Source organism: Petaurus breviceps, unplaced genomic scaffold (assembly GCF_028583685.1).
Source record: "Petaurus breviceps papuanus isolate PSGF00001 unplaced genomic scaffold, PetGlider_PUasm1.0 90591, whole genome shotgun sequence".
Classification (NCBI taxonomy): Eukaryota; Metazoa; Chordata; class Mammalia; order Diprotodontia; family Petauridae; genus Petaurus; species Petaurus breviceps.
Genome location: NW_027187280.1, coordinates 290969 through 363057, shown reverse-complemented (window position 1 = coordinate 363057; position 72089 = coordinate 290969). Strand labels below are relative to the sequence as shown.

Below are 72089 nucleotides of genomic sequence, written 5' to 3'. Positions count from 1 at the left end.
TCACTTACAGTGATATTGACGGGCAATGTCTCACTGGGCTCTCCTGACAGCCATGAGGAGGGAGGTAGACAAAAAGGGATTACCTTTATCTTTTAGCTGAAGAAACTTCACCCAAACTAGTGATGTGACTTGCCCCCGGTCATGCCATTAATGAGTGGCAAAGACAAGATTGGAGTACAGATCAATAAGTCAATCAATAAATTACTAACCTACTAAATGGCAGGCACTATGCCGATCACTGGGGATATAAAAAGAGGCCAAAGACGGTCCCAATCTTCAAGGAGCTCACAATCTGAGGATTCCAGTGCTTTTCTGTCTATTCTTTAAAGGCTGGCCCCCAGGTCAGAAGGACTGAGGAGCTGGAGGAATGAAACATTAGGAACGACAAGCCAGAATTCTTACCTGGGGTTGCTGCGGGGGGCATCTTTCCAAGATGACCTGTGGTGCATCCTTAGTACTGCCCTAGACCCAACTATGCCACAGGGGAAGGGACAGAATTCACTTTTCAGAACCTCTGGAAAAAAAGAAAGGAAATGGCCAGGTGAATGGGAAATTCTGGGGTGGCTAAGTGGCACAGTGAATATAGCACCAGCCCTGGAGTCAGGAGGACCTAAGTTCAAATCCAGCCTCAGACACTTAACACTTACTAGCTGTGTGACTTTGGGCAAGTCACTTAACCCCAATTGCCTTCCAAAAAAAAATTTAAAAAAGAATTTTTGGTAATGAAATGGAAGGAATCAATCAATTAACATTTCCAAAGCACTTATTAAGTGCTGCTGAGGTTACAAAAAAAAAAAAAAAAAAAGAAAAGAGAGAAAACAGTCCCTGCCCCCAAGGGGCTCCCATTCTAAATGAGGGAAGGGTTGGTACACCTCTAGTTGAGTTTGCTAATTAAGCAACCTGCTCTACCCCCTTCCTGAGCTCTATAGTTCTAGAATGACTCAAAGGCAACTAGGGAAAGAAAAGTCTGTAATTGTTTAATCAGTCCTTTAATTGCCCCAATCAGAGTATCTCTAGTGTTTCTTCAAAGAAGGGTCTAATTTATTGACTATTCCAAGAAAGGGCTTTTCATAGGCTCTACTGACTTCTCAAAGTCTTTAACAGCTCAAAAATTTCTTGATAATAGGAGCTAATGCAACGATATCACTTTCTATTTTCATTCTAGAAAACAACTGTTACCCTCTATATTAAAGTGAAGTCTGGTTCCTTTTTTGGGCACATGACATTGGAAAGGTAAGATGATCTAGGAGGGTTTTTTGAGTCTAGGCTCTTCCCCCTCCTCACCCTATGAATTTGAGTAATTCATTGTCCCTTGAGGAATACTAGTTCTCTTACTTAAAAAAAATTAGCATTGTTTTCTTTTAAAATTTTAAGTTCCAAATTCTCTCCCTCCTTCCTTCCCCCACCTCTCCCACCCTCTAAGAAGACAAGCAATAAGATATCAATTATACATGTGAAGTCATACAAAACATTTCCATATTAGTCATATTTCAAAAAGAAAGCAAGAAAAATGAAATGAGAAAATTATATTTCAATTTGCTTTCAGAGTTCATAAGTTCTCTCTCTGGAGGTAGATGAGCATTTTTTTTTTTTGTCATGAGTGCTTTGGAATTGTCTTGGATAACTGTATTGATCAGAGTAGTCAAGTCTTTCACAATTAATTATCATTACAACATTGCTGTTACTGTGCACAATGATCACTTGGTTCTTCTCTATTCACTTTACATCAGTTCATAGAGGTCTTGCCATGTTTTTTTTTTTTCCTGAAGCCACTCCATTGTCATTTCTTATAGCACAATAGTATGTTATCACAATCGTATGCCACAACTTGTTCAGTCATTCTCCAATTGATGACCACCCCCTATATTTCCAATTCTTTTCTACCACAAAAAAATCTGCTATAAATATTTTTGTACATATAGATCCTTTTCCTTTTCCTTTACTCTATTTGGGATATAGATGTAGTAGCAGTATTGCTGGGTCAAAGGGTAGGCACAGTTTTATAGCCCTTTGAGCATGAAAGATGTTTTGAGCATTGAGAATGTTTTCCAAAATGGCTGGACCAGTTCACTACTCCACCAACAATTCATTAGTGTACCTATTTTCCCTCATCCCCTCCAGTATTTGTCATTTATGATATATGTAAGGTAGTACTTCAGAGTTATTTTAATTTGTATTTTTCTAATCAATTGTGATTTTAAGCATTTTTGTATGACTATAGATAGCTTTGATTTCTTCTTCTGAAAACTGTCTGTTCATATCCTTTGGCCATTTACCAATTGGGGAATTGCTCTTATTTTTATACATTTGACTTGGTTCTATATGGAGTATATTTCTGAAAAAGTGAGGTCTTCATCATAAAAACTTGTAAAATTTTTTGTTATGACCTCATTGTCTATGGTTACCTGTTAGCAAAAATATAGTTTCCCTAATTATCTCTTTTAATTAGGTCTATTTTTGCTTTTGCTTTGTCTGAGATCATGATTGCTACCCTCTGCCATTTTTTTTTACTTCAGCTGAAGCATAATGACTGCTCCAGCCCTTTATGTTAATTCTCTGTGTGTCTTTCTGTTAGAGGTATAACCCTTGTAAGCAACATATTGTTGGATTCTGGTTTCTAATCCACTCTGCTATCTGCTTCTGTTTTATGGGTGAGCTTATCCCATTCACACTCATAGTTATGATTCCTAACTGTATTTTCTTCTATCCAATTTTCTTGTTTATCCTTCTCTGAATCAATTCCAATGAGAATGAGGTTCAAGCATAGCCTGCCAGCCCTCAATACATTTTCCCATCCATTGTAAAAGCTCTTCCTTACACATCTCTTTTATGTGAGAAGGTTTTCCCCTATTCTACTTCTCCTTCCCCCTTCTCCTAGTGCATCCCTTTTTCTTCCCTCTTCATTTTTTTTGGAGATTATTCCAACATATTAGATTTATACCCATGCCCTCTGTCTATGTAAACTACTTTTAATTGCCCTAATAATGATAAAGTTCTTAGGAGTTGCATGTATTGTTTTTGTATATAGGAATACAAACACTATGTGCTGAATCCTCCCAAGTAGAATGTAACTTACATGAATGCAGGAACAATTTCTTTTTCACCTTTGTATCTCTAGGGCTTAGTACTGTGTCTGGCACATAATAGATGCTTAATGTATTTCTGATGAATAGAATTAAATATAGTGAAGCCTTCATTCAGAACCTATTACTACTTTATTTCTCCCCAACATAATTTTGACATTTATAATTTTTGCCATGGTGCATGGACTTAATATCCTTTTGGTTTTTAAATTTTTTTTAGCATAATAGAGTTTGGGATAAATATAGCTGTTAATCTGCTAAGCATAGAACATGCGGCAGCAAGGTCCCACCTTTTTGAGATTTATTATTATTTTTTTTTAAGCAATAGGGGTTAAGTAACTTGCTCCAGGTTACACAGCCAGTTATTTCTGTGTGTGGTGCTAAGTATCAGAGCCCGGATTCAATCCCAGGTCATCCTGACTCTGGGGCTGGTGCTCTTACTTGCTGTGCTACCTTTCGCCCCACTATTATTATTTTTATTATTATTTCCTCAGATACAAGTGGCCTTTGAGGGGGGAGGAGGAAGGAATGGGGAGATTTTGAATGGCCATAAGGTTCCAGGATGGAGCAGAGAAATGGCCAAGTAGCTAGCTATACTTTCCTCCTTACTGGAAGGTGTAGCAAATTATGGACTTGGACACTTGGTCCTGGAAATGAACTTGAATCAGCAAGAATAATAGTGGACATTCTTATATTGCACTCAGGGTTCATGAATGGGCCCTTGCAACTGGACTGTGAGGTGCAATTATTATCCCCATTTTATAGACAATAAAACAGTCTCAGAAATGGGAAGTGACTTGGTTATTAAATGGCAGAGCTGGGATTCCAGACTAAATGTTCTGGCTACAAATGCTATGTCTCCAGTTGGGTTGGTCAATCCTACTCTGTTGGGCAGAACCTCTTTTCTACAAGGCGCTTTATGAGAGTTAAGTATTTCTAATACCTCTCTTCTGCCTCTAATTCCACTCCAAATCAATTTGAAAACTTTCCTCTAACCCCCAAAGCCTGCCCCTCAAGGTAGAATACTTAAAAGGTCTGAAATTCAAGTATCTCCTCTTCTCTCTCTTCTCTACCTTCTCTATAGCCTCAATGTGGAATTGAAGCAATCATATATCGGCAATTTCCAGGTGAGTCTGAGAGAAACCAACAGCTTTCTGGACTCAAGATTGGGAGGGGAAAACACCTTGTAAACTATTAAGTTTTGTAGAGATGTGAGCAGCTTTTGCTATTTCATGGTCTCCATGGGAATTGCTCTAGGGACCACACCCAGGTTTGTAAAAAACATTAGGAAAGGGCCTGGAGAGATTTCTTACAAGTACATGAATTTGGATTAGAAAAAAAAAAGAAAAAAATTTTTATTTTCACTAACCTCTAACTAAAGTTTATCATTTTCTTCAATTATGAATTAAAAAAAAATTCCTAGAAGGTTTCATCAGAGTGGCACTTGTTCTTTCCCAGACTGCTAGAGGGGTCCATGACCCAAAATGCTTTAGAACCCCTGGACTAGATAATCTCTAAACCCTTTTCCACTCTAAATCCTACGATTTTATAAGATCATAGACAAATAATTGAGTGATTGAATTTTTCACTTTTTTTTTTTAATTGGGGTAAGATGGATTTAGGGAAGCTAGGTGGAACAGTGGTTAGAGTGCTGGGCTGGAGTCAGGAAGACCTGAGATCAAACCCAACCTCAGACACTTGCTAACCCTGTGACTCTGGGCAAGTTTTTTTTTTTTTTTTGCTTTTTGGAGGGCAATTGGGATTAAGTGACTTGCCCAAAGTCGCTCGGCCAGTGTCAATTATCGAGAGGCCAGATTCGAACTCAGGCCCCCCTCCAGGCTGGTGCTCTATTCACTTTGCCACCTAGCCGCCCCTAAGCTTATTCTTTTTTTTTTCTTTTGCCTTTTTTGGGGAGGGCAATTGGGGTTAAGTGACTTTCCCAAGGTCACACTGCTAGTTTTTGTGTTGTGTCTGAGAATAGATTTGAACTCAGGTCCTCCTGACTCCAGGGCCAGTGCTCTATTTACTGCGCCACCTAACAGTGTCAGGCACATAGTAAATGCTATAGAAATATTAATTATGAACATTAATTAATTATCAGTTAATTATTAATAATTTAATTAATAATCCATTAATCATTAATAATCAATGCTCAATACAGAGTGAATGATTAATAAATACTTGTTAAATGATAGTTGGGAAAACAGGCCCAAAAGGAGAAAGAGAGTTGCCAAGGGTACACAGCCAGGAAGGGGAAGAACCAGGATTTAAACTAGGTCTCTTGTCTTATGGGTTGGGGCTTTTCCTACTGTAGTCTACCACTTCCTTTTTTCTGCTCTAAACTGAAACCTCTGTTCTCTTCATTTGATGGTATTGACCTTGAATGGGGGGTGGCAATATCTAATTTCATTTGGGAGAGGGCTGAAGCTTTCAGGGAGAGAGGGAATGAGGAATGGAGGGACAGCAGGGTACTAGAATTCACTGGTTGGGGACTTTGGTCATTAACCATGTCGTCTTCCTTTCTGTTCCCAGGTATCCTTGATGGAGAACCCTTTTACTTATTACATGTCCAAAGTTTGGCTCCCTATAATTAATGGTAAGAAGCATTGGAGGATTGGTTGGTCTTAGGTCCAAGTGGACCACATGGAAATAGCAGGATCCTCTCTCTATTCATCTTCCCTCTCCCCCTAGACTCCAGCTAATGATCCCTATTTCTACAGTTCTCTAATGTTTATCAAACACTTTCCTAACAACAGCCCTGTGAGATAAGTGATCCAAATATTACTATCCCCATTCTGTAGATCAATCGATTGATTATTAAGCCTTTATTAAGCATCTTCTATGTACCAGGCATTGTGCTAAATTCTGGGGATGAAAAAGACAGACCCTGCCTTCAGGGAGTTTAAATTCGATCAGGGAAGATAGCACGTGCACGTGGAAGTACAAACAAAATATATCCAGTGGTACTAGAAGCTGGGGCAGCTTAAGAGTAGCCTCTTTTTAAAAAAAAAATTTTTTTTGAAATTATTTATTTATTTTTAGTTTTCAACATTCATTTCCACAAGATTTTGAATTACAAATTTTCTCCCCATCTCTCCCCTACCCCCCACCCCAAGGTGACAAGCATGCTGAATACCCCTTCCCCCAATCTACCCTCTCTTATATCCCCCCTATCCCTCCCCTTACTTTCTTGAAGGGTAAGATGGATTTCTATACCCCATTGCCTGTATATCTTATTTTTCGGTTGCATATAAAAATGATTTTTTTAACATTTGTTTTTAAAACTTTGAGTTCCAGATTAAGAGTAGCCCCCTGAGGACGTTTAACCCTGTTTGCCAGTATACGTAACCCTGTTACTCCTTAAGAGTAGCATCTTAAGAATCTGGAAGTCGCAGGTGGCTCCAAGGCTTATTTTGCCCCACCCCCAAGCTGGGGGATGATGGGAGAGTGACAGGGGATCCTGAAAAGCCTTAAGTAGGAGATGAGCTAAGCCTAGAAATTCTAAGAGGTAGAGGACACTAAGAGAGGAGCAGTGAGTGGACCCACTGAGTGTCTAGTTTGCTGGTTCAGTACCATTCTGAGCTGTACCATAACGGGAAGCTCCTGATGCTGGGCTTTCTTTGTTTTCACTGCCTTGTCATTGCCAGAGCTTGTCCGTCTGTGTGCTGTGTGGCATCAGGTGGGCTAGTGAAGATAGATCTGTCTTCTCACAGTGCTAGGTACCCAAGGTTGGGTTTTACTCCTGGGTATTCATTCCTGGTAAAGATTTGGCTGATCACTTGAAGGTATTACATGTTACCTAACCCAAAGGCCCAATTCAAGAGTTTCTTCTGTTATGAGGCCATCACTGATTCCACCTCTCCATTCCTCACTCTCCGACTTCCTCAGACCTTACATAGCTTGTACCACTCTAATGTACAAAATACTTAGTACCATGCATCAAAGCTATCTATTATATTGTCTTACCCCGTTTTCCCCCACCTCCCTAACCAGACTGTGAGCTCCAGGAGGGCAGGGCTTGGTTCTCATCTCAACTTTATAACTCCTTTTGTGCCCTGCATAGGGCTCTACATACAGTAGGTGCTAAATGTTGGATGTTCAAAGTGCTGGTTTAGGAGTCAGAGGATTTGTGTTCAAATCCTGGCTTTTCTGCTTACTTCCTATATAACTTGTGCAAGTCATGAATTTTACTAGGCCTCAATTTCTTCCCAACTGTAAAGTGGCAGGGTTGGACTAGAAGAGTGTGTGTGTAGGAGAACCTGCAGCCTTGAGGCCACATGTAGATAGCTCTTTGACTAAATCGAAACTGGACCAGAAGTTACTCTCCAATCCTAAATCTAGGCTCCTAAGACACGAGTTGCCTCTAAGGGGTTAATAGAGAACTTTGGAAGACAGAAAAGATCTCCAGACTCAAAAGATCCATGGCTCCCTCTCTGGATCTCTATGAGAAAATATTTCCTTTTAGGAGTCACCAACCTGGTGAAAAAGAATAAGCATGTGAAATTTGCTTTCATCACGCCCTGCAGTGCTGTTTCTTGCATCTTCTTTATCCTTCTCACTTCATCCTCTGTTTTTCTTTCCAGGGAGGCTGGAGCAAGGCTACCCTCTACCAGTGCCAACAAACCTTCACTTCTCAGACTATATTGTGTATCCTCACAAGGTCAGTAAATGCCTCTTGTAGACTCAGACAGCTATAGCCAGAAGGGATCTTAGAATAGCATATTAAATAGATTTCCATCAATGGAAGACTTTAGAGGTCACCTCTGCCCCTTCTCTTAGTTGAGAAGTCAATCAAGGGGAAATGATTCAGCCAAGGTCACACAATTAATAACAAATGGATGAACTATGATTTGAACCCAAATCCAAAAATCTCTGAGGTCAGTGTTCTTTTTACCACACCATGCTGAGTGTCCCACACTTATCCACACAAAGTAACAATGGAGCACTTTTACTGCTTAAAGGCAGTCAAATAACATTATAAAATATCTAAATTGAGAGTCCATCAACATATATTTGGCAGGCATTACTCAGCCGTGAGATGGGGCACACATAGATCTATGCCCATGTAGAACTATTGATCCATTTGGGGAGATAAAATGCACACATACATACACAAAAGAATAAATAAAAAAATCTAAATCATTATACAGTTAAAGCCCCTCCTTCCTTTACCTGCAAAGCAACAAGGACAATAGGCTGAAAGGAGAGAGAAATCTCTTTGGGCAGTGTTGGGCAGGGGACATTTTGTAGATTGACACCAGGTGTTTTGATGGATAACATGAAATAGTAGAAATAGCACGGGGTTCAAATCTCAGGTCGGTTACTATCTGTGTGGCATTGGGCAGGTCATTGAAACTTTCTGTGCCTCAGATCCTTCTTCCGCAAAATGAAGGGGGCCATAAAGATGGTACATCTAGAGCTGAAAGGACTTTGGAGGCAATCTGGTCCAACCCCTTCATTTTAAGCTGAGAAAACTGAGACCCAGAGGGATTAAGTAATTTGTGCAAATTCTCACGCATTCCTTGACTCCAAATCTATCTCTCTTTCTACTACCCTGTGTTAGACTAGATGGAGTACTTTTACATATGGCTCTAGGACTCCAAATCCAGCACTTTTCCCTGTGGGAAAGCATTGGCCATTTGGGGACGACAAGGTGATGCATATGATGGAAAAAGGGGTGAAAAACAGAGACCAAGAGGTTTTAGGCCTGGGAGAAGAATGGTAGAGCCCTAAGGATGCTGGCAGGGGCCAGCTGGCTTAGGTAGGAAGAAGGGAAGATTGTTTTTCATAGGATTGTGGGATTGGAGCTAGAGGAGAACTTAGATATCATTAAGATGATCACTTCTCCCTCCTCCAATAAAAGAGGAAGCTAAAGCTTCAAGAAGTTAAATGTTAGCCTTCTAGAATTTGAGAGGACAAGTAGAATATCCAAATGGAATGCCCGTTAGGAAACCATGGGACTATTCCAACTTGTCAAGACAGGAAAGGAGATGTGTGTGAGCACACAATATGGCAGTGCCTGAATGTTAATGTTCCACATTGTGCAAACAGCCATTTTTGTGTAGGTGAATGGTTGAGTAAAAGATGTTTGTGTGTCACCTTCTTCCCCCTTCCCAAAATTCCACCAGACTTGGCCTGAGAAGTCTCTACCTTAAAGCTGTTAACTGTGGTTTTAGAAAGTTTTGAGTGAAGGAAAAGGGAAAGAAGAAAGGTTTTGCCAGCTTGATTTAAGCGCAGATTTCTATAAGGGCTGTCATAAGCAGAGATGAAAAATGAAGGAGATCAAACAACTGGATATTCCCCCAAGTCACTAGAAAGAACAGTTACCTGCTGGACTTGCAACAAATCCACTATGGCAGGACTGCCCCAGCTGCCTGACCAATCTGGGCTCCCTCGGAGCAGCCTGGCTTCCCAGCTGTCATTACAGCCTGCATTTTCCAGGCATTGGGATCCTACTGTATCCTCTCCCCTCCCAACACAGGGGCTGATAGTATTTCTTCTATAAAAACAACACACAACAGCAAGACCAAGAAAGATCTTTCCAGTGAACTGAATTTCCATCTCTCTCTAGAATTTCCTGGTGTTTGGGGCAGATTTTATCTATTCTTGAGGGAGGCTGTCTGACTGCCATGATCATCTGCACATCATCTCCATCCTTGGTACCCATAAGGATTGGTGGGGAACTGGCTTCCACTGACTATTACTCTGGAACTTGATCCACCAAGAGACACTTACAAAAACTTCTAGATTTATAATTGGTGAAGAGAAAGGATGGTGTAAAAAAGGAAATGAAAAATGAAAAAAAATGAAAAAAGTTCAGTGGGAGGGATTTTATTTTGTTAAAAAGCAAATGAAAATTTTCTTTGGGTTGGGAGTTTGTGGGGTTAGAGGGAATCCTACTGAGGCTTTCTTAAGGCAATGTTTTTCATTTTAACCTTAATATACCCTTTTCCAATAAACACAAAACCTTGACTCTCTCTATGTTAACATGTCCTGGTATATATAAATCCTAAGCTCTTCTTGCCAAGTCCCTTGGTGAAATGTGAAGCTGTGTAATGTCTGTGTGTGGGAGTAGTGATGGGGAGGGGGTAGGGGTAGATAGGAAACTGCACATATAGTGGAATGGAAAAGCATTTATTAGGCACACATTATTTTAGGAGCGGGGCAGCTAGAAGGCACAGTGAATAAAGTACCAGACTCATCTTCCCCAAGTTCAACTCTAGCCTCAGACAGTTACTAGCTGTGGGACCCTGGGCAAGGCACTTAATCCCCCATTTGCCTCACTTTCCTCATCTTTAAAATGAACGGGAGAAGGAAATGGCAAACCACTCCATATCTCTGCCAAGAAAACTCCAAAATGAGGTCACAAAGAGCTTGACATGACTGAAACGACTGAGCTGACAGAAAAACAAAAATGTTATAGGAGCTATGCTAAATGCTGCGATACAATTATAAGCAAGACAGTGCCTGCCCTCAGGGAATTTCCATTCTCGTAGAGGAAGATAACACAAATGGGGGAGCAGTGACCAGAGAGAAGTGTTTTGATGGTGTTGTTAGATTACTGTTCTTACTAGAGGAAGAAACAGAGTGGGGGCTGGGGGGGAGGAGGGCACACCTGTGGCAGCATGGCATGAAGATGGCTAGGATGAACAGTCATGTTCACCAATCAGAAACCCAGAGTCCCAGAGCAGGAACTTAGAGTGCCCTGCTGGAAGCGGAGGCTGGAGCAGAGGAGGTGGCAGCTTAAAGATGTCTGGGCCATAATGAGTCATTTCAACAGGACAGTAGAAAACATGGTCTCCTCTTAGGAACTGCTCCTCCATGGTTCTCTATAGTTCCTCCACAGAGGATCAACCGAATGAGTTGGACATCTTCTAAATCTGTTTACACCTTTGGATATCAGTGCTCAGGCTATCTGGTCTGACCCTCTCATTTCACAGAGGAGAAAACTGAGGCCTAAGAGAGGTTAAGTAAGTGACTTGCCCAAGGTTACACCAGTTCCTCATCTTCAAATCTGGTTTTCTTGGTCCATAAATTATCCCTTCCTTTGGATGTGACATTGGCCCACCTCCTCGTTTCTGATGTTACACTTCAATCATTCTATCTGTCAATCAACAAACATTTATGTAATTAACTACCATGTTCCAAGTACTGGGGATACAAAGATGAAAAATGAATTAATTTTTGCATTCAAGGAGATTATATTCTATTTTAAGAGGTAATATGTACATATATATATATATACACACACACAAAATATACTATATATAAATATGTAAAATATATATTTATATTGATGTATATATATGTGTGTATATACACACATACAATATATACAAAATAAATATAAGGTATTGGAGGAACAAGAAAGGTCTCCTCTAGAAGTTGGTGTTTAAGTTAAATTTTGAAGGGAACTAGGGATTTTTAGAGGCAGAAGTGAGGAGGAATATCATTGTAGGTAAGGAGGACATCCAATGGTACAAAGCTATATGGGCATTCTGGGAGAAAATGTACAATATCTCCCAGTATGGGAGAAAATATACAGTATCTTAATATATCCTTTGTCACATTTTACATGTTGGTCTTTGGAAATGTATCATGCCTACCATACTTCTCCCCACTGCACATATAACATTAAAGGACATTACAAGACAGCTGTATAAGAGATGATTTACAAGCATCTGAAAACCTGTCATATCAAAGAGGGATTAGACTTATTCTATTTCATTCCAGAAAGCAGAACTAGGATCAGTGGCTGAAGATGCAGAAGGGTTGATATTGGCTCAGTATAGGGAGAAAACAAAGAAGCAAAAAACCCACAGATTTTGTCACAGAGCTCTCTAAAGGAAAGAGGGAGTTGGAGTGAGTGGCCTTGCCTTGGAGGCTATCTATCAGAGGGTATATGAACACTTGTCAGAGACATTATAAAGGGGGTTCTTGTTGGTGCTAGAGGCTGGGCTTGTAAATCACCATCAACTCTAAGATTCACTGTCATAAGATGATATATTAGAACACAGGACTTAAAACCAAAGGAACCAGCTTAATGACCTGAGATTCTAGACGTAGAGCTGGAAGGGACTTTAGAGGCCATTTAGTTCAATCCCTTTATTGAACAGATGGAGAAACTGAGGCCCTGTGTGTGACTTATCTGGGGTCACACAAGGAACAAGTGACAGGGTGAGGATTGGATCCCAAATCCACTGCTCTTCCCACAATCCTATGTTACCTCCATATATTGTGTTGAATGAGGGCCATCGGAACTTGGAGGATGGAGAGGGAGCTCAGGGTTCAAAAAGAAGTGGTTTGAGCTTAGCTCTCCATCTAAATCCATCATAGAACAAGGATTAAAGAGATGAATAAGTCCTGTTCCTGGACCCTGGCACCCCTTGATCCTTGCTAGCTATCTGAGGACTGTCACTGGTTACAGAAGGAAGGGAATGCGGAAAACGAATGTGGACGATTCAGGGCTGCTTATCTCCACTCCTGGGAATACAACCTGTTTTTATGCTCCTGAGAGCACATCAGCTCTCTACCACATCTTAGATCCAAAGCCAATTTCACTCTGGTGGAATCTGACACTTGAAGCCAGGGTCAAGCTGCTTCTTCCTAAATGACTGAGCTCTTATGTCCTCTGGAAGTTGCTCCTCACAAATCCCACGCTGTTCTTTCCTTTTCTTTTCATTGTCCCATAGGGCTGGCCCACAAGGCCAGACCACAGTTAACAGAAGCCCCACCATTTCCTTCCCCTGCCTACTCTCCATAGTGAAAGGAAGCCTCCCTGTCTCTCCTCCTCTACACCCACAAACAACTGATGGCGATCACAACTCTGAAAAGGTTGGCGACCACTGGTTATAATAATAATGTTTTCTTTAGACACAAACACAAATGTTCTTAAGGGAATTACTACAATTTACAAAATTATCCTGAGAGTAATAGAATAATTGATTTTTTTTTTGAGGAATCAGGGTTAAGTAACTTGGCAAGGGTCACACAGATAGGAAGTGACTGAGGTCATATTTGCGCTCAGGTCCTCCTGACTCCAAGGTGGTGCTCTAACCACTGGGCCACCTAACTTCCCCGGACTAACTGATTTTTGTTTTGTTTTGAGGGTTTTTTTTGTTTTTTTTTTTGCTTTTTGGAGGGGAGAGGGTAGGGCAATTGGGATTAAGTTGCCCAGGGTCACACAGCTAGTTTTGTGTTAAGTATCTGAAACTGGATTTGAACTCAGGTCCTCCTGACTCCAAGATGAGTGCTCTATTCACTGTGACACCTAGCTGCCCCCAGACTAAATCATTTTTAAAGGAATAATGAAACTTATAGGATATGTGTTTGAACCCTGCCTCTACTTCACATTTTGCAGAGGAGGCCATTGAGGCACAAAGGAGAAAGATGACTTGCCTAGGATTATAGAGCAGTTTATAGTAGGTAGATCTGCAATCCCTCTTTTTCTTTCTCCTCTCTATATCTTTTTCTTTCTCATACTCTACTTACTTTCTTTATGAGGAAGCATCATATATAGTAGAAAAAACAAGCAAACATTGGATTTGGAGTATGAAGACCAGAGGTCAAATGAGAACTCTGCTTAGACTTGTACTTATCCTCTTTGATACTCACTAGTGGAAAGACCTTGGGTAAGTCACTTCTCTGTAGATCCCAGTTTTCTCATTAAATGAAATGAGGTTGGATTAGAGATCTTAGGTTCCCTTCCAGCCCCAGATTCTTTGACCCTTCCTCACCTATTTTATAGGCTTTCTCTTTGCTTATGATGGGAATTACCGAGTGTAATGGGAATGTAAATTTGGAAGATCTTCCCTGCCCCTAGGCTAAAGTACACCTGAAGCCTGGGGTGGGAGGCTTGTTTTTCAGTAGATACTTTTTGATTGGCCAGTGGGTCAATAAGGTTGTCACATTCTCTGAGCCAGGAGAAGGCTATATAAGCCCTGATGTGAGGCTTTGTTTTGGGGGCTCACTTTGAGAAGTGTTCTGTGATTTGATATGGATTCTGGGAAGCCGTTGTCCTGAGCCGCCCCCCCCCCCCCCCCCCAGGCTTTGAAAAACCCAGATGTTGAAACCCAGATGTTGATTGGGTATGGATGTAATGGTTGGACAGTTTGAAATCTGTCTACTAGATCTGTTTCTGTCTTGATAATTCTGTCTGTGTACTTTGAAGTTCGGGGTACTGACCTTTTTCCCTTGAACAAGGTAAACGATATATGTTTGACTGATTAAAGTAAGCTTGTTAACCCATTTTGAGTTGCTTTCCTTTATCAAAGCAGATCCAAGAACCTGTGGTGGCAGCCATCCTGAGGACGCTTAGGGTGCTTGCTGAGACACCGAGTCAGGCTTGTGACTCAGAGTTGAATAAGTTGCTGAGTCCTGAGTTGGAGGTGTAATCAATGGAGACACTGTGCTGTGTAAAAACAATAATAAACTCCAATTTCTTTAGCTGTAAGGTTTACAAAATGCTTCCCTCAAACCATCCCGTGGTGTCAGTAGTGTCAATATTAATATTCACATAGGATCATAGACAGAGCTGGGAGGGACTTTAGAGGCCAGTGAGGCCAACCCTCCAATTTTACAGATGAGGAAACTGAGGCTGGGAGAGCTTAAGTGACTTAAGTAACACAGCTAGTAAGTCTATGAGGGAGGATTTGAACCCATGTCTTCCTGACCCCAAGTCTAGTGCTCTCTGCTATACCACAATGACTAAGTCATTCAGGTGAAGTGACTTGTCCATAGTCACATAGATAGCCAGTGTCAAACAAACCTTGGTTTCCTGCCTTCTTTCTGTTCCCCCGGATTGTCTCCAGTGGGGAGTATACAAGGCTAGGAGGCAGCAGTAGTGGATTCAAGTTTGGTTTTTCCCACGTTGACTGTGGTGCATGGATCAAATCCTATAGCTTCTGTGTGCCTCATCTGTAGAATGGGTATGATGAAAACCTATCCTACCTACCTCACTTGGGGCTTCAATGTAGCCTTGTACAGACTTGTCTACTGTTATAGCGATGTGCAGAGCGATGGCATATGATTCATCTCCAGAGCAAATTTCCTATGAAAGGTTGTCAGACTGCTGCTAGTTTCCCATAGCAACAATTGTAACTGAACTTTGCATTTGTGGGGTTTGGTGGCTGATCCAGACATCCTTGACCAATTGATTTCATAGGATCATAAGATCATAGATTTAGAGTTGGGAGAACTCTTAGAGGCCCTTAAGTTCAACCCCTTCATTTGATACATGAAGAAATTGAGACTTAAAGAGGATGTGACTTGCCAAGGGTCACACATCTAGTAAGTGTCTGAGGCAGATCTTGAACCCAGATCTTCCTGGACGTTCCTCTCAGTGCTATCTGCACTCCTGCATCTTCATCTCCTTCCCTCTACATGCTCAGACCCTGCCCCTGCTTACCCAAGCTCTGATAGATCAACTTTTGAACTTATTTTGCCTGGACCAGGGAGGTAGTTCCAGAATGATTCCTACACATGTCCTTCTTCTCCTTCTTCACTATGTCAATTAACCAACCTCCTTTTCAGATTGAACATTTTCTGGAAGATACTCTTTGTCACAATAGAGTCATGAATACATGAGATCAGACATTTGAGGGAGAAAGAAAGACAGACAAAGAGGCAGATAGTAAGAGAGAAAGAAAGATAGGCCAATAGAGAAAGAGACAGATAGAGAAGATTCAGGTCAGAGCCTCTGTGTGTGTGAGGGGAACAAGTGTGTGTGTGTGTGTGTGTGTGGGTGTGTGGGTGTGTGGTGTAATATCCACAGTGAGCAAGAATAACATGGTTGATGAATCAGAGAAGACCCAAGAGTGGTTAGACAGGTATGAGAAGAACCAGTGTCATGAAAGCCCAGAAAAGAGTATCCATGAGAAGAGGATGGTCACAAGGGTCAAATGCTGCTGAGAAGGCCTGAGATATGTGAGAACTGACAAGAGACTGTGATACTGGACAAATAAGGGGCCATTGGTAATTTTGAAGAGAAAAGGTTTAGCTAAGTGATATTACAGATTAAGAAGATAGTAAGAAATACAGTAATAAGTTTTGCATGATTGAACAAGTATAACCTATATCAAATTGCTTACTGTCTCAGGGAGAGGGAAGGGAAGGGAGGGAAGGAGAAAATTTGGAACTCAAAATAAAAAAAGTGTTAAAAATTGTCTTTAAATATAATTGAGGAAAAATAAAATATTATTTAAAAAATAAAAAACAAACAAAAAGAAGGTAGTAAGAGCAGAGAAAGTGTAAATATCAAGTATGGATAATTCATTTTCAAGGAATCTTGCTGAGAAAGAAGCTTTCAGAAGAGAGATATGTCCTTTCCTGATTCTTTTCTTCTCCAGCCTTTAACTCATCTTAATATGGCATGGTCTCAAGATCTTGCATCATCTGGGTGTACTTCTTTGGATGCCCTCAAGCTTATGAATGTTCTTTTCAAAATGTGCCAGAGTTAGAAAAGGTACTCTAAATGTGGTTTAAGCAGGGCAAATCAAAGCAGGCTATTATTGTTATTTATATTTATTTAATAGTAATACTTAATATTTAAAGTTATTGACCTCTTTTGTTTTTATATTATCTACATTTTCCAGCATATCACCTACTCTCAGAGATCCATTCTTATAATAAAGGAGGGAGAAGTAAAAAAAAAAAGAAAAAGAAAAATAAAGAGTTCAGCAAAACTAATCAAAGTATTAAAAGTTGTTTTTTTTTTAAAGCAATTGGGGTTAAGTAACTTGCTCAACGTTACATGGCCAAGTGTTTCTGGGTAGGTGCTAAGTATCTGAGCCCGGATTCGATCCCCAGGTCATCCCAACACTGGAGCCGGTGCTCTTACTTGCTGTGCTACCTGGCCGCCCCTAAAAGTTTGATATTAGATGCATGTTCCATGTCAATAGTCTGCAAAGAAGCAAAGGGAGGTATCTTCTTATATATCTCCTTTGGGTCCAAGCTTGGTCATTGAAATGTCACAGCATTCAATTTCTAAACTTTTGGGGTGGTTGTTCTTTCCATTTCCATTGTTATTATTATGTTGTGTATCATTTTCTTGGCTCCACTTACTTTAATTTTCATTAATTCATGCACCTTATACTTTTCTATAATTATCATCTTCAGAATTTCCTAGGGCACAGAAATAGTCTATTACATTCATGTAGCACAATTAATTTTTTCAGCCATTCTTCAGTCAGTGGGCACCTACTTCGTTTCCAGTTCTTTGCTTCCTTAAAAGGGGCCAGTATAAGTGTTTTGGAGTAGAGAGTGACTTTCTTTTTTTGTGATTGACCTCCTTGCAGAATATGCTAGACAATTGGAATCTCTGGGTTAAAGTGACACTTTAGTCCCTCTTCCCATTATTCCAAATTGCTTTCCAGAAGGTTATTACTCACTGTCTTCTAGATACCACAATTCTCTTGGTGCTGCCCATGATTTCTTCAGACTTTTTGACCCTAGTCACACTTATGACTCATACTGCGTTTACAATCCGCAAAACTCCAGGTCTGACATTCTACTTCTCAGCCCTAAGAATGTCCTTAACTTTCTACTTCTCTTCGAGCTCTGCCATTCTGGGTTCTATTTTCTAAGTGCTCTTTCAACTCTGATATTCTATTTTCTAAGGCACATTTCAGCTTTAATATTAAACCTAGAGTTGTAACTAAAAATTCACCTAGGGCAAAATATGTTGAGGAGGGCAATACCAGTTATCTCAGAGGACTATCTCAGGGGAGATGAGTATAGTCTTACCAGAAAAGGGGCTGATTCATCCCACAGAGAATGCAGTGCTGTACTTGTGAGGAAAGGCAGGCCTGAAAGGGAGGTATCATAGTTCCAGGTTGCTGAGCCTGGACACATGCGATGGGGATGGGAGATTGGGGGAGGAAGAACTGTTTCTCTTCACTGCCTCCCCTCCAAGCATCAGCATTTCTTCAGTTAGATTGGAATACAGTTGTATTGGATAGCATGCTTTTTGTGTCTGAGCCCAGAGCTTATCCTTCCTAATTAAGCCAGGAGTAGTTTTGTGACCTGGGAGGTTTTGTCTCTCCTCTGAACCCCAATTCTTCTCAGCCATCCTGTGAAGTCCTCTGAACTGGCAATGATCAGGGAGAAATAGATAGCCTTGGCTGAAGGAGAGGTAAGGCAAAGGAGAAGGGAGCAGCCAGCAGAGAGCTGTAATGGAGAGAGCACTGGGCTTGAAGTTGGGGGATCCAGGGTCCAGTCCTATCTCTGCTGATGACTTGCTATGTCAAGGAAAGTCACTTCTAACATGTCACATTTCCTTTCCTTATCTGCAAAATGAGGGAAATGGAAAATAATGGGGGATCTCTGATGGTTCTTTCAGCTCTGGAATTCTAAATTTTGAGGTCCCTTCCAGCTCTAAAGTTCTATGTTTTATGCTCTTATCTAGTGGCCTTCCCGGTACCAACACCCTATAGTCTGTGAGTATAGACTTGGATTCATCCTGTAAGCCCTCATGGGGCCATAAATATTAATGGAAATAAAAGACTGATTTCAAGAAAAGGACTGAAAGGTCTGACTCCCTAGATACCAACTGGGGCCAAATGAAAGGCCCTTGAGACTCTAGAAGATCTGGGCATTATCTTAGACTTGTTCTCAGTAGCTGTTTGGCCAGTTCCTTAGTCAGTCCATGCAAATCAAGTGAAGGTCACAGATTCTGTCCCCTGGTTTCAGCACTGTTCAGAAGCCAAAGCCTATTCCTTTGTGCCGGGCCAGACCCAGCCAAGTGTTCTGTGTGAATATTAGGGTTTGGACAGGGTGGCTTGGACTTTTCTGAGAAGTCCATCTCCATCCACTACCAGAAAACCACTCAAAGCAGGCACAGGGGAAGGGACTCGATAGGAATCAGTAAACTGGCAAGGCCTCCCCTTCCTGCATAGATTTACAAGAGACTTAGTATCTCTCAGATTCTGTTTCCTCATCTGTAAAATGGGGATAATGGCACTTCCCTCACAGAGTTGTTGTGAGGACCAAAAAAGATAACAGATATAAAGTGTTTTACAAACCTTAAAGTGCTGTAAACCTAGCTATTATTGAAGACGCAGCCTGGTACAGCAAAAACAGACCTGGATTTGAATCATGCCTCTGACACTTGCTAGCCAGATGACAACCTCTTTGAATCTCAGTTTCTTCATCTTTAAAATAGGGAAAATAGTATTTTTAATTAACAAAATTAATCAATCATAACAATATAAAATTATATTTTTATCATTATTTTTTGTCAGTCAACAACCTGCTATGTGTCAGGCATTGTGCTAAGCATTAAGGATACAAAGAAAGGAAAGAAAAAAAAAGCCTCTGCTCTCCAGGGATTCACAGCCTAATGGAGAGACAGCTTGCAAGCAGCTAGATACAAATGAGATCTATACACATGATAAACTGGGGGTAATCTCTGAGGGAAAGCACTCAGATTGAAGAGAAAGGAGAAAGGTTTCTTGATGAAGGTGGTAAAGAACTGAGACTTGAAGGAATCTAGGGAATCTAGGAGGGGGAGATGATAAGGGAGGGCATTCCAAGCATGGAGATAGCCAATGAAAACACCCCAACTTGGGAACTGGAATGTGTTGTTAGAGGCACAGTAAAGGCTGCTCTCCAGTGTGAGTGGTTAGTAGAATATGTGGAAGTAATTAAGGTTTAAGAAGACTGCAAAGGCCTGTAATATGAATGGGCTATAAGATTTTCCCTGCCCATTAATAGGCATTGGATGGAGCCCATTAAAGGAAACTTGCTTAGCGGGAGGCTTGTTTGTGGGAAGGCTTTCACACCTCTTTTTAATTTCTAATTAGCACTGAGTCAGGAGGGTTGTGATGCCTTCAGGCTCTGAGAAGTGTACATGTACTCTGAGTTGGTATTTTGCTTTGGGGGCTTGATTATGAGAAGGATCTTGTGATTTCCTGGTTGAGATTCTGAGTGGCCATGTGTTCAGAGCTCCCTGACTGCTCAGATGTAAACAGTCTCGCGATCCAGGGATGTATGTAAAATGTATAGTTGATTCAGGCAGTCAGAGTCCTATCTATTGGTCTTTATTTCTCTGCTTGTATTTCCCCTGAACTAGTGAATGTAATTAAAAAAGATTGTTGAAGGGAAGGCTAGGTGGCGCAGTGAGTAAAGTGCTGGCCCTGGAGTCGGGAGGACCCGAGTTCGGTTCCAGCCTGAGACACTTAACACCCACATAAAAAAATACTAGCCATGTAACCTTGGGCAAGTTACTTAACCCCAAATTGCCCTCCAAAAGGCCAAAAAAAAAAAAGATTGTTGACCCCTTAAATAGCTATCTTTCCTAGTAAAGCAGATCTAAGAACGTGTGCTAGCAGCCAACCTATGTATGCCAGTGTGATTGATGCTACAAGACCAAACAGAGGTTTTTATATTTGATCCTGGAGCTAATAGGGAACTCCAATAGGAGACACTTCTCACAGCAGGGAGTAGTCCCAGATTCAAGGTAGGAGACAACTCTGAGATGTGTGACCTCTCCTCTTGTGTGAGTCAAGAGGAGAGCCAGCCCTGGCCATCAGGCATGGAGCTACAGAGTAGAAAAGGCCCTGAGAGCTGAGCTAAGGGACCTTGCCAGTAGAGATGCAGTTCCCAGGGGAAGCAGCACGAGGATGGCACTAATAGAGAAAGACTATTGGGGTCCTACAGTGATAGAAAGGTGTGAATTACCTTGAGAGTTACATGTGTTCCCCAAGTATGGACCTCTCTGCTGTGATACTCTGAGGACTTACCTTCTCTTTTTCAATGATTCTGTGTATGTTTGTGGGACAGCAAGCCCTGATTTATGGGCGGAATGGGGGATGTTTAATTTCTAACTAGTCTTATGGTGCTAGCTCAGCAAATTCCTTTGCTTTGGGCTGTGTTTACTGGCTGACTATTAAAAGGTAATTGGAAGAAGTTCATGAGCTAGAGTTTGTACACACAGAGTACCTTGAAACCCAGGTAGTTACCTCTCTGGAGACCCAACCTTTGAGTGAAAGTTGGGGAGGGGGGGACGGTACCAGGGAGGAGGAGGTCACAGGTAAAAGGAAAAACTTCAGAACAAGATCTATCCTGAAATGAAATGAGGGCCTTGGAAGTTAGTGGATGATCCCCCTAAGAGTTTCCAAGTGAGGGCTGAATGATCACTTGTTGCAAGGTAATAGAGGACTCTTTTGTTCTGATGCAGGTTGGATAGAGCTTATCTGGATTTTAGTAAAGCATTTACAAGAAATCTTTATCTTATTCTTGTGGACAAGATCAAGGGATATGGGCTGGACAATAATATAATTGAGTGGATTTGGAACTGGCTGGATAGCTACACCTAAAGTTCTATCTTAGACATATTGTGGCTTTATGACCCTGGGCAAGTCACTTAACTTTTCTTTGCATCAATTTCTTCATCTGTAAAATGGAAATTATAATACCATTTACCTCCTGGGACTATTGTGTCTATCCAATGAGATATGTACAGTGCTTTGCCAACCTTAAAGTACTATGCAAATTCTATTATTATTGCTATTATTATGAGATGATATGATGGTATACTTGGAGACCTCTTGAGAGTCAACGAAAATTAACTGAAATAATAACTTCAGTGAAGTTGTAGGCCATAAAATAAATCCAAATAAATCATCAGCATTCTGATATAAAACCAACAAAACCCAGCAGAAAGCTCTAGAAAGAGGAATTCCATTCAAAATAACTACTACAGAAACTATAAACTATTTGAGAGACAATCTCTTTTAATCTCAGTTTCATCTTTAAAATAGGGATAATTTTTTAATTAACAAAAATAATCAATCATAACAATATGAAATGATATTTTTATCATTGTTGTCAGTCAACTAATATTTGTTAGATGCCTACTATGTGTCAGGTACATAACAAAGATTGATCAAGAATTATGTGAATCAGGGGCGGCCAGGTGGCACAGTAAGAGCGCCGGCCCCAGAGTCGGGAGACCTGGGATTGGTTCTGGCCTCAGATACTTAGCAACCACACAAAATAACTGGCCGTGTAACCTTGAGCAAGTTACTTAACCCCAATTGCTTAAAAAAAAAGAATTATGTGAATCTATAAAACACTTCACAAAAATGAAGAAATAAATAATTTGTGAAACATTAATTGCTAAAGCCAATATAATGAAAAGGATAATACTATCTAAATTAATTATTTATTCAGTGCCATACCAAACTCCAAAGTAGTATTTTATAGAGCTAGAAAAAGTAATAATAAAATCCATGTGGAGGAACAAAAAGTCAAGCATCTCGAGAGTAATAATGGTAGCAGTTGCTTCTTATTGAGACAGCCAGGTGGGTAAGTTTGCAGGGTGCTGTACTTTGAGTCAAAAAGACCTGGGTCCAAGTGCCCCTAAGACACTGGCTACCTGGATGACCCTGAATGACTCAGTCTCTCTCAGCCTCAGTTTCCTTAACCGTAAGACGAGGATGCAGAGTTATAAACATCAAAGGCGATAACCCATGTAAGGCACTTTGCAAAAGTTTTAATAGTTTTGCAAATGTTAATATTGATATTATTGCTATCCAGAGAAGGACAACTACAGTGGTGAAGGACCCAGAGTCTGTGCCAAATGAGAGACAGCTAAAGAAATTTGGTTTGTCAGCCTGGATAAGGAGACATTAGTTATGTTCAAGGATTTCGAAGGGCCTTTGTGTGGAAGAATTGTTAAGCTAGGCCATTTGATTCAGAACGAAGAACAGTGGAGATGTGAGAGTGGTGGTGGTAGGGAGAGAGGAGGGTTTTAATTTAGGCTTCAAGCCCTCATGGTTGTGTGACCCTGGGCAAGTCACTTAACTCACCTACTTCAGTTCCCTCAACTGAAAAATGGGGATAACAATAGTACCTAATTCCTAGAATTATTGTGGGCAAGCAAAGCGATGATATTTGTACATATAAATGCCATGATAGCATTTATATAGTACTTTAAGGTTGGCAAAGCACTGTACATGTTATCTCATAGGACCCTCACAATAGCCTTGGGAGTTAAGTGTTATTAGTTTCATTTTATAGGAGATGAGGGAGATGGAGGGAGGAGACAGATTTAGACTTTATGTAGATAAAGATAAAATCTTACAAACTAAAGCCATCCAAGTACAATGGACTACTTCTGGAAATGAATTCCCCATTGCTGGAGGTCTTTAGGCAAAGATTGCAGGACAAATTTGCTGGTTATGCTGTTGAGGGCATTCTTGGTGGTTTCAGTTACAAGAAGAGGGCCTCTGAGGTCCCTTCCAACTTTGAGATTCCAACTCTGAAGCAGGGACCCGTCTGGAGTTCCAACAGTCTCTGATGTTTGCAGAGGAGTTTTGTTTTTCACTCCTCTGCTCTCCAGTTTCCCTCCCAGCAGCTAACGGGAAATTGCCCAGAGACAGGAGAATTGTGGGAGCTATTTTTGCCAAAGCAAACATAGCCTCTGGCCTCAGGGCCAAACTAGCTAGGTGCTAAGAAAAACTCCCCAAGCATAAATACACGCTTTCCCTTGATTTCCCCCTTATTCTCCCTCCTCTTCTCACCCTTTCCCTTTTATTTCGGAACATTGGAACTTCCAGAGAGCAATTAGGGAAAGCCCTCCCTCCTCCACCCTGCTATAAATGACAGTCCTCTCCTCCTTTCCCTTACACTGAGGGAGACACCAGCAGTCTCTTAACTTCTTTATCATAAGGAAGGACCTTGAAACAATGATAAGGGTGGCCCAGAGTGGGGTGTTGGTGTCTTTACTGCTGCTCTTGGAGGTTCTGTGTTCTAGGGTTGATGCCAGCAATCCAGGAATCGTGGCCAAGATCACCCAGAAGGGCTTGAATTATGGTAAGGAATTGGGGCATCTTTCAAGGCTTCCCACATCTAACTTGCACAGGTAACCTGTTGAGGGATGTGGTAAGGTTGGCATCAGGAGACCTGGGTTCTAGCCCCAGATTTGCTACTTACTAGCTTGATTCATGATAAGATTCAAGTAGACCACTTGCCTTCTCAGAACCTCAGTTTCTTCATCCGTAAAATGGGAATTATAACACCTGCCCCTACAAGGTTTGCCATAGAAATATATGGTAAATTTCTGGGGCTTTTTCACTGGAAAAATTATGGGGAGAAGCTGGTTCCAGTCTTATGGACTGGGTGTGCGTGACGTTGCAATTGATCCTCTTATTAGCACTCCCAGGTAATTTCATGCCTTACTTGGCACAGCTAGGTGGTGCAAGGGATAGAGTGTAGGGCTCTGGTCAGGAAGACCTGAGTTCAGATCCCACCTCAAGCCCTTATTAGCTGTGTGGCCCTGGAGATAATAATAATACCTAACTCCCAAGGTTGTTGTGAGGGTCCAGTGAGATGACATTTGTAAAGCATGGAACACAGTGCCTGGCACATAGTAGGCTCTTAATAAATGCCTGTTCCTTTTCTTCCCTGCTTAGCCCAGAGTACCCAGCTAGCACCTTAAGAAGGTAGCATGGGACATTAGACTGAGACCTAACTCTGGAGTCAGAGGGTGTGCATTTGAATCCTAGTTCTTCCACTCTTGCTGCATTATCTTTACTGATTCTCTGACTCTCTCTCTCTCTGGTCCTCAGTTTCCTCATCTGTAATGTGAGAGGGTTGATTTAGATGATCTCTGAAGACCCTTCTGACTCCAAGTCTCATGGTCCTCAGTGGGTCACTTCCTCATTTCTGAGTTTCCCCTTCTGTCAAATGAAGATTGATGATCTATGCACCAACATGTTGAGGGAGGGGGAAGAGGGAGGATCTAAGAACTCAAGGAAAGTGATCTTGTCAAGCATAGACCCCTGGATGACTAAAATGAGATAACATGTAAAACACTTTGCAGACCTTTAAGGGTTATAAAATATTAGCAATACTCATTGACTGCTTTGTGATGGAAGGTAACCAGAGGGATAGAACATGCAGGATTAATTCTCCCAGAGACTTTTGTTAAGGAATGACTAGGTGAAGGGAGAGAAAAGGAGAAGAGTCTGGAGAGAAAGACAGACAGCCAGAAACAGAGGAGGAGAAAGAAGAAGCGGAGGAGGAAGAGGAGGAGGGAGAAGAGGAGGGGGAAGAGGAGGAGGAGGAACAAGGGGAGGAGGAAGAGGAGGAGGAGGAAGAGGAGACAATGTCCCAAGATAGTAGTTGGGCAACATCCCCAACAATGACCTAGTTCCTCCCAGTTGCTAGCTAACAGTTTATCTTTCCCACCTTAGAATACAGATAGCCAGAGGACGTTAGAGATCATTATTGTCTAATTATTTCTTTTTACAGAAGAGGAAACTTTGCCTTGGAGAGGGGAAGAAATTTGTCCAAAATCACACCTTGAGTTAGTGTCAGAGGTAGAATTAGGACCCAGATTCTCTGACTTCTAGCACTGAGCTCTGAATGGATGTAAAGTTAGATTGTCAAAGGTACTGAATACTTTGTACCACAGCTTAAGGTTACAAACTGGGTGAGGGCTGAACAGGGAAAGAAGTTAAATATTGTTGGACAGCAATCCCAATGGTGTGGCGAGAGGAGGGGCAAGGGGGGACAGGGTGAAATTTGCTCAATAATCATCTAGGACAGAGCTGGACACAGAGGTCCCCTCCCCCATACCACTATTATAGGGTGTCCTCCTCTCCTGTCCTTTTGCCTCTCTGATGGGAGGCAGCACGTCCACGTTTTCAGTGTGGAGAAGGTGATTGGGTTCCTTGCTCAGAACTACCTTAAAGCTCTATATAAATATGAGGTTTTATTATTGTTATGACAGCAGTCACATTTCCATAGCCCTTTACAACTTTCCAAATATAAAGAAGGCAGTATAAGTATGATTTTAAATCCCATTTTAAAGATGGGAAAAACTGAGGCACTCTTAATGCAGAGCCTGAATTAGAAACCCAGGTTTCCAGATCCTTAGGCCTGTACTATTTTCATTACTAAAATCTCCCCTGAGAGAATGTAAAAGCCTTGAGAGCAAAGTCTTTGTGTTTTGTCATTGTATCCCTAGTGCCCAGCACCATTCCTGGAACATGTAGGCACTTGATAAATGCTTCCTGGTAAGGGACTGATTTAAAGTTTCTTAGTTATCTCTTCAGACCCTACTCTCAACTCTAGGACAAATCTGAATTTGAATCCTCAGTTTAATGCAATATAGTAAATGTTTATTTAGTGCTTACTATGTGTAAATTATTGTGCTAGATGCTGGGAATAAAGAGACAGAAGAGAAACAGTCTGTCCCTGGGGAGCTTACATTCTACTAGAAAGAAACCACCTATTGATACATAATTAAATATAAAGCAAATAAATTTCCCTGGGGGGGGGTGTGTTTCTCTCTCATCTAGACTAAGGCTAGATATATCCAGCCCTATGTATTATTATTATTATTATTTTTGCTTTTTGGAGGGGGAAAGGCAGGGCAATTGGGGTTAAGTGACTTGCCTAGAGTCACGCAGCTAGTAAGTGTTAAGTTTCTGAGACCGGATTTGAACTCAGATCCTCCTGACTCCAGGGCTGGTGCTTTATTCACTGTGCCACCTAGCTGCCCTGAGCCCTATGTATTATATGTATATATAATATAATAGCATCGTATATATTACATATGTATATATGTGTGCTTATATATGCAAATATATAATATAATATATCTATATACATGTATACACACATATAGCCCTACCTAGTTTCTCTCTCTGTGGATAATATTATATGTATGCATATATGTACTATACATACATATATATGTATATATCTCCAACTCTAGCCTTTATGTCTTTCTCCAAAACCTTTCCTGTTACTGTTCAAGGCACCATCATCCTTCTAGTCTCCTGGATCTGTAACCTCCTCACTCTCCTGCATCCTACCTAACCAGAGTAGCTCCCCATCATGTCAGATATGTCCCCTTCCCTCTGCTCTGGTAGTCACCACACACGGTCAGATCCTCATCTCCTTTTGTGGGGTAGCCTCCTAGTGGGTCTCCCTAACTCAAGTCTGCCCCAAACCATCCTGAGCAAAGCTGCTAAAGTGATTTTCCTAAAGTTCATTTAGGTCTGAGGATGTCATTCACACACACACACACACACACACACACACACACACACTTACTCTATAAACTCCAGTGGCTCTCTATTCCCTCTAGAATCAAATATAAACCCCTTTGTTTGGCACTTACAGTTCTTCACAACTCCCCTCTATCCACCCTTCTATACCACTCATCTCTTTTTCTCTGCAGCTTGTGCTGAGGCAGTGACTACCTTGGAAAAGGAATTGTTGATGATCACTCTACCTGATTTCAAAGGGGATTTTAAGATTAAACATCTTGGACGCGGAGAGTATCATTTCAAGAGGTGAGATGGGAAGCTTGGAGCCCAGAGGCATCAGTACAGACCTGTGGGATGGTATCGGACAGTCATAGGAAACCTTGGGAAGAGAGAGAAGACTAAAGATCCTGCCCTGTTGGGGCTGAGAGCTCTGTAGAGTAACTGTTTGAATATAGGATTCAGGGGAAGCTTTAGAAATGTGCTTATCTATCCACAGTAACTAATTCTCAACTCAGGGATGTTGGGGTCTGGAAAGCAGTGTCACCCTCACTTATGGTTCATTAGGTGAATGAGGGTAAATCACCTGCCCCCATTTTGGGGAATCCTACTGGTGGTAGGATAGAGACTTCAAAGAGTTAGCTAATGAGAGGTAAGAAGAATCTAAAAAAAATGAATGGAGGGGTTTTATAAAAATATTCAGCTCATATGCTTCCTACCAATTACAGGCCCAGATCACCAGAGTTAACAAAATGAGACTATTCCCTTTTCCTTATGCTCAAGGGGACTACCATTTTAAGGGAAGTACTTTGTGGTATTAGAGAATGAATGTTGAATATGAACTGTTCCCATTATTGTTATGAGCTATTGTCTTCTTTATTCCCATTCAGAGATGCTCATTCTGACCTGATTTCAAAGTGATAACAAACAACTAAGGCAAGGGGGTGGAAAATAATGCATATGAGAGATGCTTGGGTAGTAGAGTTGACGGTCAGCATGGACTGGGTACTGGCCTTGGATTCATTTGACCTGGGCTCATATCTTGGTGCTAGCCTTCATGGTCATCCTGGGCAAGTCATTTCCCATCTAGTCTCAGTTTCCTCATGAGTAAAATGGGAATGATAATACTAGTACCATCTAAGACAGAGCTCATTTCATAAAATTTAAAGCTCTAAAAAAATTGAATTTTGACATGCTGTGCAAGCGATTAACAATATGACTTGGTTGAGACCCTGTAACCCCTTAATGAAAGCCCTTTAAGGAAGAAGATCATCAGAATGAGCCTTCAGAGACTAATTCCGGATCCTGGTATCCCTGCTCAGGCTCCACTCCCAGGAGTGGACTTTACCATATGTATTTTTCTTTTCTAGTCTTAATATAAAAAGTGTTGAGCTAAAGAACTCCAAACTGGACCTGCTGCCTGGTGAAGGCCTAAAGGCATCTATCTCCAATGCCTTTATCCATGTGGATGGGGATTGGAAAGCACGCAAGTCTTTTCTGTAAGTTGGATGTTGTTGCAAGCTTCTGGTTTCACTGTGGCTTCTCTATTCTCGTGACCCTTCCTTTCTTTGCCGGGGTGAGGATTCATAGTCACAGGATTCTGAGATGTCAGAGCTGGTGAGGACCTTAGAAAATAGAGCAGAAAAGATCAGAGTTAGAAGGGATCTAAGAACTGAATGTCAGAATTGGACATGCCTTTGAACTCATATAGTCTAGTACTCTCATTTTACAGATATGGAAATAGATGCAACAAAAAATTCTTTAAGGTCACACAGCTTGATACTTTATAGAGCTTGCACCAGAATCCTGAACTCTGGGCTCTATATAACATACTAATTCATCTTCTCAGGATGGAGGAAGAAGCAAAGAAAGTATCACGTGAAGACTTCACATGGTCCCAGCTCTGAAACGCTCAGGTCCACCATCATTTCCTAGGACTGGTGCCTTCCTGAGTAGGACCCATCATTCCTGATGGGGCATTGTGGCTGCAGGGTACCAGGTTTCAGCTAGGGCCTACCCACAGTAAAGCCATAAAATCGATCTTCAGCATGTCTCTTTCTCTCCCATCTTATTTTCCTCCTAGACTTTGAGCTTACCTACACTTTATCAATTATCACTCTTGGCCTTTGCTTCAGGCCTGTCATCTTGATACTTCTCCTTAGACCCTTCTAATACCCATTAACAGAGTTAATCTAAGTCACCAACTCACCGATTCTATGCCTACAACACCTGTTCTCACCCTCTCTTCCCCCCCTGCCCCTGGCTCTTCCAAACCAAGTAAGAGAGGGAAAGGAATTATAGTAGACTAGCAAGGTTGGAAAGCTTGTGGAACCTCTAGATTTTATGAAAACCTTATTTTCTGAAACAAAAATTGGGAAACACAGTCTGGCAAAGACTCTTTCTATAGTAATTCATAACTAGGAATTCTTGGCACCAGTCAAATTTGTCTTGGAAGGGCAGAGAATGGGGAAGAGCAGAAACCTTAAATCACCCCAGGGCTAGCATGCCCCATCACCCTTGATGTTCCCAGGGTACAGGTGAACTGACATGGTAACAGGAAAAGGTGATCCTTAGAGACAGACATAATGGTGTTCAGACTTATAGAGTTAGGGGAGCTGGAGGTGGGGGTTCAGGAGCAAACACATTTCTTCCTCTTGGAGACCTTTTATCAGTCATCACTGTATTGCTTGGCACATCTACAGCAGAGAAGAAGCATGTTCTCTCTTTTTGATGATGCCCTGGGCAGAGTGTGAGTGGGTTCATTATAGCTATGTCCCCAGCAGTATTCAAGGCTGCAAGATATCACTACAATGGACCCTCCCTCTAGTAATGAAGATATCAATCCCATTATACTTACAAAATCACCCCATGGTGCCCAAACTGGCAAACAGCATCTCCAAACTTAGTCTGGCTCTCAAATGATGACAAAAATTCATTGTTGGTCTTGCACTCAAAGTTTTTCGAGCTTGATTGGTCCTGCCAGAGGTCCTCCCAGAACTTTCCTGGTATGGCTTTTGAAAACTTAGGGGTCATTTCTGTGCCCTGCAGAAATAAGCAAAATTTTGCTTTGAAAAGGAATTTTCTTTTCTCGAGCAATGCTCAAAGCACAATATGCACAACCACACTATTCCTCTCTGGGCAGACCATTCCTGGTTCCAATCATTAGCTCTTCTTTTTTTCTCTACTAGGAAAGTAGACGGTTCCATCGATCTTCAAGTTGAAGGTATTTCCATTTCAGTATCTCTTCAATTGAGCAGTGATAGTTCTGGGAGACCCACAGTCACCAGCAAAAAATGTAGCAGCCACATTGCTGATGTTGATCTCCATGTTTCTGGACAAATTGGGTAGGTAACTCTTAAGAGTATCCTAGAATCATTCTTTGGGTCAATGTCATGGTTTACCCAGCTCACAATTATGCCTCTAATGGGGTCACAAAGGTCAGCCACAATTGTCCTCTTTGATGTTTGTTGTTAAGATAATAGATGGTAGAATCCAAAAAACTCTTGCTAGGGTAGAATATTGAACCAACTTTAATATGGTAAGATGGAGATAAATGTAAAGTATTAAACTCGAGTTAAAAAAATCAACCTCTATCAAGATGGAAATGGCATGGCTAGACAGTAGCTTCTCTGAAAAAGGTCTAGAGTTTTTGACAGACTAGAAGCTCTAAAAGACAAGAAAGTAAATTGATTACATTAACAGAAGCAAAACATCTGGGGATAATAGCCCTTTTGTACTCTGCCCTAGTCAGATCACATCTGGAGTACCATGCTCTTTTCTGAGCACGCCATTTTAGTAAGTTGCAAGGAAACAAACTGAAATTGAATGTCTGGGGAAAAAACCAACAATGACCTCTTGAGAGCTGTCCAAAAGTCTGCCAACCAACTGCCTGGTGAAGTGGTGGATTCTCCCCTCAGCTGTCCAATCAGCTGCCTGGTGAAGTGGTGGATTCTCCCCTTACTTGAGATATTCACACAGAAGCTGAATGGTCATTTGCTGAATGTGTTGGAGGGGGTTCTTGTTCAGGTATGGGTTGTATAAATTTACTGAGTCAATATCGTGTTCCTTGGAAGTTTGTGGGAGATGAATTGGTGGGAAATAAGTCTACAGATTTGTATCTCACCTCCTCAAAAAAAAATTGAGAATGAATTTTTTAGAGTCAGTCATTCTACACCCTCTAGTGGAAAGAATGCTAGTTTTGGAGTTAGAGGGCCTGGGTGGGAATCCTAGAGACACTGACTCTTAATGCCTATGTGGATGTTCTCCTCTATGCTACTTCTCCTCTGTGGACCTCAGTTTTCTTTTAAGTAAAATAAGGTTGGTTTAGACGATCTCTAAGATTGCTTCTGTCTTTAAATCCCATGCGGATCCATAGCATCAGGCAGTTGATGGAGTTTCTGCCTGGGCCAGGGTTGGGATCTCACAGTCACTCTGGACTTTTCCAAAGCCCTGCACACCTAGAGCTACAGCCCCTTCCCCTCCCCCTCCTCCCCAGGTGTTACCTCCTAATTCAACTGCCACTGCTATATACTGTAGGAGGCATATACTTATCACATTTGGGAAAACCCCTTTGGATGCCCTTTCCCTTCCGATGGGTCTTGGTCACAGCTAAGGATGGTTTGGGCTTCCCCCCTCATACCCAGGGCAGCGCCAGTCATGGTAGGTCTTTCTGGTCTGTGTTTGACTGTGTCCTCATGTTTATTGCCTCAGGTGGCTGCTGAACCTCTTCCATAGCCAAATTGAGTCCAAGTTCAGAAGGATCTTGGAAGATAAGGTAACAGGAAGTGGGAGCTCTGGACCACAGTCAGGCACTCTCAAACCCTTTCCTGCACAGCTGATTATTACTGTTATAAAATTGTACCCCAGGCCCTGTGATCACAGATGGTTGCTAGGATTTCTCCTATCTCCTTCACTGCCTCTTGGAAAGAGCTAGCAGTTATATACATATACATACACACATGTATATACACATATATGCACATATATGTATATATACACATATGCATACACATATAAAGATACATACACACATATATGTATGTGTGTATACATATATATACACATGTAATAGTTTAAGGTTTACAAAGTGCCTCACGACAATGTTGGGGAAACTGAGGCAGAAGATAAGTGGCTCACCCAGGGTCACAAAGTGTCTGAGGCAGAATTGAACTCAGAGCTCCCTGACTCTAGTCCCAGCCACCTCGTAAGGCTGCTGGTATGGACAGATAAACTGTGCTGAAGTTCCAGCTTTACCATGAGCTGCTTATGGATGTAGGTGAGTCTCTTCCTCTCTCTTGGCTGTAGTTTGCTCATCTGCTAAATGGAAATAATAATTCCCATGCTGCCTCCCTTGCAGCCTTCTTCTAAGGAGAACCCTCAGCAAGCCTTAACAGGCTAAGTAAAATAAACATAATTATTATTCCTTCTGAACCTCACTTTCCTCCTCTACAAAATGGAAATAATCGCACTCATGCTACCTACCTCCCAGTGTAATTTGTGATGCTTAAAATGCTACAGAAATGTGAGCTGTTATGTTCTTTGATCCTCTGTAGTCTAGGTCATTTATGAGAAGGACTTGGAATCCTTCCCCATTGTCCCATTGCTGGGCCTTCCCTATTAGGATAAGTCACGTAAAGTCAACAATCTTTCATTAAGTGTTTACTTATGGGCCAGATGGGTGAGCTAGGTGGTGCAGTGGATACAGTTCCAGGCCTGGAGTCATCCGGCCTCAGACATTTACTAACTGTGTGACCCTGGGTTTGCAAATTATTTAACCCTGTTTGCCTCAGTTTCCTCATCTGTAAAATGAACTAGAGAAGGAAATGGCAAACCACTACAGTGTCTTTGCCAAGAAAACCGCAAAAGGGGTCACAAAGAGTCAGACACAACTGAAGCAACCAAACAAGATGTGCCAGACGCTGGGCTTAAGTGCTGGGGATACAAAGAAATGCAAGGACAGTCCCTGCTCTCGAGCAGATTGCGACCCAATGGGGAAGATAGCATAAAAATCTAGTCATGAACAAAACAGAAACAAGATAAGCTGCAGAAACCCAATGCAGCGAAGGTATTCCTCTGAAGGGGTATCAGGAAAGGCTTCCTACAAAAGGTGGGGTTTTAGTTAGGCCTTGAAGGAAGCCAGGAGGCAGCCTTAAGGAGGGAAAGAATTCTAAGTTTGTAAAACATTTTACAAATGTTATCTCATTTTATACTCACAACAACCTTAGGAGTTAGATGCTATTATTATCCCCATTTTATAGATAAAGAGAAAGAGTCAGGCAGAGGTAAAGTGACTTGCCCAGGGTCATACAATTAGAAAATGTCTGAGGCTGGGTTTAAACTAAGGTCTCCTTGACTTCAAGTACAGGGCTATATCCATGGTACCATCATGTTGCTTCTATTTAACCTTAGGATGATGCTCTTTATGATGTGTTTTCCAGGAACACCCTGTGTTGAAAGAGCAGGAACTCTTTGTCTTACTGTCTATGTACTTTGGGATGACCCAAACAGTGATCAAGATAGTATGGCAAAGTACCAAGGTCATAGGATCACAGACCTAGTGCAGGAAGGGACCTCAGGCACCATCTTGTCTAAGTATTCATTTTATAGATGGGAAAACTTGCTCTGGGGTTAATGACTTGCCCAAAGTTGCCCAGGTAGCAAATGTCGGAGGTGGGATTTGAATCTAGGTCTCCCGACACCAGTCAGTGCCCTTTTCCCTGTACCGTGGTGGTGCTGATGACCTTTGAACCCCTTCCCCCACAGTTGCTACCTGCTCTCCCCTTCACAGCCACTTCTCAGTAAAGGACAGAGATGAGCAGGGACATGAGTAGGCTCAGGCTAGAATTCTTTATGCCACTCATTGGAAATGGGGGCCAAGCTAATACCTTGGTCACTGTGTCTCAGCATTGCTCTAAGAAAATATCCAAATTTTGAAAAGTGGATGTGTAAAATTGTCTTTACCTGTAATTGGGGAAAAAATAAAATACTGTTTTTAAAAAAAGAAAGCAAATACTGTTAAGGAGAGCAAAGGGCTGAAAAGGATGGATGGATCAGAGTTATAGTAGAAAGAATTCTGTAAAGGGAGCAAGAAGACAGATTCCAGTCCCGGTTATATGGTAATGTGCTATGCGAATGAACTTGGGCAAATTACTTTCTCTCAATGAGCCTCAATTACCCTATTTGTAAAGTAAGGGAGTTGAACTCTAAGGTCCCTTCAGGTTCTAATCATTTCTGGCTTTCTGATTGGGCCTGGATCTATGATTTCATCGTTATTGGGAACTCCAAGATAAGGAAAGTCTGTCCCTCTACTCACATAGGCTGCTCCCTTCTCTTCAACTCCTATTAGAGCACTGAGAGGTTGCATAACTTACCCAGGTTACATAGTCAATATGTGTCAAGGACAGGCCTTGAGCCCTGGTCCTCTTGCTCCCAGGACAGTTCTCTAGATACTTCTCCACAGCTGCTTCTGATTCTCTGACCTGTTTCATTTTCCTTAGATCTGTGAGATAGTCAAGAAGTCAGTTGCTTCAGACCTCCAGCCCTTTCTTCAGACCCTTCCAGGTATGGATCCCATTTGGATGCACACACCATTTTTGAATTTTGTACAAGAGGTAGAAGATATGATGACAATCTCCCATACTATCCTTATCAATGGAGGCTGAGACATAGATGAGACAAACCATGAAGGATACCAAAGTTCATTTGTAATGTATTTGGGAATTAAATCACACCAGATTTCTCTTCCTATTTATGTTTGGCTTAAATAATGAGCTCAGTTCTCCTGTCTATTGATTGTTAGTGATACAGCAGTTATAATTGATTATTATTGATTATATTTTATTTTATCATGTTTTATAATAATAATAATAATTGATTATAATATCTCTTATAAACTTGGGCAGGAAGTCCTTGCAAAAGGTTATAGGATCTAGGTCACTATGATAGAGACAAGAACTGGACCTGTGATTTCATTGATATAGGAGACTTATGAATAAGGAAGTGCCCTCTACCAGTGCAGGTCACTTAAACTTAGTGCCTTAGAGAGTTGCCCAGGTCACTGAGAGGCTAAGTGACTTGTCTGGAGTCATATAGCCAGTATCTGTAAGAGGTCAGACTCACACCTTGACTTTCCTGGCTTCAAGACCAGATTCTCAATCAATTATTCTCTATTTCTTCTCTGTAGACATGTAAATATACACAAATTTAAAAAGAAAAAGAAAGACAAAAAATAAAGAAAAAAAAAGTTTGATAAAATTGACCAGAGCATCAATCACATTTGAGAGTTTATGTACTATTCCATACCCATAGTCCCCTACCCCTTCATTGAAGGGAAGAAAGGGCATGTCTTCAACTCTGATAGAGAAGTTGCTTTCCCCAAGAAGAGTCAGGGAAGGCTTCAAGGAGGAGTTGGCACTTAGTTATTCCTAAACAGAAGTTGTCAGTGGAGATTCTTCTCCATTATATGGCTTCAGACAGAACCATCATATCCTGAGTAGCTAGGCCTGGAGGAGCAGGTATTTTGTGTGACTAGGACAGACAGCTAACAAATCTGTCTGCTATGCTAGATAGTTTCCAAGGATAATATATAGAATGGGGGACTGGAATGCTGATGATACACTGGCCACTTTTGGCCCAACAGGGATCATCTAAGCTCTGGGTGGGGCTTGTGGGACCCACAGGTCAGACACAGCATAGCTAAAATGTTGAGAGTAAGAGGTGGGCCCTAACTGCACTTCTCTTTATTGGATTCTAGTCATAGCCAAGATTGACCAAATTGCCGCCATGGATTATACCCTGACCGGGCCACCCCAGGCCACATCTCACAGTTTGGACACACCCTTCAAGGTGAGGAGCCCTATTCCGCAGACTTTGAGAAGCTAAGCTAGTAGGTCCTGAGTATAGGGCCTGTCTTTAGAGAGCATGGCTGGAGAAACCATGTTCCCAGTTACCAGGCTGCCTTGCTATCCGTTCTGCAGTTTGAATCGTTGATTGAGGACTTGCAGTACGCAGAGCCTGGAACTAGGCACTATAAGGGGAGACATGACTCATGGTCTCTGTGCCTTATGGTTTCCCATTTTCTTTCCAAAAAAAGTTTTATTGTTGCTCTTTTTTACATCTTGTTTATTTACCAAAGACTTTCCAGAATGGTGATGATGATGATGATGATGATGGTGATGATGATGGTGATGATGATGATGATGACATTTATATAGTACTTTAAGGTTTATAAAACACTGTCAAATATTATCTCATTTAATCCTCACAATAACCATGGAAAGCAGGTGCTATTATTATCCCTATTTTACAGATAAAGAAACTAAGTCAGACAGAGGATAAATGGCTTGTCTAGGGTGGCACAATGAACAATGGAAGGGAACAAATCCTTCTCTGTGCCAGTCACTATGCTAAGCACTTTACAAAAATTAGCTCACCTAGTTTACTCAGATCTTGACTCCAGGCCCAGCGCTCTATCCACTGTGCTACCTAAATGCTTCACAAATCCCTTCTCAGAACAAATAAGCACAATTGCCACGTCCTTAAGAGGATCCCTCATTCTGTAATCATGATACATTCTGTTTTTACCGAGGAGGTCAGAGACATGCTTTACTGAGAGTCTGCTGAAGTCTGACCCAGCATGCTTCCTAGAGAACACACACAGGTGTCTGCTGCTAGCCAGTGGTGCCTAGATACAGTGCGCACAGCCAGGCCTACGGGAGCCCCCAGGATGTGTTAGGCCTGGAAATCTGGAAGCCATCCCAAGGCCTTGAATAGCAGGGAGAGGAGACACGTTAGGATGTGATATGTACATAGGAAAGGTCAAACTAGGTGAGTTAGGGAAGGCATCATGGAAGAGGTAACATCTGTACTGAGTCTAGAAAGACAAGAAGGACTTAATCAAGAAGTCAGGGAGGAGAGCTGGGTGATGGTGGTGGGAGAATTTGCTCAAGGCATGGTGGAAACAGCTTAATAGCCAGTATGTGACTTACCCAAGGTCACACAACCAATAGGTTACATATAACTCAAACTCAGATCTAATTTTCTCAGGTAACTGCCAGTAGACAGATAGTGGTATCTAATTAGGGTGCCACAGGATCTATATGTATTAAATTTGGAGTAAAAAACAAAAACAAAGTTTGAATTTTAGCTTTTATCATAGGCAAATCACTTAATTGTTCTGTTTCCTCATCTGTAAAATGGGCACAATAATGTTTGTACAATAGTGCCTCCCTCTTAGTATTATGGTAAGGCTCAAATGAGATGATGTGCATGAAATGTTTTGAAAGTATGTAAATGTTAGCTGTGACTATTGTTTTTGTTTTCCTACATGCAAGACGAGTCAGTAATGTCTTTGCCTATAAAGTAGAACCACTTTAAAGATAGTGATTGAAATATTGATTTAACAAAATTACAATGTAAAGAGGACTGACTCTGAAGTCAAAGGCCCTGGGTTCACATCCCTCCTCTGATGCTTTCTAGATCTGTGACCTTGGGCAAAGCATTTAACCTCCCTGGGCCTGTTTCCTGATCTGTAAAATGAAGGCTTTAGACTAGATTACCTCTGGGGTCACTTCTAGTTCAAGATCTGTGATCCCACACTAAATATAAATTCCTTAATGTGACATTTAAGATCCTCTGAAATCTAGACACAAACTGGCAAGCAGACTTACTTGATATTGTTCCCTTTCATGAATTCTATACTTTAGCCAAACTGGATTCTTGACTGTTGCCAAAACTTAATATCCCATCTTCTCCCCACGTGTCTTCATATAAGCCATGCTTTCTGCTTGTAATGCCTTCCCTCTTTTATTATTGCTGTTCTAAATCCTAGCATCTTCCTCAAAGTTGAACCTCAGGCATCTCTTTGTGTGTATAAAGTCTTCCTTAATCCACCTGGCCCTTAGCGCTCTTAAATAATTCTGAGAGGTCTTGTTCTCACCAATCTCTTGTTCTTGTTCAGGCATTTCAGTCATCTCTGACTCTTTGTGATCCCATTTTTTGAGTTTTCTTGGAAAAGATATTGGAGTGATTTGCTATTTCCTTCTCCAGCTCATTTTACAGATGAGAAACCAAGGCAAACAGGGTTAAGTAATCACTTAACTACTTGCCTAGAGTCACATAGCTAGTAAGTGCCTGAGGTCGGATTTGGATGCATGAACATGCCAAGCCCAGTATTCTATCTGCTGTGCCACCTAGCTGCCCTCTTCACTCCCTACCCCTTAATATATTTACCGGTGTTTATGTTACATCTTTTCTTCCCCATCCCCAATAAAAAAATAAGTTCCTTGGAGGCAGGGACTGTTAAGTTTTTGATTTATCCCCAATACCTCACATGGAATCTTGCACACAAATATTTGTTGAATTGAAATTTACATGTTTAACATTGAATTTTAAATGTTTGTTGCATTGAATAGTGCATGTTTACATATTAACTTTAAGAAAAAAAATGTCAGTTGAAGCAAGACAAAACAAGTTATATACATCCTCTATCTATTAAGAATGATGACAATGGGATTCATGATTTAGGTATGAGTTGGATCAGGTGACTCTGAGACCATTCCATCTTTAGGTGCTCTCCACTGTGGAAGATATATCTCGTCAGCCCTTCCTCAGGGCACATCACAACATTTGAGGTATAGAGCCAACCTAGGAGTTTGGAAACCTGGGCTGTAGACTTCCTTACTTGCTCACGGACTTGTTCTGTGGTCATGGGACCAGAGAAGATCAAGATCCTTAGTGGCCTTTCAGTTATCATTTGTAACCCCAGGCTCTTCCCATCTTCAGGGTCTTAGGAGCCAAGGTATGGTGGAAATGATATTGAAATGATGTCAGAAGACTTTCTTCCCATCCTAGGTCCAGAACTTACTAGCTATGTGATAAGCAAGACAACTAGCTTCTGTTACCCTCAGTTTCCTCATCTGCAAAAAGTTCTAGCCCTACTTACCTCTTAGGGTTGTTATGAAGAAAAAGGCTTTGTAAGTCTCAAGGCACTATATAAATGAGTTTTTCTCTAGGCAGTTCTGGCCTTTTGAGAAGAGAAAGTATCTACCTGTATGCTGTCATTAGGCATACAATGATCTCTAGGCATGGTGACATCCATTCAGGATATAGCAATAATAATAACTCACATTTTTGTAGCACTTTAAGGTTTACGAAGTATTTTCCTCACTGCAACCCTATGAGGAGGACAGTTCAAATTCCATTTTATAGAAGAGGAAACTGAAGTTCCGAGACAACAAGACTATACTTTAGCTTAAAAGGATGAATCTTGGGGTGGCTAGGTGGCACAGTGAATACAACACCAACCCTAGAGTTAGTAGAACCTGAGTTCAAATCTGACCTCAGACATTTAACACTTACTAGCCATGTGACCTTGGGCAAGTCACTTAACCTCAATTGCCCTGCCCTCCCTGCTCCAAAAAAAGCAAAAAAAATTAAAAAAAAGAATGAATCTCTAATGGTTGAAGTTCTAAGACACTAGGAAGGAAGATTTTGGGGTACAGAGAGTTTGACAGTGATTTAAGGCAACCTTCATATCACACAATATGGGTGGCCACCTACTCTGTGTATTTGTATGATCTTAGAAAGCTAATCCCTGGGCTTGATTTAGGTACATTCTGTTTTTAGGTGAGAGCCCTTGTCTAATGATATTCCTCTCTCTTTGCAGGGGGAGATTTTTAGGCAGAGTGATCATTCCCCTGTTCCTTTTGAACCTCCTGCCATGACATTCCCTGAAGACCATGACCTCATGGTTTACTTTGGAATTTCTGAGAGAGCCTTCAATACAGCTAGCCAAGTTTACTGGGAGTCAGGCTTCATGAGCTACACCATCACAGATGACATGGTAAGGAAGGAGCTTTGGAGGCAGTGACCTCTGGAGTCAGAAGATACACCCAGAGCTTGATGGTATTAGGACTAAAGTCCTGCTATCCCTCAGCCAGGACCAGGGAACAGCAAGTTTACAGAATTCCTAGAATTACAGACCCGGAAGGAACAAAGACAACCAGGACAGAGGCTCTAAGCACTTTACATTCTTAGTTTTCCTTTTTTTCTCTCTCCAGTTATCAGAATTTATATTTTCTCCCTACCGCCTGCCCCCCTTTTCCAACTCAAGGAAAATAGTTTCCTATATATGTCTCATTCTTTATCTTGAACCTGCTCCCTCTGTGTCAGAAGGTGCATCACTGGTCCTCTGGAATTATGGCTCGTCGTTGCTCGTCTACAGTCCTTAAGTCTTTCAAAATTGCTCATTTTTACAATATTAATGTTATAGTGTAAATGTTAAAGGAGCTTACAGTCTAAGGTGGAAGGAAAAGTACAAAAATCAATTGGGTCAAGCATTTATTAAGCACTAACTAGGAGGCATTTTCCTAAGTGTTGGAAAGACAGAAAAAGGCAAAAACTGTCCCCACCCATGGAAGGCTCACATTCTAATGGGGTAGACAATAAGCCAACAACTATGTACATACAAAATATAAATGACAGCGATCCCCTGAAGACCAGGCATGTTACATTGCACCCCTTCCCCAGGGTTCCCTGGTATTCTTAGAGGGGCTGAGGGAGTCTAGTCCAGGGGTGGGGAACCTGTAGCCTCAAGGCCACAAGTGACCTCTAGGTCCTTGGGTGCGGCCTTTTGATCGAGTCCAATTTTTACAGAACAAATCTTTTATTATGTGGATTTGTTCTGGGAAGTTTGGATTCAGTCAAAGGGCCCCACTTGAGGACCTAGAGGGCCACATGTGGCCTTGGGGCCACAGGCTCTCCAACTCTAGGCTAGTCTCTCTGCTGTTGTCCCAAGCCCCTATTGATGCTATTCCACTTAACCTCTGAACAGTCAGATTAATTTTTTTACAAAGGAATATTTACTTCAAAAGTATAATTAAAACAAATATAGACATCCTTCCCTCCCAATATGTTGGGGTGTAGTCTTTCATCACCCCACTCTCTGAGCAGGGATACGGGATTAGGTTCATAGCTTAACTCAGATCCTACCACATTCCGAGACCAAAGCTTTCCTCAGGCCGGAGTCCCAGTAAGCCTGGCTTCTCAGGCTTCCTTGCTGGGCCAGATGCAATACTCATCCTGGAATCCTGTCTCCAAGATCACCATGGCTTGAGTACAGATCCGGGAACTCCATTACCTGCATCTAGAACTGAAAAGGACAAACTGAACTAAACGAAACCTCATGCCTGTTTCTCAGGGTCACATGGCTTAAAAGGGGGGAAGGCGAAGGTAGTTCTTTCCCTCATCCAGGTCAGTCCATGGTTCCTTTGCTGTGGGTGAACTGACCGTTGACTTCAGTCTTGCGTACTATCTTGGGGAGGAGAGAGAAAGCGGGGGAGAGAGAGAGTGGAGGGGAGAGAGGGGGAAAGAGAGGGGGAGAGAGACAGAGAGAGAGAGAGAGACAGAGAGAGAGAGACAGAGACAGAGAGACAGAGAGACAGAGAGAGAGAGAGAAGGGGAAGGAAAAGAAGAGAAAGTAGGAGAGGGGTGAGATGGAGAGAAGAGAGAGAGAGGGGAGAAACAGAGATGGTGAGAGAAATATAAGGAGAGAGAAAAGGGAAAAAGTAGGAGAGAAAGGGGGAGAGATAAAGAGAGGAGACAGAGGACAGAGACAGGGGAGAGATAGAAAAATAAGGAAAGATTAAAGGAGAGAGAGCAAGAGCTATATATATACATAAATGCATATATGTATTAGGCAGGGGTTAAACTAGATGAAGCTCCTTTATATCTTTGAGGTTCTAGGATTCTATGATCACTATGGGTTGGGTAAGAAGGTGAATTTGAGTTGGGGTAGGGGCTATGAGGGCCCTCAAGGTGTGGTGAACCTGGCTGGTCAAAATCCTGGAATCTTTATGGTCACTGGGAAATTATTCTCAACATTTTTCCTAAGAAAGGGGTAGTATAAGGGCCTTCTTTTTTTTCACAGAGAAAATCTGACTTCATCCAGCAGCCTAAGGGTGGGATAAAGGATGACAGGGAAGTTGAGGGAGAAGGCCTCTGGCGTCTTGGCTTTAGGGCTTCTCAGAAGGAGTGTCTGATTAAAGCTCCCTCCAAGGGTTTATTGCTCAAGTTAAACTACAGGGCCATGTGACAACTGCACAGAAAGGTGCCTATATACTCATGAAAAGATGTAGATCTGTCTCCTTTAAGAAAGTCAAACTGAAGGTCAAGGTGGGGGTGAGAACATGTTGGATTTTGGTGGGGAGTCCCTTCCCTTCCCTTAATTTCAGTGCTGTTCCCCAGTTATCACAGCAACACTCACTGTTTGGGGGAGAGAGGTAGACTGCTAGTCCTCAGCACATTCCAATTCCTTCCACTCCAGTCACCTGACAATCTCACCTCAGCAGGAGGGCTCTGAATTCCCGGACAGTTCTAACTTCTATCATGCTTCTTTTGGTTCAGATCCCACCCAGTTTTAGCATCCGACTGATCACCTCCTCTTTCCGAGCTCTGGTCCCTCAGGTAAGGCCCCCCCCCCCCTCCCCGGTTTCAGAAGGAATAAGACAAATTCATGTAATCTCAAAACAATTCCATTTCCTTCCAAACCTTTGGTGGTCCCCAAAACTCTAAGAAAGTCCTTTATCTTACTTCATTTCAGTTGTTTTTCAGTTATGTCTGACTCTTCAGATCCCCATTGGGGGTTTTCTTGGCAAAGATACTGGAATGGTTTGCTATTTCCTTCTCCAGCCCATTTTATCGATGAGGAACTGAGACAAACAGGGTTAAATGCCTTGCCTAGGATCACACAGCTAGTAAGTGTCTGAGGCTGGATTTGAACTCGAGAAGATGAGTCTTCCTGACTCCAGGCCTAATTCTCTATTCACTGCCTCCTGGGTACCCAAAATTCTGTGGGAATAGGTTATTGTTAAGAAGAACTAATTTCCAGTAGAGAACTTTATAGCTATAAAGCTAGAAACCACATTGGAGCTCATTTGTCTAATCCCCTCATTTTATACATGAGGAAAACAAGACCCTGAGAAATTAAGTGACTTACCTAAGGTCACTCAGGTAAGTAGCAAAATTGGGACCTCAATGCAGGTCCTTGGACAAGAGCAAACTTTACTAAATTCTCTTGACTAATGTGACCAAGGTTGACTTTAGGAGTAGACACTATAGACATCAATAATAAGAGGTGAATCCTAATTCTAATTTTTTTTCCTTGTCTACTACTAAGAGCTAGCAGCTAGGTAGTATGGTGGATAAAGAGCTGGGCCCGGGGTCAGGAAGATAAATCCAGCTGTGTGACCCTTGGCAAATCACTTACTGTCTGCATCAGTTTCCTCAGTTGCAAAATGGGGAAAACGCCAGTACCTAATGTGCAGGGATATGTTGAGATAACATTTATTAAGCATTTAGTACAGGGTCTGGCACAAAGTAGACACTATATAGATCCTCATTCCCTTTCTCTTTACCTCTCCATTACTAGTAGCTAAATCTTGGGATATGGGCTGCTATAGTTGAAGGTATGATATTATTATTTTGCTTCAGAAGATTATGAAAAATGAAGACTTACTTGTCTAGAGAACAAGTAGGAATGAATCTGTCTGTGGCATGCAATGCATCGCTTTCCCTTTGCCTTTGTCCTTGACTCCCCTTAATGTGTCCTCTTTCCTCTGCAGTTGGGCAAGCTGTATCCCAATATGCCAATGGAACTTCAGATATCGACTTCTTCTCCTCCTGTCATGGAGTTCATTTCAGGGAATGTGACCCTCACACCAGTGATGGACCTCCAGGCCTTTGTCATACAACCTAATTCCCTCCGGGCACATCTCTTCTCACTCAGTTTGGTCAGTTGGGGGCAAGCCAGTATAGGAAGGATTGGTTCGCAAATCCATTAGGTGTAGGGCACCCCCACTGGTAATGACATTTGCTGTCACTGATTTGTGTTTGCAAAGTTTCTGAACTAGAGATTACTTTCTTCTAGGCATCATTCCTGTTATTTGGGTAAGCTGCTACCAGGTAGATGGGTACCTAATTTTTGCCCTTCTTGTCTGAATTACTTGGATTCCATACATGTGGTTAATTGCAAAACCTGAGCATGCCTATCTCCTCAATTATGATTTTGTTGAAATCTACCCCCCAATATTGCTGTATTAAAAAGTTTTGCATAAACAATTATTAATCTGTAGACAGCACGATAGAGAAAAAAGACACTGGTCTGATATGCATAGGATAATGGGATTTAGAGGAGTTTTTGTTTGCTTTGAGATCGGCTCTCCTTTTCTCAGCCTGGGAGTATAGTAGCCACTCATAGGATAGCATCACCGTTGATTGGTGTGGAGTCTTTATAAGCTATTCATTTTTTGACCTGGGCTTATTCCACCCTCCTTGGACAGCCTAGTGGTCTCCTATGTTCACCATAGTAGCAACAAATTTATGTGGACACCCCATCAATTTTAACCCTACTGAAGCTCAGAACTCCCCAGCTCATGTGATTCACCAGCCTTAGCCTACCCCAACAGCAGGGATGACAAGCATGCAAGACATCTATTGGCAGGATTTAGTCTTTTAAGAGACCTTATAAATAGTCTAATTCAGCACTCCTATTTTATAGATGAGGAAATTCAAGTCCAAGGAAGTCTAGTGATTTTTCCAAGATCATATAGAAAGTTGCCAAACCAGTATTAAAATCTATTTCCTGTCATTCTAAATCTAGCACTTCTGACCTAGGTTTTAGTCTAGGCACCAACACTAATTTACTCTGAGACCTCAGGCAAGGTAGTCTCTGAACATATTGTAAAACATATTGTAAAATGAATATGTTGTAAAATGTAAAAAAAAAAAAACCCACGAGATTGGATGTTCTTACCTTTTTTTGTGCTATGGAGCCCTTTGGCAGTCTGGTGAAGGCTATGAACCATGCTTTTTTTTTTAAATTACTAATTGAAAGAAATGCTAAATTTCGGTTAATGGTTAGTGAAAACATATAAAGAGTTAGTCCTGTGTTCTAATATCCTTTTCAGCCCTGACTTTCTATGTTCACTTGTATCTATTTGTATCTACATAGCTATTTATTTCCATCCATATCTATTTTGAGTTCTGACCTTCTAGGATTTTATCTATGTTACTTTACTATCTGCTCCACCCCTTTGTCACTGATTTTCTAAGTTCCATTCCCAGAGGAGTCACCATATCCCTGTGCTAACTTTCTTGTCACAGGCTTAGTGTAGGTACTAATGATATTGTTCCTTATTCCTAGAAAATCAGTGCCTGGGCCACCATGGGTGTGAATGCCAACAGACTTGTCTCCTCTGTTACCCCAGGAAGGTAAGAGGCAAGGGGTGGCTTTCTTATTGTCCTCTCATTTTATTCCCTAACCTCCTAATTTCAGTTTTCCCCAGTTTGCTTTGGAAAATTGCGGCTGATTCCCTAGGAGTGGAGACTTGACGGTATAAATAATTCCATTATGTTATTGTTATCAACACACTGTGAGAAAGAAAATTCGTGTCTTTATGATCCAGATGTGAATATAATCTTCCTCTTTTATGTCTCACCAGCCTCTGTGCTCTTTCTGGGGTTTTTGAGCTCAATATCTTCTAACAGTTATGGGATGGATGGACAGTGAGGGGAGGGTTTGGCAATTATATACATCCTGTGCTTTCTGGAATAGTCCCTATTTTGAGAAAAGAAAGTATGCTTTCTATAAGACTTCATAACTGGCAAAATTTCCTCTAGGGAAATGAACAAATTCAGTGCCAGAAAAAATTTAATTAATATGAATTGAATTTAACTTCTTTGGGCTTGTTTCACCCCTCTAGGTCCTAATCTTAGATTTTCAGTTTGTAAGGAACCTCACATGGCATCCAGTCTAAGCTGGACCTGAACAAGAATCTCCTTTATAGCATTCCTGATAAGTTCATACTTGGCCTTCTTTTGAAGACCTGTAGCAAAGGAAAGCCAATAAATTAATCAATAATCATTGAAGATTTAAGTGCCTACTATGTCTTCCCCTCCCAGATTGATTTTTTTTTACTAAGAGGTCATTCTCTGCCTTATTTCTTATTAAGCTTTAATCACTGAATGGATATTGCCTCAGTCAGACTGAGACCCGTCAAAGACCTTAGCTTGAAAAGACCAAGGTCCCCCACTGTAGCCTGGGCCATCTTCAGTTGTCTCAATCTATATCTAGACCCAGATGGCTCAGGAGGAGAAAGTGAGGCCGGTGACTTTGCACAGCCCTCCCTCACTTTAATCCAATTCACTTGCATGTTATGGCATCACCTCCCTGATGTCATGGTCCTCTTCAAGAACAAAGGACAAATAACCTCTGTGAGTAGAAAAGACCTTCCTTCCTTCCTTCCTTCCTTCCTTCCTTCCTTCCTTCCTTCCTTCCTTCCTTCCTTCCTTCCTTCCTTCCTTCCTTCCTTCCTTCCTTCTTTCCTTCCTTCTCTCTTGTTCACACATTGTATTACACTCTTACCTATGGGTACTCTTCCCAAAGGGAATGTAAATTTTAGTTGAAACTTCCCCCCTTCCTGCTTTTTTAAAGACCAGACAACCCCAAATCACTCTGGCTCTCATTTATTGGTCAACAGTAGGTCCCAGGCCAAGCCCTACTTGGTCATTGTTTAGGCCCTGATTGACTCAGAATGAATGCAAATCAGAGTTCCTTTACTGAAGTTGTTAAATTTTTTCAGTTAATTTTTAGTTTAATTTTTAGAAAAACTAGGGTTTTCTAAGTAAATATTAATTTTGCTTGAAGTACATCTAACTTTGTTCCATCCTCAAATGTTGATGCCTTTTCTTTTCTTTTGGAGGGCAATTGGAATTAAGTGACTTGCCCAAAGTCACATTCATATGGCTAGTAAGTGTATCAAGTGTCTGAGGCTGGATTTGAACTCAGATCTTCCTGACTCCAGGGCCGGTGCTCTATTCACTGCACCACCTAGCCTCCCTGATGCCTTTTCTTAAAGCACAGAACTCTTTAGGAAATGCAGAAACTAACACGAGAAAGTTTCATTCCTAGGACTCCAGACACTCTGGCCTGACAATGCCCTTACCAGGCACTCTGTAGGGGTGGGATTGGGGTGGAGGCAGGGAGGTTACCCATATACTGCACAATTAGTCTATGTAGTAGCAAAACCTACGTTGTGGGGTAACATAGTCTTCTCTCTTTCCTCTCATAGTTTATTTACCATGGAACTAAAACACTCAGACATTGGCCCAATCAATGTAAGTTATTTCCTTTCTTTGTCATTCATTCTACACAACTTTCTTGAGCTCCCTTCAGTGCCCACTTTTGTTCTGGGTTATGCTAGGGGGAAACCAGGTGGAAGAGATTTATGCTTTCTTTTTGTACCACAGATTCACAGTCTAATTGGGGACATAGGGCATACAAGTAGGAAGAAGTTATGTGATAACATAAACTGGTACAGGATAAAGAGTTAAAAATGAATACATGAACACACATATTCATTTATCCAGCATACATTTGTTAAATGCTTGCTGTATGCAGAGTAATATAAAGGCTGTGTTGTTGGTCTCCACCCTCAGTGAGTGTCACAGTTGAGGAGGAGACAAAATACAAAGAACTATAATATGCAATATTACTAATAAATGTTAGAAAGGTGGAAACATGGGGCGGCCAGGTAGCACAGTGAGTAAGAGCACCGGCCCCAGTGTTGGGATGACCTGGGGAACCGAATCCAGGCTGAGACACTTAGCACCCACCCAGAAACACCTGGCTGTGTAACCTTGAGGAAGTTACTTAACCCGAATTGCTAAAAATAAATAAATAAAGGTGGAAACAGGGACTCTAGGAGAGTGGATCACCAGCAGCTGTGGTGGTTTCCAGAATTATCAACCCATAAATGCCAAAGACAAAGTGAGAGGTCAGTAGACTTTGGGAACAGGGAGTCCGGGAGTGCAATTCATCCTTTGCCCCCAGAGGGAGAAGCAGCTGAGGTGCCACAGTCATGCAGCTGCTACCGTGTGGCTGCTTCAGAGTTCCTGGCCTTTAGATTGTAGGGGGACCAAGGAACCAGTCTGAGGGGTAATCACTCTTGCTTTAACTGCTTGGATCTGGATTTCTATCTTGGGTAGAGGTCCTGGGGTGTGTGACCAGTGAGCCAGAGCATGTGGAGGTTTCAGAGAGGGGCACCCAATTAATAGCTCTGGCAGCTGAGAAAACCCCAACAATTTGCGACAAAACTCTCCTCTCTGGTAGCAGAGCTCTACTGTGGCAAAAAGTTCAACAGTAAAGGAATTGAGTGGCAACATGAGCAAGCAAAGGAAGCAAAGCAAGCACAGCAATCTAACTTTGGACTCCTTTTTTGGGGACAGAAAGGATCAAACAAAGCATGGAACAGGAAGAAGACAACCAAGTCAGAACTCCAGCACCAAAAGCTTCCAAGAAAAGTATGAACTGCTTACAGGCCATAGAGGAGTGTAAGAAGGATTTTGAAAACCAAATAAGAGAAGTGTAGGAAAAATTGGGAAGAGAAATGAGAATGATGCAAGAAAATCATGAAAAAAGAGTCAACAACCTGGTTGAAGAAGATATCACCTTAAAAAATAGGCTAACTCAAATGGCAAAAGAGGCTCAAAAAGGCGATGAGGAGAAGAATGCCTTAAAATGCCAAATTTGCCAGATGGAAAAAGAATCTCAAAAGCTCACTGGAGAAAATAGTTCCTTCAAAATTAGATTGGAGCAGGGACAGCCAGGTAGCACAGCAAGTAAGAGCACCGGCCCCAGTGTCGGGATGACCTGGGGGATCGAATCCAGGCTCAGACACTTAGCACCCACCCAGAAACACCTGGCCATGTAACCTTGAGCAAGTTACTTAACCCCAATTGCTTAGGGGTGGCCAGCTGGCTCAGCGAGTAAGAGCACCGGCTCCAGTGTCGGGATGACCTGGAGATCGAATCCAGGCTCAGACACTCAGCACCACACCCAGAAATAACTGGCCCCGTGGTGTTGAGTAAGTTGAGCAAGTTACTTAACCCTGATTGCTTAAAAAAAAATAGATTGGAGCATATGGAAGCTAGTGACTTTATGAAAAATCAAGATACTATTAAGCAGAGCTAAACAAATGAAAAAATAGAAGGCAATGTGAAATATCTCATTGGAAAAGCCACTGACCTGGAAAATAGATCTAGGAGAGATAATTTAAAAATTATTGGACTACCTGAAAACCATGATCAAAAAAAGAACTTAGAAATCATCCTTCAAGAAATTCTCGAGGAAAATTGCCTTGATATTTTAGAACCAGAGGGCAAAATAGAGGTTGAAAGAATCCACCGATCACTTCTTGAAAAAGATCCCAGAAAAAAAAAAATAAAACTCCTAGGAATATTATAGCTAGGTTCCAGAGTTCCCAGATCAAGGAGAAAATATTACAAGCAGCTAAGAAGAAACAATTTGAATATTGTGGAAACACAATATTCTGGAGGTCAAAGGATCTGAGATTAAAACCAAGAATCACCTACCCAGCAAAACTGAGTATCAAGTTTTAGGGGAAAATATGGTCATTCAGTGGAAGAGAGAACTTTCAAGCATTCTTGATGAAAAAAAAACAGAGTTGAATAGAAAATTTGACATTCAGTTACAAGGAGCAAGAAAAGCATGAGAAGATAAACAGGGAAAAGAAAGCATACAGAACTTATCAAAGTTTAACTATTTATATTTCTACATGGAAAAGTGATAATTGTAACTTATGAAACTTTTCTCAGTATGAGAATAGTTGAAGGGAATATAAATGTATATATATGTATACATACATACATATGTCTATATAGGAGGGTATATGGGCATATGAATACATATGTGAGTATGTGTATATATGTGTATACTTATACATAGACAGAGGGCACAAGACCAGTTGAATAGGAATGATACTTAAAAGGGAAATTGAGAGGTGAGAGAGGAATATAATTGGAGAAGATGGGGAGAGACAGAACGGGGTAAATTATCTTATATAGAAGAGGCAAGTGAAAATTGTTACTATGAAAGGGAAGAACAGGAAGGCAAAAGGGAATGGTTCAACCTCACTCTCATTGAATGTGGCTTAGGGAGGGAATGATATATACACTAAATAGGGTAGCTTGCCCTACAGGAAAGTAGGGGGCGAAAGAGATAAGATGGGGGATGATGGAGGGGAGAGCAGGTTGTGGGGGATGGAAATTGGAAGCACACACTTTTGAAAAGGGACAGGGTCAAAGTAGAGAATAGAACAAGTGGGGGGCGGGATAGGATGGAGTCTTATAGTCAGTCTTTTACAATATATCCAATATGGAAATGTTTTGCATAGCTACACATGTACAACCTATATTGAATTTCTTATCTTCCCAGTAAGGGTGAGTGATGAGGGAGGAAGGGAAAGAATCTGGAATTCAAAGTTTTAAAATCAAATGTTTAAAAAAAAATAAAAAAAGAAAGGTGGAAACAAAATATTGTGGGAGATCTGGCGTTGCAGGAAGGAGATCATTGCTAAGTAAGTAGACCAGAGAAGGCCTTGTGAAGGAGTTGCTAATCAGTGTCTTGGGAGCTCAGAGTAAATTAGGATGTGGCAGAGGGATTTGGGAAGGCTTTTTGAAGAGGCAGGGACTTGTATCTGAGGCCAGACTTAAACTCAGGAACAAAAGAAACAAAAGAGGAAAAGAAGCAGTTCAGCAAAACTAACCAACACATTGAGGTTGTATTTCATATTGCAGTGCCTCCCTTCTGTAAGGAAGGGAGGCACAGTCTGTCATTCCTTCTTCATGACCTTAATTTAGTCATTATAATCATCTAGTGTTCCATTTCAGGGGTTTGGTTTTTTTTCTTATTTATGCTGTTGCTGTCATTGTCTATATTGTTTTCCTGATTCTGTTTACTTTTCTTTGCCTTAGTTCATATATTGTGTGTGTGCTCACTCTGCATCTCCTGCCTCCCCCAGGTGCCCTTAATGCAGGCAATCCTGAAACACTATGCTCTGAGCACCCTGTTACCTGCTGTCAATGGTAAGAGGCAGCTGGGAAAATGTCTTTAGTCTGTCCCCTTTGAGTGGGGAAAATGGAAAGGGGGTAGATAGGTCAGGGAGTCAAGGGACCACAGTTCTAGTACCTGTTCCACTTCTCATTTTACCTTAAGCAAATCATCAGTTTCTCCATCTGTAAAATGGGTTTAGGAACCTCTCCTGCCTTGCTTTCTTCTCAGAACATTTTTGGCATTCACTGAGATCATGAATGTGAATGCCTTTGAGAAAGCTGCATGGGGAGTGAGGAAGGGTTTGGGAAAGATCTGATGCCTTCCTTGGGTATATTGAGCAAGACTGGACTCTCAAAGACTGGGAAAGCTGAGCACAAGCTCTGCTATGTCCAGCCACGGTGAAAAGGCTTCGCATATGGACCCAGGGACCAGCTTAGCTCAATGTGGGGAAGCTCATCACCTGGAGGGGTGGGTCAGCATAGGTGGAGAAACTAACACCTATACTTATAAAATCTTACAACTTCTGAAATATTGAAGTAAAGAAGTGGGTAGGAGGTGGACTCTATTTACCTTATAGAACAAATGCAATACAGGGTTATCATTCTACCCTTTTCCAATTCTCTATGTAATAATAGCCTTCTCTGTTCTGTGGTAATTTTCAGAAAATCTGGAGATAGGTTTTCCTCTCCCTTTGCCAAGAAATATTCAACTGCATGACCTCATTATTCAACCTTATCAGGTCAGTGAGAAGACGCTGGACCCTCAGGAGGAAAAGTATATAGGGGTATGGTTGATGGGGCCCCTTTCAGGAGCCAGGAGCAGAGTGACAAGAGTGGAGGATGGGATGGGGTCGGGGGGGATGGTGGCACAGGAAATCTCAAGGAAGAATTAGGTTCAGATGTTTCCAGATGCTGTTAAGAGGGGATTAGGGTACTGATCTGTAATTGCATAGTCGTGTCCCCTAATGCGATCTGCCTGTCTTCTGGCAGGGTCACACCTGCTTTGGCCCCACCAAGTGACTCAGATTCAGAGGCATATTCTTCCTGGGCTCCCATAGGTAACCAGAATTAGGAATTGGAACTTCTAGAGTGGTAAAAGAACTCTAAACTGAATTAGGACCCATGAAGCGGGGGATACGAATAGAGCTTGAAATCCCTTCTGAAATTTAGTGCAAACCAGGGTCCTTGGACTCTTAAAAATTATTAGCAATTTTTTGTTTTTGTTGTTAACATCAGCTATGCTTCCCAGTGTTTCCCTCCCTCATTCCTCTCCTGGTGAACCATCTCTCATAATAAAGAATAAAAAAGGAGGAGATGGGGAGGAAGGTCAGCAAAGTTAATCACCATCAGTTAAGTCTGACATTATATATAGTATTCCATACTCCTAGTCCATTCTGTCTACAAAGATGAAGAGGAGGTACTCAGGAGTCAAATAAAATGTTCATTGCTATCCTTTATTTTCATGTTTATTTCTGATAATATCCCTCCCCATCCAAGAAACCATCCTTCATAACAAATTATATAGGAAAGAAAGAGCAGTTCAGCAAACCAAACACATAAGCTGAATCTGACCATATAGGTAACATTCTATACCCATAGTCTCTCAGCTCTGCAAAGAAGGGAGAGAGATGCATTTTCTCAACTCTTCTTCAGTGTCCAAACTTGTCTACTGACATTGTGGAGAAGTGATATGGAATGTGGAACATATGCATAGCCAGTTTGTATAACTCAATCTCAAAAAAGAATGAAAAAAACTGATAAATTCTCCATGCCAGGCAGCCATTATTGAACTAGTCTTTCCCATTGGATGGAGAAATGGCAATATGAGCTCAGTACCCAAAGGAAGAAATTCAGCACATACATTCTCACTTCTTATTTGAAAAAATCAGGTAACCCCAGCATTATTCAGTTGTATTGGAAACACTATTTGGAAGGATAGAATTAATAGAAAATTAGGAAGCCAACTCAGAGGGGTGAAGATATAAAGCTGAAGAGACCTTGGAGACCAATTAGTTCAGTGCCCTCATTTTACAGATGATGAAGTTAAGCCCCCAGGGAGGTTTTCACTTTTCGGATAAACTACAAGATCCTTGGGAGCAGAGATTATTGCATATTTTGTCTTTATATCTCCAGCACTTCACCCAGTCACATAATTGGCACTTGATAAAATGCTTGTTGGCTACTAAGCCTTAGAGGCTGAATTTATTTATTTGTTTGTTTATTTTTGCTTTTTGGACGGCAATTGGGGTTAAGTTGTGTTAAGTGTCTGAGGCCGGATTTGAACTCAGGTCCTCCTGACTCCAGGGCCGGTACTCTATTCACTGCACCACCTAGCCAAACCGAGAGGCTGAATTTATACCCAGGTTCTCTGATTCTAGAGTCAAAATTCTTTCCAAAGTACCATACTGCCATGATGATGATGATGATGAAACTGATGAAGATGAAAAGGGTCTTCACTTGCTATTATCCAACAGCGAACAACAGCTGCCATTGCCTTGAGTTTTAGAAATTGATTCTTTTCTGCATGAAAGGAAATTAATCAGGGGGCAGAAGTGTAATGCCAGGCAACTCACAATTTTGCTGTTGTATGCTTGGGAGAGAAAATTTAGGTGACAGAAAGGGACATTTAGCTGGTCCTCCAGAAAGGCATCCGTTTGTAAAATGACCAATAAATAGGGAAGCGGCTGACAGAGGCTGTGTTTTTACTAAGATCACAGGATCTAGGGAGTATTTATGACCTCTCTGGGTTGATTTTGTTTTAGTTAGAATAGGACTTTCCATTTCCCAAGGGTTCCCAAGGGAAATGACTTGTGTCTCCTTAAATTAGAGTCTCTTTGGGAAGCAGAGGATGATCGTTCTCTCCTGTCTTCTCTGCACTTTTATCTCTAGGACTTTGTGCTTTTGGGAGCCAACGTCAAGTATACTAAAAAATGAAGAGTGAGAGGACTGACAAGTAGGAGTCACAGATGGAGATGGGAAGGTTGTTTTTCTACAGGCAAGGCTTCATTTCTGGTGTAGAATTAAAGGGTGGGCTCTCTCTCCCGTTGTCTGGGTCTCTAGTTCTGTTCTGTGGCATGGACCTGCTGAAGATAAGTGTGTGACTTGGGGGTTCAGCCTGTGGATTCCAAGTGCTGGGTCCTCTTAGGACTGCCATACTCTTCTCTGTATGAATTGGCTTTTTCAGTGGTATCCATTGCTCTTCATGACTACCATCTTCTTCTGGAGTTTGCTTACTGTTGTTTACATTTTGGTTCTACTCCTTTCTCTCCTCCCAACCCCATATTCTCTTCATCTCTCCTTGGGTATATCCAATGAATCCTCCTCCTAAATGACTCAATAAAAGACTGGATGACTATCACCCTTGTTCTGGTCCACATTGTCCTCAGACATGTTCACATGTTTCAGGTATGCCTATCTTTTGATTTGATGCATTGCAGAGTACTTTATTTGGAGTTGGAGGACCCTTGGTTTGAATACTAGCTCTCTCCTTTATTGCCCTTGTGACTTTGGACAACCTCTTTGGGCTTCTGTTCCCTTGTTCACAAAATGAGAGAATTGTATTGGAGCAGTGGTCTCCAAAGTGAGCCCTGCTATGGTGCCAAGGGGGTGTGTGATCAATCAACCAGAAGGTAGAGAGGTGAGGGACATCCTTCATTCCTGGTGATTTGTGAGGTTTGTTGAGAACATAATTATACTTCATTTATCCTTGGCCAACATTTCTCTACTCCTCCCTCTCCTGCTGCTGTACAAAATCCCAAACTCCCTTCTTCCACACAGGGAGTTGCTGGCCCCTCAGGGAAATTCTAAGGAAATTGTGGTTTGTATCTAGAAAACCAAAATCAAAACAATTCATATCCATCCCCTTTTCTCTACTTAGTCACCACCTTAGTTTGGACCTATTTCTTCTCCATCTTGGGAAGCCCAGAGAAGCTCTATAGCACACACACACTCCAGAGAGAAAGAAAGGAAACAAGAGTAGAATTTGTTCTTCCCTTTTAAATTCAGTGGGCTAAAGTGTCCACTTTCTGACTCAGTGGCCATCTCTTTTTTTTTATACATCTCCTTGTTTTAGCCATAGAGACTAAGGGGTTGTTGCTTCATCCTCCCAAAACTATTTCCTCACCATTAATTTCATGTCTCCCTGGAAGTGGCCAGGGTGCATGCTTCGTGAGGTGTATTCTAATTCAACCTCCAATACACTAACACAATTATTGTTTACCCTCAGGACATATATAAGATTTAAAAAAATGAAGTATGTTAAATCACATTACTTTCACCTAAAAAATATTTTTGGTGAGAGGAAAAAGGTCTTCTATACTGTTAGTAGGTAAAATATTTTTTAAAATATTTAATCTTTATCTGACCCTTTTGAAATTTCTATGTTTTGTATAGGTTTTATAATACACATAAGATATTTGATGGCAGTACATGTATGTAGATACTCTAAAAATAAGTAAGTAGGTATATATTAGAAGTTTGTGCTGAAAAAGATAGGGGTATATGATCAAAAAACGTTTGGAGATCCTTGGACTAGATGACCTTTACGATAACTTTCTGCTCTTTATCTTTGGTCATATGATCTCAGTCTGCTCCCACATTAGTGGAATATATAGGTAGACCACTGTACTGGGTGCTGTGGCAATTGACCTTACTGTTCTGAAAGCACCCACTTTGGCAGTGTTATCATGTTTATACTCTGGGATATAGATTTAACTTGATGCCATCTCTCACACACCTGTCCCCAACAACCAATCCTGCAGTCTTTTTTTTTCTCATCTGAAAAATAGTGGGATTTCAAAACTGTTCTAATCAATTAGTTGCAATAATTATTCATTTTCAATTGTTACAACAGTTAGTTCATTTTCAACTTAACCTTAGAAGGTGACATAATGGCTTCTAAGGTTGATATAGGTCCCCCCATTTCTTAATTTAAGGAATTTATTTTAAACAAAAAATTATGAATTCAATTATGATTGCTCCAAGCCCCCAGCTAGGGAAATTCCTAACATCTAGGTCAATGATTCTTACTTTTATTATGTGTCATGGACACCACTGGCAGTCTAGTGAGGTACATGGACTCTTCAAAATAATGGTTTATTGCCTCTATTTGTAATTGAAGGAAATTTAATGCTAAATTATAGTTTGAGGTTAGTGAACATAAATACTTTTTTCCTCATCCAAGTTCATGGATCCTCTGAAATCCATTCACAGACTGCTGAATAAGAAAACCTAATTTTGACAAAGGTTGAGTTCTCTGCCTAATTTTAGGGGAATATAAGAGGAAAAAAGATTAAAAGTATCAAGGATTTTAGGAAAAAGAAAACAGTTAAAAACTTTGAACACAAACAAATAAACTAACAGGGAAGATACTAAAAACAAACAAACAAAAAAAGAATGTGGTCTTCAGACCATCTGAACAAGTCCAGTTGTCTCTGAATAAATATGGTAAGGCAAAGGAAAATGAGTCAATGCCTGATGAGACACAGGACTCTGTGAATTCCTAAGAGAGCATGAAACCATAGAGGGATGTTCCTGAATGCTTTAAGGGAAAATTTAGAAGGAGTAGCGAGGTGGTGCAGTGGAGAGAATACCAATTCTTGAGTCAGGAGGACCTGAGTTCAAATATGACCTCAAACTGGCTGTGCAACCCTGGGCAAGTCACTTAATCCTGATTGTCTCAAAAAAAGAAAAGAGAAAAAAGAGAGAATTAAGAATTGTGAAAATGGAATTTATGGCCTGAAAAGCATAAAATAAACAGACTAGAAAAATTTGAATCCACAGGGGCAAATCTTATTAAAGAAACAGTAGAGAAAACTGCTGATTGGGAATACAAATATACAGAAGTAAAGGACAATTTTTTAAAAAAGCAATTGGGGTTAAGTAACTTGCTCAAGGTTACACGACCAGTTATTTTGTGTGGGTGTTAAGTATCTGAGGCCAGAACCGATCCCGGGTCTCCCGACTCCGGGGCCGATGCTCTTACTCACTGCGCCACCTGGCTGCCCCAGTAAAGGACAATTTTAAAGAACAACAGCAAAGAGTAAAAACATTAAAAGAAAACATGATCTCCATGGAAGTCAAGCAAATCACCAAAACAAAATGCATAGAGGCAATTTAAGAATAACTCAAGAAGTAAAAAACCCTGAACATCATAATGTATGAAATAATGCAGAAAAACTCTCCAGAACTTTTGAAAACAGAAAACAAAGTGCCAATAGAAAGAATTCTCTTGGTGAGGGGGATATAAAAACAAACTATATACTGGAAACTCCAAGTCATATAGTTGTTAAATTGAAGCATTCTAATGACAAATACATTCTGCAAGTGACCAGAAGAAAGACCTTTAGCTATAAAGGAAAGGGAATTAGAATAATGCAATGGGGAAAGAAAGGGGAAAATCTTGATTCAGTGGTAGGAGGTCCCTTGGGGAAGCTTTAGGATAGGGATTATCTCCTTATTGCTTTTGTATTCCTCATGCCCAGAATGGTGCCTGGCATATAGATGGCTAGATGCTGTTAAAAAGTTTGCTAAATAGAAAGTGAAGAGAAGAAAGGTAAGGAGAAGGAGATTAAAGGGAAAGTCAGAGACCAAATTTAGCCCCAGTGTGAAAGCAAACTGGCTGAAGGGGAATCCTGGACTTGCTACAAAGCATCACATTAGAGACTAAAACTGGAAAGATGATTAAATTAAAACAACAATGACAATTAGTATTTAAAAAACCTATTACGAATCTGATTCCATAACCTTGGGTCTCACCTCTGAACATGAACTTGGTGGGACAATGTTACATGGGAAGTGAGTTAAGTTTTGAATGTACTCTCCCCAGAGACAAAGGTGGTATAGGGGAGAGTACCTTTCTAAGGTGTTAGAGGAAAATATTTTTATGCTTATTTTTTCTGTGTCTTTGAATAAGTATCCCTCGGGAAAAGTTAATTGATGTTAGATTTAGTGGAATTGAGGGTCCTAGTGACTAGAGTCAAAAAATGGACAGAACATAACCAATGGGGGCTTGAGGGTGTGGTATTAGAGAAGAGACATTCCAAAAACTCCTGAGAATACTTTAGAATCCTGAAAGGCAAGGTATAAAAGCCTGAATCTTGAGAGAAAGGGCTAGAGTGACTTAGTACAGAAGAAAAAGTAGCAAACCTTATACAAGGGCCAAACAGAAATCAATGATTCTATGAAACAATAAGGAATATTAAAGAAAAATCAAAAGACTGAAAAAATAAAAGAAAATATAGTACATCTGATATATGTATATAATATATATATTTGTGTGTGTGTATATATATATATATAGAGAGAGAGAAAGAGAGATCTTAATATTTATCTCTCTCTACATATTTGTCTATCTATCTCTATCTATAATATATAACTAACCTGGAAAACAGATCCAAGAAAGTTAATTCAAGAACTGTTGTACTCTTTGAAAACTACAAATTTTTTAGAAAGCCCAAATATATATATATATATTTGCTTTTTGGAGGGGGGAGGGCAGGGTAATTAGGGCTAAGTGACTTGCCCAAGGTCACACAGCTAGCAAGTGTTAAGTATCCGAGGCCGGATGCAAACTCTAGTCCTTCTGACTCCAAGACCGGTGCTCTATTCACTGTGCCACCTAGCTGCCCCCCAAATAATATATTTTAAGAAACTATAAATAAATAGCAGCACTTTTGTGGTGGCAAAGAATTAGAAATTAAAGGGATGCCCATCAGTTGGGGAATGGATGAACAAGTTGTGGTATATGAATGTAATGGAATACTATTGTGCTATAAAAAATGATGAGCAGGCGAACTTCAGAAAAACCTGGAAAGCCTTATATGAATTGATGCTGAGTGAAGTGAACCAGGAGAACATTGTATGCAGTAACAGCCACATTGTGCAACGATTCACTTTGATAGACTTATCTCTTCTTAGCAAGGCAAGGATCAAAGACAACTCCAAAAAACTCATGATAGAAAATGCTGTCCGCATCCAGAAAAAGAACTATGCAATCTGAATGCAGATCAAAGCATATTATTTGCTTCTCTCTCTCTCTTTTTTGTTTGTTTCTTCTTTCTTGTGGTTTCTCCCATTGGTTCTAATTCTTATTTATATATTACAAGCCATTTTGGGGTGGAGGGAGGGTAGAGATGGGGAGAAAATTTGGAACTCATAATCTTATGGAAGTGAATGTTGAAAACTAAAAATAAAAAAAGTTTGGATTTGGAAAAAAAGAAATGATAAATAAAAATTGCCTAGATATATTGGAACTAGAAAGAATTCAGTTGTTACCCACTGGAAGGAATCCTGAAAGGAAAAGTTCTAGAAATATTATAGTCAAAATTCAGAACTCCCTAAGTAAAAAATACTGTAAGTATTCAGAAATAATCAGTTCATCTACCTAGAAGCTACAATCATGACCATAAAAGACATGGCGTCTTCTACTAAATAAAAACAGATCTTAGAATATAGTATTTCCAAAAGGTAAGAGGTATAGCCTTGCAACCAAAAAAAAATCATTTACCTTACAAAGGTAAATATAATCCTACAAGGGAAAAAAATAGATCTTTAATGGAATAGAGGATTTTCAGTTACCTCTGATCAAAAGACCAGGGCTAAGTAGGAACTTTGAAATACAAACACAAGAGTCTAGAGAAACCTAGAAAGGTAAATTTATATGACAAATTAGAAGGATCTGTATGATGATGTTGTATGACCATTCTAAAAGGGAAAGATAAAATATGTGTTTTCAAAACCTTAATGTACAGGGTACTAAGGGATTAAAATAAGAAAAAAACAGGGGTCTTGGGGACTAGGCTGTTTCTATTCTGAGGTTTTGAAGAAGGCAAAGAGGTAGAAGGAATATACTGGCATAGTAAGGAGGAAGAAGAGGATAGATACTTTTCATATTTGGAGTGTGTGTGGAGAACATACAAACATGGAGGAAAGGGGTGGGCAGGAGTGGACATCAGATGAACTTCAATCTTATCTGAAATGTACAAAGGAGGGTTGTACATACATGTATACACACAAACAGTATGATACAGAATGACATCAAATTTCAAAGAGAAACAATCAAGAATAGGGAGGAAGTATTTCAAGAGGAAAAATCATACCAGGGAGGGAATAGTCAATCACAATCAAAACAAGCATCATGATCTTGAAAAAAAATGAGAGAAGAGAACAGAAGAAAGTTCAGAAGGAAGCACAAACCAATAGGACAGTCTTGAAAGTAACAAAAAGATTTTAATATGTACTTTAAAAAAAGCAAGAGATGGGAAATGGAGATCTAGATTTCTTAAAGAATCCACTTTTTATATTCTGCTATGTAAATGGAAATACCTTTTATTGGAAAATGCTAAAAAAAAACTTCAATAAGGAAGCTATTCATTCCTACGTAGTATGGAGGTTTATAATCATGTACAGATGTAAGAAATGGCATCTGGATTTGAGAAACTCCAAGTAGCTGAGTCTGACTGACATGCAGAGTGCAGAAAGATTTAAAGGCATAAAGGAGAAAATATGAAATAAGAAAATGTGAAATAAGGCAGGAAAGAGAGATTGTTTGAGACTCAAGGAATAGTCACACTACTGAAGGAGAAAAAAAATTGAAGACTGTAAAATAACACTCAAATTAATCCCTTACCCTTTTATTGGTGTTGTAGAAGAAAATAATAATAATAATAATCAACTTAATAGTGCAAGTATGAATTTGATTGGCTAAATGTCACAATTAAGCATTAAAGTCTTTTAGTTCTAATACTGTCATAAAATTTAACACAACCTTATAGATCATCTAGTCTAGCTGTAAAATTAAAGGAAGTATTAGGCTAGACAATGAAGTGATTTTCCTCAGGAGTTGATGTTAGCTGGTCATTGGAGGAGTGATTTGAAACCAAGTCTCCCACACACTACATTGTTATGCCTATCTTTAGTGGCTCCTAAGTTTGCACAGCACTCTTCTACTATTGAAAACAGCAGCAGCAGCAGCAACAACAACCACCACCACCAAAAACTAGAAAACTTCTACTGAGAATATACTCTTTGAGGGGAAGTATGGTTTTGTCCACTTCAATTCAACAAACTATTCTGAGTATTACAAATATTTAAATAAACTACAAAGGATTTATGAAGGAAGATGCTATCAACCTCCAGAGAAAAAACTGATAAATACACATATGTATAGTATGGTTTTATATTTATATCTATATATGATATACATATCTGTTTATATATGCATACCTTTCTGTCTGTCTATCTTTCTTTTTCTTTCTGTCTGTATGTCTATCTCTCTGTCTATCTGTCTGTCTCTATGTCTATCTGTCTGTCTATCTATCTATCTTCTATCTATCTATCATCTATCTATCTATCTATCTATCTATCTATCTATCTATCTATCTATCTATCTATCTATCTATCTATCTATCTATCTATCTATCTATGTCAAATGGGGGCCTCCTCTAGAGTAGGGTGGAGAGGGAGAAAGACAGTTCAGAACTTAAAATGCAACAACACAAAGAATAAAGTTAAAAAAAAAACAAGCAAACAATTGTGTGAATTATGTGACAGATAACTCTGTGCTAGGTGCAGGCAACACGGAGACAAGAATGAAATGGTCTGGCCTTGGAGGAGCTTTTTTTAATGTAAAATCCTAATAAGACAAACAAAATTGCATGCAATCTTCATTTTCAGTCTCTGACTTTGAATCCCCAGTACCAAGCAGTGTGATTTCAATGATGAAGGGAACTATGAGTGATGCCCTCTCCCAATGCAAATTTCAGCATATCCAAAACAGATTAAAATGTTCATTTTCAGGGCTGAGCCACCAAGCCTCCAGCATATATTTAAAATGTTTATTGCTACATCTTTGCACAGAAGTAGGCAGCTTACTAATTTACTCTAGCTAATTCAGGGTTTGAAGTCCAATTTCACAACTTTTTTTCTCCTTGAACTTGCGCTAGCTTTTCTTGAGTATGGCAGAATCATAGTAAGTGACCTTAGAAGTCATCTGTTCCAACCCCTTCATTTCACTGATGAGTCCTGGAAAAGTTAAATGACTTATTTAAGAACACACAGACAGTAAATGACAGCTGGGATTTGGTTCCAGGTTCTTTGACTCCAAATCCAATGTGTTTTTTTGACTACACCAAGTGCTGTTTTGTATTGTTAGAAGTTAGGTATCTAATTTGGAAGTAATTGGTTCTGAAACATTACCTCCATAAAACAGAAATGAAGGGCATTAGCATCTCTACCAGATGACACTCAGTGCAATGATTTCATTTGGATACTACATCTCAATGTATGATGCTATGTGACTTTATTGGCACCAAAGACTCTTTTGTGTAGAGGCTCTGTAAAAACATGTGTATTCAATTGTTTTAGTTAGCAAAAGAAAAAGAGCTGAAGCCAGATCATGGGAGGCCTTAAATCCCAGGCTAAGGAGTATGTGGTATGTGAATAGTGTATCATTGCACCATAAGCACCATGCCTTTTCCCCCACTTTCTACCTTTTAATGGAGAGTTCTTTGTGGCGGGTGAGGAGAAAGGTAATTTTAAAAAAAGTCATTGCAACATTTATTAAAATGAGATAAGAGAATAGAAGAAAACTCAGAAGGAAGCACAGATCAACAGGGCAGTTTTGAAAGTAACGAGTAGAATTTATTTTATATACTATTTTAAAAAGCAAGTGATGTGAAATGGAGATTTATGTTTCTTAAAGAATGTACTTTTTGTGTTCTTCTATTTATATATAAATACTATTTTTTAGACAACACTAAAAAATCTGAGATAAGGGAGGCATTCATTCCAAGTATGAGAGGGAAGGCTTATCATTGTGTACAGGTGCAAGAGATGGTATGGGAATTTGCAGGAATAAAAGGTATCTGAGTTTGGTTGGTTTGGCTGGTGTATAGAGTATTTTATCCCAGAGAAAGCAGAAAGTTGTCGAAGACTTTTGATCGAGTTTCAATAAGCCTGTGCTTTGGAAAGATTGCTGTGGCAGCTGTATGGAAGATGGATTAGAGGAGGGAGAGATGATAACTCATTAGAAATCTATCTCAATCAATTTGCTTTTGTTGTTTAGTTGTTTTTGAGTCTTTGTGACACCATTTGAGATTTTCTTTGCAAAGAGACCGGAGTGGTTTGACATTACCTTCTCCAGATCATTTTACAAATGAGGAAACTGAGGGGTGGCCAGGTGGCTCAGCAAGTAAGAGCACCGGCCCCAGTGTCAGGATGACCTGGGGATCAAATCCGGGCTCCAATACTTAGCACCACACCCAGAAATAACTGGCTGTGTAACTTTGAGCAAGTTACTTAACCCCAATTGCTTTAATAAAAACAAATGAGGAAACTGAGGCAAACAGGGTGAAGTGACTTGCCCAAAATCAAACAGCTAGTAAGTGTCTGAGGCTGCATTTGAACTCAGTTCTTCTTGACTCCAGGCCTGGCACTTTACTATCCACAATCAGTAGTCAATATAAAAGGTGATTAGGACCTTCTGAACTAGGCTGGTGGCTGTGTGAATGGAGATGAGAGGACTGTTATGATAGAAACCTTTAAGGGAAGCTGTACTTGGCAACTAATTGTATTAATAAGTGGGATGGAGAGATAGTGAGGGAGCAAAAGAAGTCAAAGATTACTCTGTTTTGAATCCAGGGTTACTAGGAGGATTTCAATGTCCTTAATAGATATAAAGCAGCTTCCTCCCTCTACTTCTCCTTTAGTTTTCTCTCCCATTCTTCTCCTTTTCCTTTCCCCATCCTCCTCTTCCCTTCTCTTTTTCCATCCTCCTGTTCTCTACTCATTCTTTCTCTTTTCTTCCTCACTCCTGACTTTCATCATCTTCCTTTCCCCATCCCAAATCCCTAACCTCCTTGTTCTTTTCCCCTCCTCCCTTTTCCCCAAAGTTGCTGGTCACAGATGCTGGAGAGAAACTCTTTTGATTCCTCATTTTTCCCTTCAAGGCAAGTGGAGAAAAGAAAAGAAAATGACAGCTCTCCAAGGGTTACAATTCAGTGCCTATGGTTCTTTTACAAGGCACTGCCTTCAAACAAACCATTTAAAAAAATATTACCTTCATTTCTGAATATATCTTCACCCTCTCCTTTACCCAATTAGTCAGTCCTTACAAAAGTAATTTTAAAAAAAGAAATAAAGAAAAAGCAGTTTAGCAAAACTAGACAACTCACCAACTAATCAAAACTAATCAACACATTGAGGAAGAGAGGAAAGTATTATAAGAGGCTTCCTATTGAAGGGAAAATGATCTTTTGGTTTAAAAATGGAAACTCTTGTGGTGGCTAGCTAAAACGTTATGGGGAGGAGCAGAGGGAGACTATTGTTAGAATGGGAAAGACTAAATATCTGGTGGTAAGAAGGGGAGAACTGAGTAGAATAGTGGAAAAAAGAATACTGGATCTGAAAATCTGAGGAACCAGCTAATTCAATCCTCTTTTTTGTATAGGTACATGAAAGTAAAATGTCTTAGCTAAAGTTATACAGGTAGTACAAAACAAGGGAAGGGACTAAGTATTTATTAAGAACCTGCTATGTTCCTGGCACTGTGCTAAGCACTTTACAAATATCATCATACTTATCATCATTTGAACCCAGGAGTTACCACTCAAGAGCCAGTGTCCATTTCCGGGGTACCATGCTGCTGCTTGTGGGACTCAGAGGAACTAAGTTTAAAACTTGACTCTTGGGGGGTGGCTAGGTGGCACAGTGAGTAGAGCGCTGGCCCTGGACTTGGGAGGACCCGGGTTTGATTCTGGCCCCAGACACTTAACATCCACACACAAAACATCTAGCCATGTAACCTTGGGCAAGTTACTTAACCCCAATTGCCCCCCCCAAAAAAAACAAACCAAAAAACAAAAAACTTGACTCTTCCACTTACTATCTTTGCAACTTTAAGTAAATTAATTAATGTCTCTGGGTTTCATTTCTTCATGTGCCCAACTGGGTGTTGGACTCTATCACTAAAGTCCCTTCTAAGTACAGCCTCTGTCCCTCCGTCTATTTGTAAAATAAAGATAACTGTAAAAAAGAAAAGATAAAGACAAGCACTTTTTGTAATCCTTTAAAGCATTATTGAAAGGGGAGTTAGTATTATTATAGTGAAGGATTCTTATTCTTTCCCTTCTAAGTAGATACCGAAATGAGAACAGTGGGTTTCTTGGAGCAGGATATCAACACTCTGTTCAGCAAATTAGGAGTTTCTGGGGAATAAATTAGGAGATGTTTGGGTTTGGGGTTTCATTTGCAGAGCATTACTGAAAAACAGTGCTGATCCCTAGAGACATTTATGGGTCTTGAAGTCTCTGAGATGAGACCAATTTGCTAATTACCAAGCAGTGGATGCATTCCATCTCATAGACAGTAAGGCATCATTTCCAAGGCCCATTTGGATCCCTAAGGAGCTAGAATGTGAAAGCTTGTGGGGAATCAATTGTGGGACTAGACTGAAGAGCAGATGGACTTGGCTGCTGGCTAGACAGCTCTTTTCTAGGGAAAAAACCAGCTTACCCATGGGAAAAGTAAAGCACACACTAGTTCTTAGTTACGTGATAAGTTGTTGCTCAGCTGGCATAAAGCTGAGCTGTGATTTCTTTTCTTTCCCTTCCCTCTGCCCTTTATCTTGAAGGAGCCACTTTTCCCCTGGTGGGGTGCCTCTAGCCCAATAGATTGAACACAGTTTTGTTTTTATACTGAGAGCAGGGAAATAGAGGGCAGTGTCTCAGCTTCTGTCCACACTTAGGGATTCAGTTTAGAAACCTCAACACTGATGGAGTCACCACTCTGGAATCTACTATACTGTACTCTGCTCTGGTCAATCCACATCTAGAATATGTGTTCAGTTCTGGGTTTTACATTTGGGAAGGTCATTGGTAAGGTGAAGAGCATCTAGATGAGAACAATTAAGATGGACAAGGACCTTGAGATCATATCATTTGAAGATGACTTGAAATGTATGTATGTAGTCCAGGTGTGAAGCAATGAGGTCCTGCAAAAGTGTAATGGCAATGTTAGAGGAGAGAAATGGGCTTATTAGAGAGACACTGCAAATGTGAAGTTGACAACTCTGGGTAACAGATTGGATATGAAAGGGCTGAGAGATAATGAGGAGTTGAGGATGATGTCTACGTAACAAATTTGGGGGTATTGTTACCTTCTGCAGTAGTAGGAAAGGTAGGAGAAGGGGGAGTTCAGGGGGAAAGAATATGAGTTCTATTTCGTACATGTTGTGTTTAAGATGTCTATTGGGCATCTAGTTTGGGATATCTGAAAGCCAATTTGAGATGTGAAATTGGAGGTCAGCAGAGAGGTTGGGTCAGGATCAGTAGATTTGAGAATGAACAATCTAGAGTTGGTAATTAAATCCATGGGAGTTGACAAGATCACTAAGTGAAGTAGTGTAGAAGGAGGAGAGAAGATGTCCCCTAAGGGATCCCTACCTTTAGAAGTTATGATCTGAGGGAAGACCCAGTAAAGAAAACAGAGAAGGAGCAGTCAGGAGAAGAACCAAGATAGCAGTGTCCTGAAAATCTGTAGAGAAGAGATTACCAAAGAGACAAGGTTGGTCAACAGCGTTAAAGGCTTTAGTGTTCAAGGAGAATGAAGATTAAGGAAAGGCTACTGGATTTAGCAATTAGCAGATCCATTGGTCCTTTTTGGAGAGACCTGCTTCAGTGGAATGATGAGGTCAGAAGATGGATTAAGGGGTTTAGAAAATAGTGAGAGAAGAGAAAGTTGAGGCACTCTTATGGATGGCTTTTTCAAGGAGCTTATCCACGAAGGCCAAAAGAGATATAGGATCATAGTTCACAGACTTAAAAGGATTAACTAACAATTTTTTGAGCTAGGGAGGTAGGGAGACATAGGCATGTTTGTAGGTGATAGAGCCAGTAGACAGGGAGAAATTGAAAATAAGTGGTAGAATGGGGATGACAGATGGGGGCAATTTGTTGGAGTAGACACGAAATGGGATTGCTTATACAGGTAGAGGGATTAATCTTGATAAGGAATAAGGTCACCTCTTCCTATGAAACAGATGGGAAGGAGGAGATAGTGGCAGCATGTAAGTGATAGGAGATGAGGAAGAGAGGAGAAGTGGGAGCTCATATTGAATGACCTCAATTTTTTTCTGTATTTTTAGTTGAGAAGGTGGACAGGAAAGATGTTATGAGAGGTTTGAGAAGAGATAACAAAAAGTTTGAAGAGTCACTATGGGGAATGGGATAGTAATTTGATGAAGAAAGTATAGTAGGATTGCCTGGCAGTGGTGAGAGCCCAGTTGAGGTTGTGTAACATAAATTTGTGGTGGACCCAGTCAGAATGGTTAAATTATTTTCTCTGCCTTCATTTAGCAGCATGTGTATAGAAGTGAAGGCAGTGGATAGTGGGAATGATCTAAAGCTAAGGTTAGGAGCAATGGGTAATATGATAAGAGAAGAAAACAGTGTAGAGTTTAAATGGTTCACTAAGGGGTCAAGATGGATAAAAGAAGAGAGAGTGGCTAGTATAATGAATGGCCTGAGAGAGAACAGAAGAGTAGAGGTACTGGAGGTCACAGTGTGGGCAAAGTGTAGGGTTTGGTAAAGGAAGGCAAAACAAAAGGTGGAAAGAGAATAGATTCTAGTCAGCTAAGAGACTTTCAGAATTTTTGAACATGGAGGTGGTGCATTTGCACGTGATGGTAAGATGAAGAAAACAACAATCTTTGCGTGTGGCTGAGGTGAGGTAGAGGAGCAGGTAATTGGAAGTGAATAAGTTGAGAAACTGACTAGGGTGTTTGAAGGAGAGTCAATGTATATGTTGAAGTCCCCAAGTATGATGGCAGAAATTGGGGAGGAGAGAAAAATTGTAACCAGATCATAAACATGTTGAGGAAGAAAAGGAAGTGACCTGGAGGTTTTAGATAGCAGCTACAGTTATTTTAATTATGTGGTAGATATGAGTTGCATGAATTTCAAAGGAGGAGAGGTTACTGAGTGATGGAAGTAGGGGGAGAACCTAGAAGTTGTAATGGAGGACAAGGAAGATTTCAATTTCCCTATCTCAGCTGGTGATGTGAGGGGAATGAGCAAAGGTGCAGCCAGTGTTGGAAAGGGTGACCTGGGAGGGTGTGTCATCAGGTGAGCCAGGTTTCAGTAATACCTAGAAGATGGAGGAAATGGAAGAGGAAAAGCTCTAGGATGAAGGGAAGTTTGTTGCCTAAAGAACAGGAATTCCAGAGGTCACAGTGGAAATGGAGAGTGGTGTTTAGGTGAACTTTGGGGTATGAAGGTTGAGAGGCATGAGACTGAAGAATCAGGTAGTGGGGGGAATGGATAATGGGTGTTTTGATGATGACCTACAGACATTCAGAAACACTGGGAGCAGCCAAGTGTGAAAGTTCTCCGTCCTTTTCTCCTATAGCTGCTCACTGCCCTTATCCTAAGGCAAAATAGTAACATGCATGGAAGGAGCAAAAGACATGGAGTCTGGGAGAACTGGGTTCTAGTCCCAGAACTGCTTTGTTATTTACTAGCTAAAAGACTGACCAAAATACTACCCTACTTTGAGTTTCAGTTTCCTCATCTACAAAATGGGGAAAATAATACCCTACTTAAATCACATTTTGTTGTAGTGAAAGCATTTTGTAACTTGGAAAGTATATTGCCAATATGATACCCATAGCAGCCACTATGAATATGCAAGACGTATTTCCAGGGTTGAATCACAAAATATAACAAACTCTCTTCCTCAAAGATGAAACCAAAATATTTATTTAGAGGCCAGAAAGCAGATCCAACCATGGTAACAAAGAAGTTTATACACATCACCAATCCAGGGAGTGCCAACATCCCCAAGCCTTCCCTCTGTTAGACCTCCCCACAAACAAGTTCCCCTAGGCAAAATTCCTCCCTCTCTCACTCACTCTAGCTACTCTGCCTCAACTCTTGCCTCAGTCTCTCTTCCTGCCCCACCCACTCCTCCCACCTTAGATGGGTAAGTATTGGCTGTGTGTGCCTGCTTTCCCCAGCTTATTCTCTAAGTTCCTGAGGACAGAGATGTTTTCTTTTCTCAAATACCAAACATTTATTTTCCCTTCCTCCCCTATCTCCACTAAAAAAAAAAGGAAAAGGAAAATCAAAATGGTCACTACAAATATGTGTAGTTAAGCAAAGCAAATTTTCAATACTGTCCAGGCCCTCAAATCTGTCTCATTCTGTTTCTTAAGCCTCTTGCTACTCAGTCAGGAGGAAGGGAGTATTTTTTTTTTTTTACTATCAGTCCTCCGGAATCACGGTTGGTCATGGAACTGATAGTATTTTAGGTCTTTCAAAGTTGCTCCTTTTTAAAATGTATTTGTTTGTTATTGTTTAACTTGTTCCAGGTCTGGGATTCTTAGAGGCTGATCAGAGCTGGAAGGGACCTTAGAACATAGAATGTCAGGTTTGAATAATCCCTCAGAGCTCTGAAGTTCACTATTCTTTCTAGCTAAGGAGAAATCAGCTGTTTCTTTGCTTCCCACAGAACAACAAACATCTCATCATTTAATGTGTCAGTTATCCTGGCTTTGTTAGGGATAGAGACTAGACCCTTGATTTAAGGAACTTCCAGGAGAGGAAACACCCTCCCTTAAATGGGCACCTTCTCTGCATCTTACAAGGTCACATAGTCAGCAGGACTATGGTTGTTGGACTTAGGTCTTCCTGGTTTTGAAGCTGTCTTTCAATTCAGTTCACCATGCTGTCTGCTCCCCAGGTTTCTGTCATCTGCAAATTTGATAAACATGCCATTTATGCCTTTGTAAATGAATGCTAGATTGCCTAATGGGTAAGTTGGATAGCTTTAGAGTTAGGAAGAGCTGAGTATGAATCCTGCTTCAGATCATTACGTGACCCTGGGCGAGTTTCTTAACCTCTCTCAGTCTTAATTTCCTCACCTGTAAAATGCTGATAATAATTTGTTGTTGTTCAGTCATTGCAGTTATGTCCAACTCTTTGTGAGGCCCATCTCCCCTCCCCCCCCCACATTTGGGGTTTTCTTGGCAAAGATACTGGAGTGGTTTGCCATTTCCTTCTCCAGTTCATTTTACAGATGAGGAAACTGAGGCATAGAGCATTAAGTGAGTTGCCCAGGGTCACACAGCCAGTAAGTGTCTGAGGTCAGATTTGAATTCAGGAAGATGAGTCTTCCTGACTCCAGGCCCTGTCCTCCATCCACTGTGTTACCTAGCTGCCCATGGGGACAATAATAGCAACCTAATGTCATGGTCCTCTTGGGGAACAAAGGACAAACAGCAGCGTTCAATGGCATCTATATGATGTAATTTTGGGGTAGATGCGCTTAGCTGTTGAGTATCAGAAAAAGTCTTATGTTAGAAGTAGTTTTTGACAACTGGTTTGAATTTTCTAGGTGGAGAGTAGGAAAAAAACTGAGCTTCTGGCCTGTTTCCCTCCTTGGTTCTTTCCCCCACCCCAGGCAGTCATATCCTTTTAAAAGGGATAATGAGCAGAAAGACTAAAGTTATAACCAGACACTTAGGGCTTTGATTCAGGGTGCCAACATTACAAAAAATTAAAATAATTGTGCAATTAAAAATTTTGCTGCATTTACACATTGACAGCATGTTCCTTTGGCAGCTGAGCTTACCCTCTAATTAGCAAGAATAATTAGTTAATATGGTAAGCTACCAGATGGTTCCCATTGTCAATAATCTATCTAAGGCCATCATAATGAATAATTTTTTCTTATGCTCAACTGAATTTATCCTAATTCGCTGAATTATTTTCAAAGTGAATTTGAGGACTCTTTATGTTGCTTGCCCCAGGGGCCAAAATCAATGTCTTCCCTATTAGAATGTATGCTCATTTTTAGCAGAGATTGTTTCATTTTTTTCCCTCGTACTTGTATGCCTATTGTCTAGAATAGACAATCTATGTCAGGGGCGGCTAGGTGGCACAGTGAGTAAGGAGCCAGCCCCGGAGTCAGGAGGACCCAAGTTCAGTTCTGACCTCAGACACTTAACACCCACACAAAAAAACTAGCAGTGTAACCTTGGGCAAGTTACTTAACCCCAACTGCCCTCCAAAAAGCAAAAAAAAAATGACAATCTATGTCAGAGGTTCAATTCTCCCATGAATTCCCTGGGTACACTTTGAGGACTTCTCACCTTGTTGTCCCCACTCAGATGATCTCAGAATTTTAGATCTATGACATCCCTCTAATGGGAGGCACCAGCTTCCCCCTACAAGAACATAGGTTCACAAAGTTCAAATCACAGTTTAATCTACAAATTAATGAAAATAGGAGTATTCCCTGAGCCCTCAAAAGTTAACAATTCCCACTAGTGAGTAATCCCAGAAGCTATGAGAACAGGTAATTCTTATTCCTCCTTGTCAGTGTTTTCCATGGCCTATCTGCACAATGTTACATGGTCTCTGAAACTTTCTCATTCTCCACTATTCAGTTCCCTGCAGGTGGTATTCATTTTCTAACTGTTCCTGTTTTTCTTATGCAGCTTAAATTGCTGAAGCTTTCCTCAGCTCCCAGAAGATAGTAGGTCTGTATCTAAGCTGAATCTCTTTTTCTTAGCCTGATATTTACTGCAGCTTCTCTTAGATCAAAGAAAGTAGCTGGCTAGTTCTCTACTATCTTCATTAGCTTTCAGCAGGTGATGCTTCTTCCTTTCCGAGAAATAGGTTTTATCACCTTCACAGCTCCTGGACACATAGAGAGACATTCTCCTTACATCTCACCAGCAAGTCTTTGCCTCTAACTCCACAAAAGCCCATGGGGATTCATCATTTGTCTCCTTTTCTCCTCTTTCTCATAATAATAATAATAGCTAGTATTTATACATCACTTTAAGGTTTGTGAATCATTTTACAGATATTATCGAATTTTATCCTTACAACAACCCTGAAGGGTAGGTGCTGGTATTATTCCAATTTTACCGATGAGGAAACTGAGGCAGTAGAGGTTAAATGACTTGTTCAGCCTCACACCCAGATTTTTGTAATTATCTCAGACCTTCTCCAAGACAGCTGGGCAACATTATTTAAATTACTCAGCTTTGCTTCTAGCAACACTAAAAAAGTAATGATGATACAGGTACTTTTGTTTT

At 40.7% G+C, this 72089-nt stretch overlaps 2 protein-coding genes across 2 annotated transcripts in view; both read left to right on the top strand.

Annotated features, from left to right (window-relative positions):
• Positions 1-5711, top strand: part of LOC138142525 (bactericidal permeability-increasing protein-like) — a 9933-nt gene extending 4222 nt beyond the window's left edge. The window contains exons 4-6 of the mRNA XM_069063590.1: positions 1166-1233; positions 4168-4210; positions 5616-5711. Coding sequence (XP_068919691.1) covers positions 1166-1233; positions 4168-4210; positions 5616-5711 — 207 coding nt within the window. The remainder of the gene's footprint in view (positions 1-1165; positions 1234-4167; positions 4211-5615) is intronic.
• Positions 5712-23594: 17883 nt separating this feature from the next.
• On the top strand, positions 23595-54347 carry LOC138142489 (lipopolysaccharide-binding protein-like). The gene is made up of 15 exons (XM_069063505.1): positions 23595-23897; positions 27277-27391; positions 28453-28581; positions 30271-30426; positions 31793-31856; positions 34579-34642; positions 35835-35926; positions 39747-39923; positions 42485-42544; positions 43702-43869; positions 45282-45349; positions 47209-47254; positions 50959-51022; positions 51653-51729; positions 53879-54347. The coding sequence occupies exons 1-15, from the start codon at positions 23771-23773 to the stop codon at positions 53921-53923; spliced, it is 1452 nt and encodes a 483-aa protein (XP_068919606.1). The 5' UTR covers positions 23595-23770; the 3' UTR covers positions 53924-54347.
• Positions 54348-72089: the final 17742 nt, after the last annotated feature.

What these genes read in the sequence shown, in the direction of transcription:
- LOC138142489 (XM_069063505.1), top strand. Translation starts at nt 23,771, where the DNA reads ATGATAAGGGTGGCCCAGAGTGGGGTGTTGGTGTCTTTACTGCTGCTC. An exon ending in CCAGAAGGGCTTGAATTATG is followed by an intron (nt 23,898 to 27,276) that starts GTAAGGAATTGG and finishes TTTTCTCTGCAG; the next exon opens with CTTGTGCTGAGGCAGTGACT. An exon ending in CCTGTTACCTGCTGTCAATG is followed by an intron (nt 51,023 to 51,652) that starts GTAAGAGGCAGC and finishes GGTAATTTTCAG; the next exon opens with AAAATCTGGAGATAGGTTTT.